This window comes from Pseudophryne corroboree, chromosome 4, assembly GCF_028390025.1.
Source record: "Pseudophryne corroboree isolate aPseCor3 chromosome 4, aPseCor3.hap2, whole genome shotgun sequence".
Lineage (NCBI taxonomy): Eukaryota > Metazoa > Chordata > Amphibia > Anura > Myobatrachidae > Pseudophryne > Pseudophryne corroboree.
In genome coordinates this window covers 899,927,054-899,999,142 of record NC_086447.1, presented here as the reverse complement: position 1 = coordinate 899,999,142, position 72,089 = coordinate 899,927,054, and the positions used below count along the sequence as shown (strand labels likewise).

Sequence of the window (72,089 nt, the reverse complement as noted above, 5' to 3'; positions counted from 1 at the left end):
TTGAGCACAGGTTAAATATTTCGTGCCTCAGTCATTTTTATTTAACCATCTGTGCTCAGCCATGGCTATCCTTACAACCTGGGCTGTTAGGACTATGTTTGTGAACCACTGATATAATCAGTAGCTCAGACAGCCAATGGCAGAAACTACAAGTCCCAGCATGCTTTACCAGCTGATCGGTGGAAGGGTATGCTGGGACTTGTAGTTTCACAACAGCTGGTGAGCCACAGGTTGGTCAGACCTCGTTGGTATACCAATATTCCTTAGGGGTTTTAATAAAACAAGCCCCAGCTTTCCAGCATGTTTAAGGCAAGCCTGAAATTTAAAAGGGCAATGCAATTCTTTGTTAAAGGAAAAGTCCTCACAACTTAGACATATAGAGGTATATATAATAGGGTGCGCATTCCGTGAACTGGCGCAGTCTTGGCGATTTAAGCTGCAAATTTAAAGCATCAATAATTTAAATGGCGAAACCAACCTGATTTTTCTTTTTAAATGATTGCCGCCTTAAATCTGCACTTGCGATTGCCCCGGATCATTGAACTAACATAAGCTTTTTTATTTCCACTCCTTGATTATGAAAGCAGCTGTAATTAGTAAAGAAGGTTGGATACAACATGTTGATAGTCATAATATTATCATTTATCATGTCGACATGAGACTATCGACATGGTCATAATGTTTAGGGCAGACTGGATGGGCCAGGTGGTTTTTATGTGCTGTCAAACTCTGTTTTTATGTAAAGTTGATGTTGACATTCATTATGTAGACAGTGATGAAATGTCGACAAGTTAGAATGTCGACATATCCTTCCTGGTGGCTCCGCAGTGATTCACCTCCTCCTCCAGATGCAAGCGGTCATGTGACCGTCATTTCCAGGTCAGACCTCCGATCCTCCGGCGTTCCTGTAAGTATGTCTCCGCTATCCCTAAAACACCCTCTGGTGCCTAATCCTATCCCGTCCCCCACAGCCGAACCCTAACCCTTACACGCAGCATTTATAGCCTGACAGTCCTGAAAGACAGGCTTACAGGACAGACGGACACACTGACAGTGCTGGGTGACAGGCTTACAGGACAGACAGACACGCTGACAGTGCTGGGTGACAGGCTTACAGGACAGACGGACACACTGAAAGTGCTGGGTGACAGGCTTACAGGACAGACAGACACGCTGACAGTGCTGGGTGACAGGCTCACAGGACAGACAGACACACTAACAGTGCTGGGAGACAGGCTCACAGGACAGACAGACACGCTGACAGTGCTGGGTGACAGGCTTACAGGACAGACGGACACACTGACAGTGCTGGGTGACAGGCTTACAGGACAGACGGACACACTGACAGTGCTGGGTGACAGGCTTACAGGACAGACGGACACACTGACAGTGCTGGGTGACAGGCTTACAGGACAGACAGACACGCTGACAATCCTGGAAGACAGGCTTACAGGACAGACAGACACGCTGACAGTGCTGGGAGACAGGCTCACAGGACAGACAGACACACTGACAGTCCTGGAAGACAGGCTTACAGGACAGACAGACACGCTGACAGTGCTGGGTGACAGGCTTACAGGACAGACAGACACGCTGACAGTGCTGGGAGACAGGCTCACAGGACAGACAGACACGCTGACAGTTCTGGAAGACAGGCTTACAGGACAGACAGACACGCTGACAGTGCTGGGAGACAGGCTCACAGGACAGAGAGAAACACTGACAGTGCTGGGAGACAGGCTTACAGGACAGATAGATACGCTGACAGTGCTAGGAGACAGGCTCACAGGATAGATAGACAGACAGGCACACTGACAGTGCTGGGAGACAGGCTCATAGAACAGACAGACACGCTGACAGTGCTGGGAGACAGGCTCACAGGACAGACAGACACACTGACAGTGCTGGGAGACAGGCTCACAGGACAGAGAGACACGCTGAAAGTGCTGGGTGACAGGCTTACAGGACAGACGGACACACTGACAGTGCTGGGTGACAGGCTTACAGGACAGACAGACACGCTGACAGTGCTGGGAGTCAGGCTCACAGGTCAGACAGACACACTAACAGTGCTGGGAGTCAGGCTCACAGGACAGACGGACACGCTGACAGTGCTGGGAGACAGGCTCACAGGTCAGACAGACACACTAACAGTGCTGGGAGTCAGGCTCACAGGACAGACGGACACGCTGACAGTGCTGGGAGTCAGGCTCACAGGTCAGACAGACACGCTGACAGTGCTGGGAGTCAGGCTCACAGGACAGACGGACACGCTGACAGTGCTGGGAGACAGGCTCACAGGTCAGACAGACACACTAACAGTGCTGGGAGTCAGGCTTACAGGACAGATAGATACGCTGACAGTGCTAGGAGACAGGCTCACAGGATAGACAGACAGACACACTGACAGTGCTGGGAGACAGGCTCATAGAACAGACAGACACGCTGACAGTGCTGGGAGACAGGCTCACAGGACAGACAGACACGCTGACAGTGCTGGGTAACAGGCTTACAGGACAGACAGACACGCTGACAGTGCTGGGAGACAGGCTCACAGGACAGAGAGACACGCTGACAGTGCTGGGAGACAGGCTCACAGGACAGAGAGAAACACTGACAGTGCTGGGAGACAGGCTCACAGGACAGACGGACACGCTGACAGTGCTGGGTGACAGGCTTACAGGACAGACAGACAGACACGCTGGGAGACAGGCTCACAGGACAGACAGACACGCTGACAGTGCTGGGAGACATACTTACAGGACAGACAGACAGACACGCTGGGAGACAGGCTCACAGGACAGACAGACACGCTGACAGTGCTGGGAGACAGACTCACAGGATAGACAGACAGACACACTGACAGTGCTGGGAGACAGGCTCATAGAACAGACAGACACGCTGACAGTGCTGGGTGACAGGCTTACAGGACAGACGGACACACTGACAGTGCTGGGTGACAGGCTTACAGGACAGACAGACACGCTGACAATCCTGGAAGACAGGCTTACAGGACAGACAGACACGCTGACAGTGCTGGGAGACAGGCTCACAGGACAGACAGACACACTGACAGTCCTGGAAGACAGGCTTACAGGACAGACAGACACGCTGACAGTGCTGGGTGACAGGCTTACAGGACAGACAGACACGCTGACAGTGCTGGGAGACAGGCTTACAGGACAGACAGACACGCTGACAGTGCTGGGAGACAGACTCACAGGACAGACAGACACGCTGACAGTGCTGGGAGACAGGCTCACAGGACAGAGAGAAACACTGACAGTGCTGGGAGACAGGCTTACAGGACAGATAGATACGCTGACAGTGCTAGGAGACAGGCTCACAGGATAGACAGACAGACACACTGACAGTGCTGGGAGACAGGCTCATAGAACAGACAGACACGCTGACAGTGCTGGGAGACAGGCTCACAGGACAGGCAGACACACTGACAGTGCTGGAAGACAGGCTCATAGAACAGACAGACACGCTGACAGTGCTGGGAGACAGGCTCACAGGACAGACAGACACACTAACAGTGCTGGGAGACAGGCTCACAGGACAGACAGACACGCTGACAGTGCTGGGTGACAGGCTTACAGGACAGACGGACACACTGACAGTGCTGGGTGACAGGCTTACAGGACAGACGGACACACTGACAGTGCTGGGTGACAGGCTTACAGGACAGACGAACACACTGACAGTTCTGGGTGACAGGCTTACAGGACAGACAGACACGCTGACAATCCTGGAAGACAGGCTTACAGGACAGACAGACACGCTGACAGTGCTGGGAGACAGGCTCACAGGACAGACAGACACACTGACAGTCCTGGAAGACAGGCTTACAGGACAGACAGACATGCTGACAGTGCTGGGTGATAGGCTTACAGGACAGACAGACACGCTGACAGTGCTGGGAGACAGGCTCACAGGACAGACAGACACGCTGACAGTCCTGGAAGACAGGCTTACAGGACAGACAGACACGCTGACAGTGCTGGGAGACAGGCTCACAGGACAGAGAGAAACACTGACAGTGCTGGGAGACAGGCTTACAGGACAGATAGATACGCTGACAGTGCTAGGAGACAGGCTCACAGGATAGACAGACAGGCACACTGACAGTGCTGGGAGACAGGCTCATAGAACAGACAGACACGCTGACAGTGCTGGGAGACAGGCTCACAGGACAGACAGACACACTGACAGTGCTGGGAGACAGGCTCACAGGACAGAGAGACACGCTGACAGTGCTGGGTGACAGGCTTACAGGACAGACGGACACACTGACAGTGCTGGGTGACAGGCTTACAGGACAGACAGACATGCTGACAGTGCTGGGAGTCAGGCTCACAGGACAGACGGACACGCTGACAGTGCTGGGAGACAGGCTCACAGGTCAGACAGACACACTAACAGTGCTGGGAGTCAGGCTCACAGGACAGACGGACACGCTGACAGTGCTGGGAGTCAGGCTCACAGGTCAGACAGACACGCTGACAGTGCTGGGAGTCAGGCTCACAGGACAGACGGACACGCTGACAGTGCTGGGAGACAGGCTCACAGGTCAGACAGACACACTAACAGTGCTGGGAGTCAGGCTCACAGGACAGACAGACACGCTGACAGTGCTGGAAGACAGGCTTACAGGACAGACAGACACGCTGACAGTGCTGGGAGACAGGCTCACAGGACAGACGGACACGCTGACAGTGCTGGGAGACAGGCTTACAGGACAGATAGATATGCTGACAGTGCTAGGAGACAGGCTCACAGGATAGACAGACAGACACACTGACAGTGCTGGGAGACAGGCTCATAGAACAGACAGACACGCTGACAGTGCTGGGAGACAGGCTCACAGGACAGACAGACACGCTGACAGTGCTGGGTAACAGGCTTACAGGACAGACAGACACGCTGACAGTGCTGGGAGACAGGCTCACAGGACAGAGAGACACGCTGACAGTGCTGGGAGACAGACTTACAGGACAGACAGACAGACACGCTGGGAGACAGGCTCACAGGACAGACAGACACGCTGACAGTGCTGGGAGACAGACTCACAGGATAGACAGACAGACACACTGACAGTGCTGGGAGACAGGCTCATAGAACAGACAGACACGCTGACAGTGCTGGGTGACATGCTTACAGGACAGATGGACACACTGACAGTGCTGGGTGACAGGCTTACAGGACAGACAGACACGCTGACAATCCTGGAAGACAGGCTTACAGGACAGACAGACATGCTGACAGTGCTGGGAGACAGGCTCACAGGACAGACAGACACACTGACAGTCCTGGAAGACAGGCTTACAGGACAGACAGACACGCTGACAGTGCTGGGTGACAGGCTTACAGGACAGACAGACACGCTGACAGTGCTGGGAGACAGGCTTACAGGACAGACAGACACGCTGACAGTGCTGGGAGACAGACTCACAGGACAGACAGACACGCTGACAGTGCTGGGAGACAGGCTCACAGGACAGAGAGAAACACTGACAGTGCTGGGAGACAGGCTTAGAGGACAGATAGATACGCTGACAGTGCTAGGAGACAGGCTCACAGGATAGACAGACAGACACACTGACAGTGCTGGAAGACAGGCTCATAGAACAGACAGACACGCTGACAGTGCTGGGAGACAGGCTCACAGGACAGACAGACACACTGACAGTGCTGGGAGACAGGCTCACAGGACAGAGAGACACGCTGACAGTGCTGGGTGACAGGCTTACAGGACAGACGGACACACTGACGGTGCTGGGTGACAGGCTCACAGGACAGACGGACACGCTGACAGTGCTGGGAGACAGGCTCACAGGTCAGACAGACACACTAACAGTGCTGGGAGTCAGGCTCACAGGACAGACGGACACGCTGACAGTGCTGGGAGTCAGGCTCACAGGTCAGACAGACACACTAACAGTGCTGGGAGTCAGGCTCACAGGACAGACGGACACGCTGACAGTGCTGGGAGTCAGGCTCACAGGACAGACGGACACGCTGACAGTGCTGGGAGACAGGCTCACAGGTCAGACAGACACACTAACAGTGCTGGGAGTCAGGCTCACAGGACAGACAGACACGCTGACAATGCTGGAAGACAGGCTTACAGGACAGACAGACACGCTGACAGTGCTGGGAGACAGGCTCACAGGACAGACGGACACGCTGACAGTGCTGGGTGACAGGCTTACAGGACAGACAGACAGACACGCTGGGAGACAGGCTCACAGGACAGACAGACACGCTGACAGTGCTGGGAGACAGACTTACAGGACAGACAGACAGACACGCTGGGAGACAGGCTCACAGGACAGACAGACACGCTGACAGTGCTGGGAGACAGACTTACAGGACAGACAGACAGACACGCTGGGAGACAGGCTCACAGGACAGACAGACACGCTGACAGTGCTGGGAGACAGACTCACAGGACAGACAGACACGCTGACAGTGCTGGGAGACAGACTTACAGGACAGACAGACAGACACGCTGGGAGACAGGCTCACAGGACAGACAGACACGCTGACAGTGCTGGGAGACAGACTCACAGGACAGACAGACACGCTGACAGTGCTGGGAGACAGACTTACAGGACAGACAGACAGACACGCTGGGAGACAGGCTCACAGGACAGAGAGACATGCTGACAGTGCTGGGAGACAGGCTCACAGGACAGACAGACACACTAACAGTGCTGGGACACAGGCTCACAGGACAGACAGACAGACACGCTGACAGTGCTGGGAGACAGGCTCACAGGACAGACAGACAGACACGCTGGGAGACAGGCTCACAGGACAGACAGACACGCTGACAGTGCTGGGAGACAGACTCACAGGACAGAGAGACAGACACGCTGACAGTGCTGGGACACAGGCTCACAGGACAGACAGACACACTGACGGTAGGTTGGTCAGTACAGGACTGTTGACTTTATCGGAAGGGCTGCAAATAAAAATAAAAAAAAACCCACCATGCTGGCCCCTGGGGCTGTGTGAGGGCTGTATAATAAAAAAACAATTGGACCCACTGGATCGACTTTGCCTCTGAGGCCTTAGTGCAATGGACTATGGTGCCCAACACCTGTGGAAATGATATGAAAAGTATATAAATAAATAAAAAATACAGAAAATATTTTAAAATAAACTTTCGGTGAGAAAAACATTTCTAAAATCCTCACTCACCACTAGTGTATAATATAATGCTGTTCTTCATCTAGAATCCAGACTGACTCATACGTGGAGAGTCCCATTAGCCAATCATAAGGGTTTTCCCACGCTGGTTACTTGTGATTGGCTACTAGCTAAGCGACATTCCAGTGAATTCAGGTCACAATTATTTAGCGGTGTATCATTTTTGTGGGTTTATTTTTTCTTCCTTGGAGACAAATGAATTCCCCATTATATTACAAAAAAACTGAAGAATTGCCCATTAATAGGGAGAAGATTATGCATTTAATTCCACTGTAGGAGATGGCTAGTTAATTTTTACTGTTCTGGCCCAGTATTGTCAAGGCCACTAATCTTCCCGGTCCCCTCCCCAACAAGTGTCATAAAGCAAAGAGCTGAATTTATTAAAGAGCTTACAAAGTACAAAGTAATATCAAAATACAGTTTCAGCTTATTAATGGCATGTAAGTGTTGGATGTTCAGCAGATAATTAAACGGACAACTTTAACGATGACCTCAGCAAAAGAGGCGCTACAAAGGATTGCCACGAAAACTGTAATAGTTATTCAGATTTAATTGTAAAGCTAAATAAAATTATTTAAAACTTAAACACCAGAGGGCGCTGTGTATTCACTGCATGACACACTGTACAATACACCTGTCACATTTGGAAATTGTTCTTCTGTCATTGTTGTGCAATTAGGAATGATGAAATATGACCCATAAATTTAAGACAAAGTGGAATATTCTGCAGATCATGGGAATGGGATATGTTGCCTTATCATGTCTATAGGATAATCTCTGCATTCCACAACACAATAAATAAATAACATTGGGGGTCATTCTGAGTTGATCGTAGCTGTGCTAAATTTAGGGTTAGTCCGCCCCGCATGTCAGTCCGCCCCCTTCCCCGCAGAAGTGCAAAGGCATCGCACAGCGGCGATGCCTTTGCACTTCAGGAGTAACGCCCGGCCAGCGCAGCTTTAGCGTGCTGGCCGGGAGCTACTCCTCGCTCCCTGCCCGCAGCGGCTGCATATGACATCACGCAGCCGCTGCGGCCCACCCCCTGTTCGGTCCGGCCATGCCTGCGTTGGCCGGACTGCGCCTATGAAACGGCGGCCAAACCTTGCCATTTCGCCCCTCTTGCCCATCGATCACCTCTGCCTGTCAATCAGGCAGAGGCGATCGCTGTCCTGCTACAGCCTTCGGCCGCCCCGCACGCGCAGGCGCACTACGGCGCCGGCACATGCGCAGCAGGGACCTGTTCGCTCTGCTGCGTTAAAACGCAGCGAGCGAACGGGTCGGAATGACCCCCATTATCCCAATGTTTTTCCACGAGCGGAATCGGGGCCTGATTCAGCCTTTCCCCCGGCATGCCCAGAACATCAGAGTGGGGCCTGGTAAGCAGGTACGCATTGCTCTGCCCCCCTCCTACCCCTATTCCTAAATTTTATCTCACTGTCCATAAACATCACTTTAAACTTTTCCCGATGTTTTCTTAGCAGAAATAAATGTCTTTAATATTAAGAATCACTATATTAACACTGTGAATGGACCGAAGAATAGAGATGACACATTTCCTTTGCCAGGTTCCATTTCTGTGCTCTGTCTCCACCGTGCAGGACGTGAGATCTGGAACCCCAGCTTACTGCCAGCACGGAGGAGGTTTTCCTGGAACTTCTGTCTCTGTTGCTTCCTGTGTTGTAACCGTGCAAAAACCCAGTCACTGCTGCCGAGAGATGACACCATTGGTTTAATAGCAGATGGGGCTCATGTTCTCCAAGGTGACGGAGTTCATTGTAATCCATCCTATTGCTTAATCAACCGAGTTTGCAAATAACAATCATGCAGTATAAAAGCTCTGTCACACCCTCTGTATACACAGAGACACGCAGAGGAGCAGATCTCATTAATACGGCCGTGCGCGCCTTTATCTATCATAGATTTAATCTTTTTCTTGAGGCCGAGATTTCATGAAGCGCTTTGCTGTACCGATCCCACCCCTTGCCCTAGGGCGTGATATGGCGGTGGCAGGAGTTTTGTGGACCTAGTCATTTTGCATGAGAATGAGGCCTATTAATTCTTTGCAAGCGGTGATATCATTGAGGAACTGAGTGAGCGGATAGGCTACATTCTCATTAATATTGGTTTAGCCGGTAGAGGGTCCGCCTCGGTGCATCATCACCACTGCGTGACACTACAAAACCACACAGCCCAATATTCGGACTAACGAATCGTACATATAACAAATAATACAAACAAACAGGACACGAATATTCCCGGCTGAAGGAGAAAGTGCGGACATGAGAATGAGGGGCTGTATGAAATCTACAGTGATCAGCTGGGTTTTAAGAGAGGATTTGAGAGTCTGGAGATTGGGGGAGAGTCTAATGGAGTTCCAAAAATGAGGAGCAGCACGGGAGAGTCTTAAGATGAGCATACTGTGCGCTATGCAATTATCTGCCAGATGTGGATGGTTGGAATGAAAATCTGGTAATGGATGAGAGCAAATGACAATCGATCATTTGCTCCCAAACACTGGGAAACGGACAAAACCTGTCATTCAGACAATTCGGTTAAATCTGCAATTTAACGAATTTGTCTGAACGACAGTTTTTGTCCGTTTTCCAGTGTTTGGGAGCAAATGATCGATTGTCATTTGCTCTCATCCATTACCAGATTTTCATTCCAACCATCCAGATCCGACAGATGATCCTGCAGATAATAGTATAGTGTATGACCATCTTTACTGGTGGGAATGACATGTGGTAACCAGAGAGGAGGCGAGGGGCAATTTAGAGGCAGATCTAAGCGACTGTGAGGGAAAGTATCTCATGATGAGGACGTCAGAGGTATATGAGTGGGGTTGTAGAGGGCTTGTAAGGTCTATGAAGATCAGGGGATAATGGGTTTTCTATATCATGAGTGAGAAAGAGGTATATTCTTACAAAGTTTCAGAGGAAGAGGCAAAACTGCGAGGAACTGGCTTTGTGCAGGGAGAGTAGGGGGTGACAACGCAGAGGCCAACAGCTGAGGGGAGAGTAGGGGGTGACAACGCAGAGGCCAACAGCTGAGGGGAGAGTAGGGGGTGACAACGCAGAGGCCAACAGCTGAGGGGAGAGTAGGGGGTGACAACGCAGATGCCAACAGCTGAGGGGAGAGTAGGGGGTGACAACGCAGAGGCCAACAGCTGAGGGGAGAGTAGGGGGTGACAACGCAGAGGCCAACAGCTGAGGGGGGAGTAGGGGGTGACAACGCAGAGGCCAACAGCTGAGGGGAGAGTAGGGGGTGACAACGCAGAGGCCAACAGCTGAGGGGAGAGTAGGGGGTGACAACGCAGAGGCCAACAGCTGAGGGGAGAGTAGAGGATTACAACGCAGAGGCCAAAAGCTGAGGGGAGAGTAGGGGATGACAACGCAGAGGCCAACAGCTGAGGGGAGAGTAGAGGGTGACAACGCAGAGGCCAACAGCTGAGGGGAGAGTAGAGGATTACAACGCAGAGGCCAAAAGCTGAGGGGAGAGTAGGGGATGACAACGCAGAGGCCAACAGCTGAGGGGGGAGTAGGGGGTGACAACGCAGAGGCCAACAGCTGAGGGGAGAGTAGGGGGTGACAACGCAGAGGCCAACAGCTGAGGGGAGAGTAGGGGGTGACAACGCAGATGCCAACAGCTGAGGGGAGAGTAGGGGGTGACAACGCAGAGGCCAACAGCTGAGGGGAGAGTAGGGGGTGACAACGCAGAGGCCAACAGCTGAGGGGGGAGTAGGGAGTGACAACGCAGAGGCCAACAGCTGAGGGGAGAGTAGGGGGTGACAACGCAGAGGCCAACAGCTGAGGGGAGAGTAGGGGGTGACAACGCAGAGGCCAACAGCTGAGGGGAGAGTAGAGGATTACAACGCAGAGGCCAAAAGCTGAGGGGAGAGTAGGGGATGACAACGCAGAGGCCAACAGCTGAGGGGAGAGTAGAGGGTGACAACGCAGAGGCCAACAGCTGAGGGGAGAGTAGAGGATTACAACGCAGAGGCCAAAAGCTGAGGGGAGAGTAGGGGGTGACAACGCAGAGGCCAACAGCTGAGGGGAGAGTAGGGGGTGACAACGCAGAGGCCAACAGCTGAGGGGAGAGTAGAGGATTACAACGCAGAGGCCAAAAGCTGAGGGGAGAGTAGGGGATGACAACGCAGAGGCCAACAGCTGAGGGGGGAGTAGGGGGTGACAACGCAGAGGCCAACAGCTGAGGGGAGAGTAGGGGGTGACAACGCAGAGGCCAACAGCTGAGGGGAGAGTAGGGGGTGACAACGCAGATGCCAACAGCTGAGGGGAGAGTAGGGGGTGACAACGCAGAGGCCAACAGCTGAGGGGAGAGTAGGGGGTGACAACGCAGAGGCCAACAGCTGAGGGGGGAGTAGGGGGTGACAACGCAGAGGCCAACAGCTGAGGGGAGAGTAGGGGGTGACAACGCAGAGGCCAACAGCTGAGGGGAGAGTAGAGGATTACAACGCAGAGGCCAAAAGCTGAGGGGAGAGTAGGGGATGACAACGCAGAGGCCAACAGCTGAGGGGGGAGTAGGGGGTGACAACGCAGAGGCCAACAGCTGAGGGGAGAGTAGGGGGTGACAACGCAGAGGCCAACAGCTGAGGGGAGAGTAGGGGGCGACAACGCAGAGGCCAACAGCTGAGGGGAGAGTAGTGGGTGACAACGCAGAGGCCAACAGCTGAGGGGGGAGTAGGGGGTGACAACGCAGAGGCCAACAGCTGAGGGGAGAGTAGGGGATTACAACGCAGAGGCCGACAGCGAAGGGGAGAGTAGGGAATGATTATGCAGAGGCCAACAGCTGAGGGGAGAGTAGGGGGCGACAACGCAGAGGCCAACAGCTGAGGGGAGAGTAGGGGGCGACAACGCAGAGGGCAACAGCTGAGGGGAGAGTATGGGATCACAATGCAGAGGCCGACAGCGAAGGGGAGAGTAGGGAATGATTATGCAGAGGCCAACAGCTGAGGGGAGAGTAGGGGGCGACAACGCAGAGGCCAACAGCTGAGGGGAGAGTAGGGGGCGACAACGCAGAGGGCAACAGCTGAGGGGAGAGTATGGGATCACAATGCAGAGGCCGACAGCGAAGGGGAGATTAGGGGATGACATTGCAGAGGCCAACATCTGAGGGGAGAGTAGGGGATGACAACGCAGAGGCCAACATCTGAGGGGAGAGTAGGGTATGACATTGCAGAGGCCAACAGCGAAAGGGAGAGTAGGGGATGACAACGCAGAGGCCCATGGGGGTTATTCAAATTCCACAATATGCTGTTGTTAGTGATTTGGGAATGGGTTTTGGGGCAAAGAGTTACTGGCCATGTACCCCATTAGGTCACACAGACGCACCGCACTGTGAGAGCCGGATGTATCTGTCCACTACAGGACCTCTAACAATAGGAAACAGAATGAGAAGGACATCTTTAGGAGGTTAGTGGAGAGGATGTACCAGAAGCAGAGACACTGGACATAGAATAAGAAGAGCACAGTGCCACAAGGCCAGAGAATGAATGATATACAGGAGAAGTGGGTGGTTGACTGGCTTGAAAGTGGGTGAGAGATCAGAAAGGTGGTGTGGGCAGAGGAGACCTTTTGACTTAGCCGTTAGTGCATCTTGGGTCTCAGTACTATGGGGGTAAATCAGACCTGAACGCTAGGGTGCGTTTTTTGCATCCCTGCGATCAGGTAGTCACCGCCTACAGGGGGAGAGCTGCACAAACAGCAGTTTGTGCAGTCTCTGCACAGCCCAGGACTTACTCAGCCGCTGCGATGATTGGGGCCGCAGCGGACGTCACGAATCCTCCCACAAAACGCCAGGTCCTTCCTGCGTTTTTCCGGACACTCCCTAGAAACGGTCAGTTGCCACCCACAAACGCCCACTTCCTGTCAATCTTCTTGCGATCGCCCGTACAATCGGATTTTTCGCACCATCCTGTTGCAGCCCGGCGCTACGTACCGTCACGCCTGCGCATTGTGGTGCATACGCATGCACAGTTCAGACCTGATCGCCCGCTGTGTGAAAACGCACAGCAGGAATCAGGTCTGAATTAGCCCCTGAGAGCAGTGCATTGCAGCAGCCACATAACTAGTTTGGACACACAGTGACTCGGCTGTAGTTGCAGTAGGATCAATCAGGGCCGTCAAGACAGATTGTGGGCCTGGGTGCTAGAGGGCTTATGGCCAAGCATGGGCATTTGGCCATGCCCATACGGGAAACTATTGATTTGGAATTCTATCCGCTGGCAATCAGTGCCGCCCTACTCTCTGCTCCCCTTGGGTCAAGATAGTTTCTTGAGAATAGGAGAGATGAACTCACAGGTAGAAGGGAAAGTGCCAGCGGAGAGACTGAGTGGTAATCTGAATGTGGCAATTGCTGAGGGAATATGTGGAAAGAGGAGTAGAGGGGACGGTGAGTGTGGAGAGCGGACTCTGCATATTGGGGGTAATTCAGACCTGATTCCTACTGTGCGTTTTCATACAGCGGGCAATCGTTTGCAGGGAGGGATCCTGACGTCAATTCCAGGCCCGGACAGGTTGAAGTGATCGCAGCGGCTGAGTAAGTCCTGGGCTGAGCAGAGACTGCACAAAATCTCGTTTGTACAGCTCTGCTACACATGCGTTCACACACTTGCACAGGCGTGTGCAAGCGTTTGCAGGGTGGGTGTCTGACGTCAATTCCGGGTCCCAAAAAAACTGAAGTGATCGCAGCGGCTAAGTCCAGAGCTACTCAGAAACTGCAAAAAACTTTTTTGTGCCGTTGGCTGCAAAAGCGTTTGCACACTTCAAAGCTAAAATACACTCCCCCGTAGGCGGCGACTATCTGATCGTAGCACAGCAAAAAATAGCTAGCGATCGATCAACTCGGAATGATCCCCATTACCTGGTAAATCCCGTCCTATGCGTTATAGAATGCGGTGATCACAGTGTCAGATATGTGACAGTTAAAGGGACTCTCCATCCTAAATGAATACTGTATATTGCACTTCCCTTACCCAGTTTAGGACCCCGGCCACAGATATAGTCATTATTTATAGTCTGCGTTCCATGTGTTGGCCACCCCGGCTGGAGCAGGTGTATACACGCCGCAGTCCGCGCTAGAACTGCCACTAATGCAACATTTTTAAACAAATATACAAAATACATTTACTTGGGGGGGGGTCATAAAGAAAGATGGGACAGTGCAGTGTTCCTGCAATATTGTATTATATGAAGTCCTACATACGATCCTGGTGCTCTTGCATTGCGCGTACACCATGCAGTGTAATTACCAACTGGCTCATTCCTATAATTAAATGTACCGCGACGTGTGCTCGTGTATACCCAAAACCTGCCGGATACTGACCCGGGAAACGTGACCAATACTTACATCCGTGTGCACTCATCAACCAACTGCATAAACAGGGCCATAGGGAGGAGGAAATGTATCAAGCCTCGGAGAAAGATACTATGGGGAGCTTCTCCACTGTATCAAATCAGCAACTTCTCCACTTTATCTCTCTCCAAGACTTGATACATTTCCCCCGTATTCTACTTGCTGTTGCTGGGTCTGAGCGGGAACTGGATATGATTCGATGGCTTCATACTATTGAAATGTGAAACAGGGTTGTGGGGCAAATGTACTAAGCTTTGGAGAGTGATAAAGTGGAGAGAGATAAAGAACCAACTAATCAGCTCCTGACTGTCATTTTTCAAACACAGTCTGTAACATGGGCGTTAGGAGCTCAATGGCTGGTACTTTATCTCTCTCCAGTTTATCACTTTCAAAAGCTTAGTACATCTCACAGTAGTGATAAAATGGAGAGAGATAAAGTGCCAGCCAATCAGCTCCTGCCATTTTTCTTGGCAGTTAGGAGCTGATTGGGTTGGTCATTTAGCTCTCTCAAGGGCTTAGTACATCTCCATCTGTGTGAGAAGAGATCTGCGTAGAACCTATAGGTGTGGCGGAGGAATCGGATGAGGTCTGCTCTGCATTGCAGTATAACGCCTGACCCCAGCCCCTCCCACATAGTGTACCGGATGTATTACTTGAGGAGAACTGGCTCAGGTCACATCAATGACACAAATCATTAAAAAAGTGCCAAATACTCAGTTTGGTTTTTAATAGACACACTGTAAAGATAACAACATTTTGTTTTTTACTTTTTCAAAATACAACATTTTATTTATTTCTTAACATCCGATAAATAAGAAAAAAAAAAAAAATATCCGCTAAATTGCAAGCAGTGAATTAACCCACACAATCCATCGATTTAAAAATACTACAGATTTCAGATCCTGCTCATACTAACATGTGCTTCAGCCCCGTCCCCTTCAACAAAAGAGGGTTACAAAAGTTTTACTCCGTAAAGTACACAAAGTAAATCTTAGAAGGTGTACGACAGGTGTTATTTCATTTCTAGGTATAAAAATATATTATATACACACATACACACAAGAAAGCTGGCACTTAGACAGGATACCCTGGAGCTCTGTCTGTTATATGCTGTGCACACACACACACACACCGACCTGCAGTACGTAATCTAGTTCTGGAACAACATCCCGTGCAGGAATGTGAAAGGCTTTGTATCCTACGTCGCTAAACACACAGGCGACAAAATATAAAACAACTGTACGCACATATTTTTACGTCTTTTGCAAAGCTGAGGTGTGAAGAGCAGATGGCTATTGTAATCCTAACTCAGAGATGGGCAAACCATGGGTGTCCCAGCAAGATTAGTTAGCATTCTGGTACTTGTAGTTCCCCAACGGCTGGAGAAGTATGTGCTGCCTAAGTTATCCGAAATAATAGGTTTCAAAAATCCTGTAGATAGGAATGTAAAAGATATGGGGTAAAATGGCCAAAAATAAGATGTGTCGTTGTTGATATCAATCTTCGGGTCCTATTTATCAACGTGTGATAAAACTTATTGTGCATGATAAAACTTGTTGCGTATGATAAATGGCACTCCAGCCAATCAGATCCTGTCATTTTTTTTTAAAACAAATGACAGTTGGGACTGAAGACGACAGTTGGGAGCGGATTGGCTTGAGCATCATTTATCATTTACAACGCGTTTCATCACTAGCTGATAAATGAGCCCCTTTATTTCTTTATAGGTTCATTTGTAGGCAGGTGAGGTTCTGGATTATAGGTATGATATACAGTACTGACATAGGCCAACATATTACTGTAGTGATAAGCACAAGCATCAGTATTACAACATGAAGACTTTTTTTCATACTTTCGTAACTTTTAGTATGAAACTTCCCCTACTCAAATGTGGACAAGTCAAAGCGGAGTTAACCATTTATTTATTTTTACACGTATTTATAGTCGGCTAGTGCAGGAGACTCCTGGCGCACCAAATGCCTCAGGAAACAACGCATTTTGTAATGCTTAATGACAAACAAAGAAAATACCTTAGTCCCATCTAGCTCCCGATACATAAAAAATCCAGAACATGTAAACATTAAAATAAATAAGACATAGAACAATGAAAAGGTTCCCAAAAGATCTCGAACAATAAAATGGAGAGGTGGGTAACGAGGATGAAGAAAATGAAACTGACGCGTTTCGCAGGGTTTGCTAATTTACTCTCCTTTTATTGTGGACCTAGCAATTCCGGAATTGTTCTTTGTATATGGAATTATGTAGGGTATATCTGTACAGAATAATTAATGACATGGAGAAAGAATAAAAGAGAGGAGTGTTTAAAGGCTATCTGGGTATTTGAGGTGAGAATATACATCACAGACCACTATAGAGTTGTGGGATGAAATAGATGCTGGTTCTGTGATACACAGTAAGAGGTTCCGTTAAAAAAAAAGTGTAATAAAACAAAGATTTTGGAATACTGTCCAGTTCCATAAGGCACAATCATACGACAGATCAAGCCACGGTATACCAGCCGAGTATATCTTGGGCAAGATAATCTAATTAACACAACTGAATAACACATTAGCAAACAGGTCCAGAGATAATCATTATAGCGCAGCTTGAGTGAAGATGGCACACACCTATTCGATACCCGGCTGATCAGGCGAAATGCTCCCGATACGATGGACAGTATGTATCAACCCGTGACCTGCTGTAAGACAGCAGCAGGGAGGTAAGTGGCTCCTCTATGGGGATCGGGAGGTCGGCTGTGCATTACAAAAGATGCGGCCTCCCGATCCTGACCGTTGCAGGAGTATTATAAGTGGTTTATCGGGTAACGCTTCTGCATACACACCTATACAATGGTCGGCCGTTCATACAATATCAGGAGCACAGGGCGAAGATTGTATAGGTGTTTACCCAGTTTAAATCAGATTGGGATAACTGTGGCTTCAGTAATAAGGGTACTGTATAAGACATTTCCTTTTAAAGGGCTCTGGCAAAAAAAATATAACATGCAGCTACTGGGACACTGTACTTTATGTACAACTCTGAATTTGGTGAACAAGACTGCACTGCAAGTCTATAGGAATGCACTTAGGAATGCCTAAGTACTCCAGTTCACTTTAAGCCAAGGAGGACTAATTGCTCCGCTCGCACTTCTTTGCTTGGTAAAGCCAAGCAAGTAATGTGTACAGTATTCTGATCATTTGGCCAGTATGAATGCTATATAAGAAAAGTCTTTTTATACACTGTTTAAAGTTATTATTATTTTTTTTTCTATCTACGGTGACAGAGCACCTATAGGCAGGCCTATGGATTAGTCATGTACAATGGGCAGCTAGTTCTGCTAGCTTGTAGTGCTTATAGCCTTGAATGCTCCCATGTATAATTATACAGCAGTTCATATTTTTTCAGTTACATGAATGACCGCATTGGGCCTAGAACCTTACAAAAGGTTACGTCGATGTTATACTGGGCCTCTATTGCTTTTCGTTGTGTTAAATAGCGCAATTAAAGGGCTAACCTATATCAAATTACTGGACCGGACTGTACACAGACATTTAGCCAATCATAAGCGTATCACACACCAGACGAGGAAGGCGCTTTACCCATCAAGAAAATAAAGGTAGAAGGAATTGGTTTGTAATATTTAAGATTTAACACCATAGACTATTATTTAAAGTGCGCCCTCGTCACTGGAGGCAGCTGAAGCGTTATTCACAAAGATCCACGCTATGAGAGAATGCAGTGTATAAATTCACGGGGGACCAGCGAAACCTCCGAGGGACTTGGGTAAGTGACCACTACAGCCATGTGAGCACAGCCGGCAGAGCCGGATAAGGTCAGATGGGATCTCAATACCTGTAAATGGTCTTATTGGGAAATTAGGATACAAAATATCCTTTTTCTTTTTTATTGGAGTTTTAATGATAAGATCGTAAAGGGACGCAGGGTCACTGGTAATATATTATAGTGCAAAACTGAATTCAGGAAACATTGGGGCGCAGCGTTGATCAATATCTTTCGTGACATTCACCTTTCGTGGCCACCTTGACAGTGCTTGACCCACAAACGTCAACAATACCAGAGCCAATGTATAAAGTCTGGTGGGCCTTGCCCCCCACCCCCCAACCAGGAAATGTTGCACTGCAGCAAATTACGAATAGCATATATTGATGCACCGTTGTTGCTTTCGGCAAAATACGACTTCGCTCTTCACGACAACCATCATTTAATCCATAACAAAGCAATAAGAAGAATTAAAAGCTGGTTGTGGAATCAAATGTTATGCGCACAGTATACAATGTATTAGATGAGGCAGGTTGCGAGCGGCAGAGATGTATAAATGGAGGATGGTCAATCAGCAATTCTGAAAACCGGGTCCGAGAGGACTTTAGAGAAGTTATATAATTGCTTACAAATATTATTTAACCTTGAAGCCTCCTCCAAAATCATAATCCGGACCAGACTGTTGGGTGTTTGATGACATTTCGGATACTGGCATTTTAACCCCTCATTTTTTTATTTTATTGACTGCTTCAAAAGCCAGACAGCAATTGTGTTTGCCAGACAGAGCGAAGGCTTATAATGACCGTAACATGCGTTAGACAGAAAGATCTTTATATAACCACAGGTATGAGTGACTCATAACCTGACTAGGCCCTGTGTCAATTTTTGCCACCTGGGGCTCAACCGATCAGAAACGGGAAGCCTGGGTGTACGGGGGGGAAGGGGACGCATTATAAAGAGATCTCTTACCCGCTGGGCAATAATTGCCCTTATTTTATGACAAGTAAAAGTCAACATTAATAAAGAACGCCCTCATACAATAGTGCTCAGCCTGGGTCAGGCTTATCTTGGGTTCCATAATTAAAGGCAAACCAATGTGTGTGCCGTTTACCGCAACAATGCAGAACCCCCCGTCTCCCCCATCAAATACTGGTTTATGTTAAGATATCCCCATGGACCCTTGTGTATATAAAAAACACACATACTGTATTATGAAGACTGCTTATATTCTGCATTCAGCATCCCCGCGAGCATTTCACTAATGGATCAGCCCCAAGGAATGAATGCAGCAGTGATTACGCTACTACCTGTTCTGAATATCTCCGGGGTGGGGCGACATGTACCTAGGAAGGCTATTATTTCAGCAGAAATATTAAATGTATTTCCACAAGGTCCCTTTATCAATGACTACACCACATAGAAGAGATAGGGCTTGGCTGTGGATGCAGAACCACGGCTAACATGTATAAGAGGCCACAAATCCCAGCCCCATTTAAACTGCAGAACGGTCGCAGAATACATATATATAGAATACAGCCCCTAGGAAAAGACGGGGTGGGTGGAACGCTCCACAGGGGCAACAGGATGTAATACACTTTGGCCTTCCAGACTGCAAATATACAAACGTCACTCTGATTCCCAGATTGTCAGGTGTTCATTATTTTTCTAGTTAAGATTTAAAACCAAAAACTACTTTCTCATCCAAAGGCACGAGGGCATTATATTGCCACTTTTATAAAACCATTTTTATTTTATTTTTTAAATAGAATTTGCTGGCAATCCTTTTATCCAAGCAACGTCACGCGGTTTTCCAGAACACCGCGACCTGGAGCTGTCTTTGGCGTGGTACGAACTCTGTCGACATCTCCCGGCAACCAACCAATGTATTCCATGGTGGGTTTTTTCTGTTTAGTTCTTAAAAATTGCGAGTCCCTGGAATTACTATAGCAAAAAGGACAAAAACGCCACACACAAAAAAAAAAAAAAAAATCCATAACAATTCTGTACCTTCATCCAGTGAAGAGTAAAATCCTCAAATAGATAAGTCCCTTAAAGTGCCCGGAACAAAAGAATATAAGACAGTAATCATCAACCAGTAAGAAAAGGATGAAATGTCTAAGTTGTTCGGGAGGCTGGAGACGCCATCCTCATCTGAAGCCATCCGGGAGTTCGATGCAACATGAAGAATGAAAATGTGCCCGTGCGCAGACTTTTCGGACGACCCATCAATGTCAGTGCTGCAGTGGGGCATCTAAAGTGTGCTATCCAGTTATGACAATATTTGTCCATGGTTGGGAAGCTACTGCCACCAGCTACCTACCCTCCTAGACAATTTCCTGATAGGCTAGAGAAGAGAGTTCTTCCTTTGTAGCGCCTGTTACAAAGCCAGAAGGGTGGGGGAGTTCAACGAATCAGAAGACTGGTCCCCGCTGCTGCTGCTGCGACGGTGGGCTTTAGAGCAAGATTCTGAAGGAGAGGTGGACGAATCCTGATCCAGCACACTTGGGTAAGTGAAGACGAGGTTGGCGGCGTTAGGGGTGCTTGGCGGTGTTGAAGTCATAACCACTGGTGTGTTGAGGGGCTCCTCGTTGAAGAAGTTGCCGCCGATGTTGATGGGTTTAATCACAGACCTCTGAGTTTTGTCGCCACTGGCGATGGCGGAATTCCCGATGTCTTCCTCGACCGGTTCCTGTTTGACGACCACTCTGCTCCCCATCATCGCACGGACAGCGTGAGCGTTGTGGGAGGGGCCGGTCCTCTCGTCTGGGTGTATCTTACACATGGGCGAGTGGGCGACCAGCATGAATTCCAGTTTATCCTTCTCCTTTTGTAATTCCGCGATTTCCTTTTGCAGCCCTGATTTTTCTTGTTCCAGTTTTTCAGTTTCCTAAAAGGGAAAATCGAGGTTTAATATTAAATTTGCCATAGAAATAAAATTAAAGCAGTGATCAACTACGGAATGAATGAATTGCTCTATGAAAAAATAAAATCGGGGAAAAAAATAATAAAAAACAAAACAAAAAAAAGACAACCCCCCACCACCAAATAAAACCCACAGCGTTTAATATATTTATATTACCCTCCTATGGATGACCAACTCATTGACTTGAACTTGACAGTAAGTAAGCGCTGTTCAAAATACATCATTTTTTTCTAACGTGTTTTTCAAGCATGCAATTACATCATCAGGCAGAGTTGCTCCTTATACTGTCCTTGGACATGATTTAGATCTGCTGTGCTATCTGAACTGCATATGACTGCATTCTGACAGCAACCCAACGCCTATCAAAAAGGCATAAAAACCGGGCAACGTTTGAAGAGGTTATAAACGCACGGAATAAAATCACAGTGAGAACATGGTTGACGGAGGGCTTGTGTTGGCCAACAATTTAAGGGAAGCTGAAGGTGCAACTTGCGCTGAGTTTCATAATGATGCTCCACCCCTTACGTATTTCATCGTAAGATCGCTATTTTTACTGTGCACTTTTAGAACTACAGGTCAGCAAACAATTTCTTTATAATTAAATCTCACAGTCCTTTCATTGGCTTTGACACAGTACAGAAGTATAGTACAACATCGGACATTGGCCCTCATTCCGAGTTGATCGCTCGCTAGCTGCTTTTAGCAGCCGTGCAAACGCTAAGCCGCCGCCCTCTGGGAGTGTATCTTAGCTTAGCAGAAGTGCGAACAAAAGGATCGCAGCGCTGCTACAAAAAAAAGATTGTGCAGTTTTGAGACCTACTCCTAGCTTGCGATCACTTCAGACTGTTTAGTTCCTGTTTTGACGTCACGAACACGCCCTGCGTTTCCCCAGCCACACCTGCGTTTCCATCTGACACGCCTGCGATTTTTTACACACACTCCCTGAAAACGGTCAGTTCCCAGCCAGAAACACCTACTTCCTGTCAATCACTCCGCGGCCATCAGTGCGATTAAAAAGCATCGCAAGACCTTATGCGAAACTGCATCGGCTGTTGTGAAAGTACGTCGTGCGTGCGCACTGCATACGCATGCGCAGAAGTGCCGCTTTTTTACCTAATCGCTGCGCTGCGAACGAAAACAGCTAGCGATCAACTCGGAATGACCCCCGTTAAGCAGTCGGAGGTGTTGAAATTGGCCACATGGGTTCCTGACTTAAGCCATCATCAGCAAGTGAAGGAAGCAGATAAGAGCTACATACTGCCTGGAGCTTGTCGGTTAACTCCCGTCGTCTGTTGCGACACTTTGCGGCTGCCAGTTTATTCCTTTCTCTCCGGACTCTCCGTTTTTCCTCTTCCTCCGGTGACAGCTGTGGATGAACAAGAAAATGGAAAAAGAAAATTAAGCAAAAGAGTACGTAACAGCCCGTCCTCTGCGGTCACAAAAAGCAAAAAATCCGTTGATTTTGTAGGAAGTGGTGGTGTTCTGGAATTGTGCAAGTCTAGGGAGTGTGCTAATCACATCACACCGGGATAGCAGAGACACTTTCTGTGGTCAGAACAAATATACATTTCGCAATGTGCCTAGATGTCCTCCTAGTTTTGACGTCAAGTGGAAATATGCCTTTGTTTATGTGAAAAAAGGAGTTAAATCCTCAGATGGAATTGAGGAGCAAGGCAGCAGAATAACACCAGAGACTGGGAATGTTCAGAAACTTCGCAACCACCGGCTTGTCCTGACCTTTCGGTGCCAACAACGAGAATCAGTGAAACGCGTAGGTCCTGCTGACTCTGATTGTTTGCACAAGAGGTTGAGGGAGTTGGGGCAGGCGTCTACAACGTGTGGTGGCGACACAGAAACATGCCTATCAAGATTTAAACAGTGGAACTTACAGGAGATCAAAGAGGGACAATTTAGAATGAATGATGAAACAGGGATTTGGGGGTATAATTACTACTAGGCGGTTCATCAAAGGTGACCAACATCGTTGGGTTTGGCCAATATTTTTTAAAACGGCAACATGAATCAAAGCTAAATCAGGCTTGTTTAGCATCAATACATGTTGCCGTTTTAAAACACAGCCACCGATACCCCTTGGGGTCCAAATAAAGAGGGTATTTGTGAACAGGCAACTGTTCCGGAACCAAACACACCAACCTGGTTTTGCCTTTTAACCGCTTCAGTGGTATGCATGGATTTCCGTGCATACTACCTACTGATTCCCTGGGGACAGCTGTGCAGTGCGCACGGCGCCCGGAATCATCAAACTCCATTATGGAGTTAAGCCCACGCCCCCGGACTCCTATTGGCCGGGGGGGGCGGGTTTAGCTGGATAAAGGCTTATGGTGATTCCCGGGCGCCGCAAGGCAGCCGGGTATCAGTGCTGGCGATCGTCAGGCGATAACCTCACCCTGTCCCGTCACTCGCCCCCCCCTGCACCTTCCCCCCTGCTCCCACGCCAATTTAATCCCTTTCTATGCCTAACAAGCACTACACAGGCAAAAACTACAGCTGAGCACACACTATACTACTGTCTGGCAGATCATCTGCCAGATCTGGCTGGTTGGAATGAAAATCTGGTAATGGATGAGAACAAATGAAAAAGTGACCATTTGCTCCCAAACACTGGAAAACGGTCAAAAACTGACGTTCAGACAAATTGGTTCAATCAGTGAATTATTTTTTAATGCTTTCTGAGAGCCAGATTTACAACCTTTGCTCAAGAGTGAAAATCTGTGCTAAACCCAAGACAAACAGAGATTATATCACATATAACACATTTAGAATAAAGTACCGGTAACAACTGGGCTGCATAAAAAGCAATTGCAGTTTTCCAATCTGCGCCATTACAGTCCAGGTTTTAAGGATATCCACGCTTGAGCACAAATGACCTAATCAGTACCTCAGTCAATTTGATTTAACCCTCTGGACTCAAGAAGGAGATCCTTGAAACCCAAACTGCAATGGCGGAGTTTGGGGAAACTCCGCTCTAGAGCCTTGTAGAAAGAGAATGTGGTTTTGAGCTTTATTCAACAGGAAAACATTACTACGTGGGTCGGTTAAGAGTGAAATCTCAATGGAGGAGAGAACATGGGGGCAGATGTATTAACCTGGAGAAGGCATAAGGAAGTGATAAACCAGTGATATGTGCAAGGTGATAAAGGCACCAGCCAATCAGATCCTAACTGCTAATTTACATATTGGAGCTGATTGGCTGGTGTGTTTATCACCTTGCACATATCACTGGTTTACCACTTCCTTATGCCTTCTCCAGGTTAATACATCTGCCCCATGATCCGTACTTCTATATATGCAGCCAAAATACCAGATATATTTGAAGGGGAATTTAAAGGGCTTGGAAAGGGATGTGTAAAATGCCCTGTATACCAGGGCTGGCCAAACCAGTCCTCGAGATCTACCAACAGTACACATTTTCCAGACCACCTAGCTGGTGCACAGGTGTAGTCATTACTAATTAAGATGTGCTGCATTCATTCCTAACTGACAATTCTACAGATCTCTAGGAGGCCTGGAAAACATGAACTGTTAGTAGATCTCGAGGACCGGTTTGGCCAGCCCTGCTGTATACAGATGGCAGCCTCCAGTTACCTGCTCATCTCTCCTTCTCCTGCCAGCGGTAGTGCCAATGGTTTTGATGACCCCCGGCCGCTGTAGGGCGGCATGGCCACCAACTGAAGGGAGGTTGGGCACAGAGTGTCCGTAAGAATGCGGTCGCCCATAAGGATTGGACATGGAGGTAATGACGGTAGGCTGGACCATCCACTGCAAGTCCTGGCTGGTGGTGATGGCATTGATGGTGGGAATAAAGGCACTGCTGGATCCTGGCATCTCGTTCCGGAATTTCTGCAGGGAGAAGAATGGAACCATTAGGAGACGAGGGATAAGAGACATAAGACAACAGGTCAAGGAGATGACGGACAGCTGGGGCACAGAAGTGTCTACGGCTGGCCAACACGAGCCCATCAGCAGGGAGAGTGGAGTGTCAGGGTTATGACTTTGCCATGTACTGCCAACTCTCGCAGGCTGGTAGTGGTGGCCTTCCAGTGGGATTTTCACCATGCCATACCATTCATTATAATCAATAGCTGACAATGTGGATGTTAAAAGGTCATACAAAGCAATATTGCAGCAGGGCTGGCAACTCGGCATTTCCTGTTTATGGGAGTGTGGGGGTGGGTTGTTATACCATAACCCAGCACTGCACCCCCAGCTAATCGCTGACACAGAGGAGCAGCTGCCGACAGCTCACCAGTAAGAAACTGCCAATGCTACCTCTCAATGCCAGCGGCCAGTGTGGTGGTGCCGCCAGGAAAATATGTGCCCCCTAACCCTTGTGCCGTTTTATATCTCCAGATGTCTGAATGCTCATCTTAAACTGGTGGAGCCTCTTACGCGGCTCTGTTGTCACCTCAGTGCACACCGTGCTATGTCATCGCTTCCTCTATTCATCATCCTTTCCGAATCTACTGTACAACCTGCACAAATACATCGCAACAACCGCCGCTGTCATCTGCCGTCTGAAATCATCCAGCTATAAGTGTTCCCATTGCCTTCATACAGCGGGTGCAGCTAACTTGTGGCCGTGCCAATGTAAAGCCTACAAAACAATTACAAACCAGCAGAACAGGACTAATCCAAAAGGCCTGGCCAGCGTCGTACGCAGCAGAGCACAAGCATGCAACAAGAGACAATGGGTCTATAGTTTTTTTTAAAAGGCGGCCAGCTCCTAGAGGGATGAGCCACATGGGACTTGTAGTCCATCACCAGCATCTGAGGCTGTCGTACGCGTTCTTATCTATTGGAAAGACGGAGAACAGGATGTTTTGTCCTCCCTAGACGTAGAACATGTCGGCAAACACTCGTTTGGGTGAGGTTGAGTTTCCTCTGCACCTGGCTGAGGATGAAGGTAAAATATGAGAATTGCACCCAGCCACAGAGAGGGAGAGAGAGAGTGAGAACAAGGACAATACAATGATGTGCCGCAGGCTAGATCTCCTGTGCTACGGAAAACATCTGTGCTCCGAGCAGACACCTGATTCAGCCTGACACCTGAACATTTAACCCCTTCTGCCTCTTTATGTATCCTCATGTCTCGTCTATAAATTCACGGACACAAGGACACTGGTACATGGCATCTTACAGGGTGATGGGGACTACATATGTAGGACGTCTGACCTATGAACGCGTCCTGATGAAGAGTTTGTGCTGGAGAACTGACTTCTGGCGCGTGGAACCCTATACCCATAGTAATGGTGGATATCGCCCACCGCCTCTCAGGGGATGCAGACTAGATTTAGAAATATTAATATAATATAAAAGCGATGGGAAGTAGAGAGGTTTCTTCAGGGGCAGCGGTTCACTGCAATGTTGTGTCATAGACTGACGGTGCCTTAATATCGCAGATACGATACTAACCAATTGGCGCATTGGAGAGTGAATCAGTGAGGCCGGCCGCAGCGTACGGTCAGATCTGACCGTTAACCGCATTTACAGCCAGGAGTAAATCAATGTCCGAACTATCGCCAAAGAGGCGTTTACAGGGACGGGCAGGAATTATCAGCCCGCACACGCAGGGATTTGTGCATGCGTGTAGAGTTACGCGCATCTGCACGACAGCGCCAAAACTGTCCATACGTTTAGTTAAATAGCCGTCGTCATAATCAGTGAGCCCTTATATGCCTCTATACTTGGTGTTTATACTAGAGATGTGTTTTAAAACGTGTGTATTTACCCATAAGCGCAACACACCCTCTCTAAACTACGCTTACGTGCAAACCTTATTACTACCGTATCAGCTGCGACAGAGAATTGCGCATGGCTTTGAATTGCCCATAGATGTGTACCAGGGACGTGCAGTCAGGGGAGGCAGAGCCTCCCCTGTCAATACTCTCTGTCAGTACTCCAGAGTTTTAACTATAAAAATGATTAGACTAATACAAAGAAGATATCTATAACTCAGAAACATCTTCTTTGTACTAAAGTAATCATTTGTATAGTTAAAACTCCAGTTTTGCAGATCTCTCTGGAACTGCAGGGAGAAACGAGAGGTGAGGCAGCAACAGCTATGCCTCACATCTCATGGCTGGGGACTGCTGCAGCGATGCGTGTAGAGCGAGGCGGGGCTACACAGAGACCAATCCCACCACTTAAAAAAAAGCCAAGTGAGGCATGCCTCAAAGTGGCTACAGCTATGATTGGGGACCTCGGATGTGTCATGTGACCATCCAGGAAGCAACCGGAGCTCCGTTAGCAGCGCATTGGCCGAGGCTGCCTATTTTAAGCATCCCGGACCCGCTGTGAGAAAACCTGGAGGCACATGTGAGCCGAGCGCATACCTTCACCTGCACAAGTGATGAAGGCATCTCCCACTCCGCCACCGGGCCCCGCATACCGGGAGAACTCAGAGATTGCGGCACCTAGCAGATGATGCCTGACCGCATTCCGGGGGAGCGGTGCGCAGACCCGAGTCTCCTGTCCACTGCCCGCCGCCGATCTCAGTCTCTCCTTTCCCACATCAGCAGTCCAGCGGCGAGTGACAAGAGAGAGCACTGCCAGAGAAAGATGGGGGCAGGCACCCGGCTGAAGTGAGGCAATGCGTGGGCCCAGACCTGTCTCTCATTATATAGATATGTGCATACTTATCATTCTGTGACTGTGTTATTTTTATATGAGTGCAGTGCCTTTTTTTTCTCCTTTATCTATATTTCTATAAAGGTAAGCTGAGGGGGGTGATGGGGGGGGGGGGGGTTAGGTTACCTTTGCAGGGGGAGGGTTAGGTTACATTGCAGGGAGGGAGAGATAGGGTTAGGCACCCTTGGGAAGGTTAGGGTTAGGCTGCGGGGAGGGTTACGGTTAGGCTGCAGGGGAGGGAGGGATAGGGTTAGGCTGCGGGGGAGGGAGGGTTAGGGTTAGGCTGCAGGGGAGGGTGGGTTAGGCTGCGGGGGAGGGAGGGTTAGGCTGCAGGGGAGGGTGGGTTAGGGTTAGGCTTCAGGGGAGGGAAGGTTAGGGTTAGGCCGAGGGGGAGTTATGGTTAGGCTGCGGGGGAGGGAGGGTTAGGTTGTGGGGGAGGGAGAGTTAGGTTTAGGCTGCAGGGGAGGGAAGGTTAGGGTTAGGCCACGAGGGAGGGTGAGGGTTAGACCGCGGGGGAGTTAGGGTTAGGCTGCGGGGAAGGGTTAGGGTTAGGCTGCAGGGGAGGGTGGGTTAGGCTGCGGGGGAGGGTGGGTTAGGCTGCGGGGGAGGGAGGGTTAGGCTGCAGGGGAGGGAGGGTTAGGGTTAGGCTGCAGGGGAGGGAAGGTTAGGGTTAGGCCGAGGGGGAGTTAGGGTTAGGCTGCGGGGGAGGGTTAGGGTTAGGTTGCGGGGGAGGGAGAGTTAGGTTTAAGCTGCAGGGGAGGGAAGGTTAGGGTTAGGCCACGAGGGAGGGTGAGGGTTAGACCGCGGGGGAGTTAGGGTTAGGCTGCGGGGGAGGGTTAGGCTGCAGGGAGGGTGAGGGTTAGACCGCGGGGGAGTTAGGGTTAGGCTGCGGGGGAGGGGGAGGGTTAGGCTGCAGGGAGGGTTAGGCACCGCCGGGGAGGGTTTGGGATTAGGCTGCAGGGGGGAAGGTTTAGACTGCGGGAAAGGAGGGTTAGGGTGTTTTGGGATCAGGGTTAGCTTTTATAATTAGCCAGTGTCAGTATTTTAAACATTCGGATGACACTGTCTGTATTATGCATCCTGACTGCCGGGATCCCAATATCAACGTATCTATATATCAATTATATATATATATATATTTATTTATTTATTTTTTTGTATAATGTGTGTAAATCTGTCTCTGATGCTAGCCAGTGCCTCCCCAGCCATCAACCTCACCGCACGTCACTGATGTGTACAAACAGCACTGAAGCATACCTGGTGCGCAAAACGGACTTCTACTCACCTCCATATCACACAGCAACATTGTGGCTACCGCTAAGGCATTGAAAATATGTTAAAAAAAAAAACGAAATCCTTTTCATAATGTAGCGTATAGAAGAATATAAATAATAGTATATAGGGGCTGATTAATCAACGAGTTTTCAAACTCGTTGTGTATGATAAATGGTGCTCCAGCCAATCAGCTCCTAACGGTCATGTGTTTGAAAAATGACAGTTGGGAGGTGACTGGCTGGAGGTACCATTTATCATACGCAACGAGTTTTAAAACTCATTGCATATGGCAAAATGCGTAGAGATATATAAACACACATATACATACATATATATATATATATATATATATAATCTCGAACCTCAGGGACCTGGACAGGTCTCAGTTATACAAAGCACATGTACAGGGAAGCAGACAAGACATTGCGTGTCTGGGACAAATATATTCAAACATACTGCCAGGAGGAGGAACAAGCAAATTGGAGCAGCGGCAGGTGTGCAGGGTGGAGGTCACATCATAAGTGCTCTATATCCACTTCCTGGGATTTTATACATGACAAATAGAGGATCCCCAATTTCTTGCACATCTAATCTTTTTTTTTTTTTGCATTGTCAGTTCTCTTCGTTACACAAGTGGTAAGTTATAAAACCCTGAGGATAAGGACAGAGAGAAAGATTTGCAGCCAGTCTACAAAGCAGGAATTGTACTGTGCAGACATATATTGTAGCCCATGACTGCCACGGAAATTGGGGGCAGTGGGTGACTATGCAATACAGGATTAAGAGCCACGTCCTGCACGTGGATCAGAAGATGGAGCCACATAAACTGCGGAACATGGAGAACGTGGATTCTCTTCTACAAGTTGGTTCGAAACATTAGCTGCAAAAGAGGGTAACTCAGAGAGATAGATGGACTGGGGGGTAGTTACATATATTACCTATATATACACCTGTGCTGCAGTTACACATCCTGTACAAAGGACAGCAGGCAGTTACGTATCAGAGCGAGGACACAGAAGGGATCAGAAACAATACAATGGGATGGAACATGGACACAGCAGCTACATAGTTACCAGGAGCTGTAAATCAGGACAGGCTCATCCTGGTGCATGGAAACTTCCTTCTCAAGGCATAAAGGCAGCCCAGGAGGGAGAGGCAGGAAATCTGCATTGCATAATCGCCTCCCACTGTAAAACCAACTTCCTCTGATCTCCTTCCCCTTTACACTGTGTGCTCCATTTACTTAATGCCCAGGTGTGGTCACAGGCGCTCCCAGGGCTCCTGGCTTAACCCCTGACTGCCCGGGGGAGAGCAGCACGGTATAAACAGGGGAAAAAGGGTTACCAAGCAAAAAAACACACAAAGGGCAAAGTAGCTGCAACGTGCAACACGTCCTAAGCTTAGGGCTGATATATAATATAAATTAAAAGGACACATTTTATAGAAGTCCCCTTATTGGCAGCAATCACTCTCCTGGGTACTCTCAACATTGTAGGTAGAGAAACTTTACTGTCATGCAGATGGATCACGGATTGCGCAGTGATGTTCCCTTGCAAACTAGAAGCTTATTCAAAATGGTTAAAAAAAAAAAAGAAAGTTTTATATATATATATATATATATATATATATATAGATAGATAGATAGATAGATAGATAGATATGGGTGTGGTATGGAAGGTAGATAGTGACTAGGTCGACAGTGTCTAGGTCGACCACTATTTGTCGACAGTAACTAGGTCGATAGGGTCTTTAAGTCGACAGGTCAAACAGTCAACATGAGTTTTTTATGTTTTTTTGGTGTTGTTTTCTTCGTAGAGTGACCGGGAACCCCAATTAGTGCACCGTGTCCCCTCGCATGGCTCGAACTTCGGGCAAGGTGCCTCGCACCGTTACCGCAGCGCTCAGCACAGATTACCATTCCAATCGTAGACCATGTGGATTGTTAAGTATGAAAAGGTTAAAAAAAGAAAGAAAAAAAATCGTGAAAAACTCATGTCGACCTTTTGACCTGTCGACCTAGAAACCCTGTCGACCTGGTTACTGTCGACCAATAGTGGTCGACCTAGATAGTGTCGACCTAGTTACTGCCAACCTAGAGACCAAATTATATATATATATATATATATATATATATATATACACAGGTTGAGTATCCCATATCCAAAATGCTTGGGACCAGAGGTATTTTGGATATCGGATTTTTCTGTATTTTGGAATAATTGCATACCATAATGAGATATCATGGTGATGGGACCCAAGTCTAAGCACAGAATGCATTTATGTTTCATATACACCTTATACACACAGCCTGAAGGTCATTTAATACAATATTTTTAATAACTTTGTGTATTAAACAAAGTTTGAGTACATTGAGCCACAGAAAACAAAGATTTCACTATCTCACTCTCACTCCAAAAAGTCCGTATTTTGGAATAATCCGTATTTTGGAATAATCCGTATTTCGGAATATTTGGATATGGGATACTCAACCTGTATATATATATATATTTTTTTTTTTTGCCGACTGTTCTGGTGGGCAAATCGCGTTGTTGCAACAGAGTACGGCTTTTTGCAAGCCACACACACACACACACACACACACACACACACACACACACACACACACACACACACAATATATATTATTTTAGGTTTAATATAAACCTGCACAAACATGTTCAATTACAGTATCTCTGGAATGGTAAAAAGTTACAAAGACCAGATACACTGGCTCAGTTATCTGCAAACTTTCTGGCTGTTAGTTTTTGCCTACACCCCTCTCTTCTATAAGATAATAAAACAATCAATTTCATGGTTTCCCATCCTCCGCTCTCCCCCTACGCCCTCTGCTTACTGGAAGCAGGCTCTATGTTTCCCCCTCTCACACAATCTCAGGAAGCAGTCTCGCTGTGACCTCTGGGGGGCAGTAGTGGGCTATTCTCCACATGCATGGAGAGTGGGAATTCTTTTATTTCTGGGAAAGTCTTATTTGATGTGTGAGGAATGTCACAAGCCGCTGGCACAAAACATTTCCCCTCCCTTCTCATGGCAGAATAGCAATTCTATTACAGTTATAGATTAGGGGGGGGGGAAATCTGGATAGAATTCCTTTTAGGGAGGCGTTTTATAAAAGGCAGTTTTCCCATACACTCCGCAGAGCTGCTCTGCAATCACCTGCCTTTTGGTAATGTTATTTTGCAATACTCCCACTCAGAAATGGGGGGTGATGAAGTTGGAATTTCAGGAATTCTGTGATATGTGACGATCAGCATGTCCGACACATGAAATCTCAAGGTGCATACACACGGAGAGATTTTGACTATGAGAGATTTTGACTAACTTTTCCCTTGAACTGGCAGTAGGAGATTTTGACTAACTTTACCAGAGATTTTGTCTAACTATGCAAGAGATTTTGGCTATGGGAGATTTTGACTATCTCATTTAAATAAGGGGATGAGTGTCATATATAGGACGATTTTACAGGGTGGCTGGTATTTAAATAGCTAAAAGTAAAAAAAAAAAATTTGCGTGGGGTCCCCCCTCCTATGTAAAACCAGCCTCGGGCTCTTTGAGCCAGTCCTGGTTGTTAAAATACAGAGGAAAAAATGAGTAGGGTTCCCCCATATTTGGACAACCAGCACCGGGCTCTGCGTCCGGTCCTGGTTTAAAAAATACGGGGGACAAAAGACATAGGGGTCCCCCGTATTTTTAAAACCAGCACCGGGCTCCACTAGCCAGGGAGATAATGCCACAGCCGGGGGACACTTTTATATTGGTCCCTGCGGCCGTGCCATTACCCCCCCAACTAGTCACCCCTGGCCGGGGTACACTGGAGGAGTGAGGACCCCTTAAATCAAGGGGTCCCCCCCCCCCAGCCACCAAAGGGCCAGGGGTGAAGCCCGAGGCTGTCCCCCCCCATCCAATGGGCTGCGGATGGGGGGCTGATAGCCTTTCAATAGTAATATTGTTCTTTACAGGTGGCCTACAGGTCCCAGCAAGCCTGCCCCAGCATGCTGGCACTTGGAGAACCACAAGTGCCAGCATGCCCGGACATAAAGGGCCCGCTGGCACCTGTAGTCCACCTGTAAAGAAAATATTGAAAAAAAAACACAACACATTCTTTAAAAAATCCTTTATTAAACTGGGTCTTCACCTGGGGGCGGCGGCCTTTAAGCTCTTTTGCATGGCCGCCGCCTTCCCAGGGCTTCCGGCGTCTTCACCTGGTGGGCGGCGGCTGCTAAGCTCTTTTGCATAGCCGCCGCCCATCCAGGACTTCCACGGCGTCTTCAGGATTCAGGAGCTCTTCTCCGCTCCTCCTCCGCCGTCGGACTGAAAGCCGCTGCCTCGCGCTGACTTATATAAGTCAGCGGGAGGGGGCGGGGCGATGACGCGGCGAGCCGTGATTGGCTCGCGGCGGCCATCTTGAATTTCAAAAATGACGCTGAGGCGCCATTTTTGAAACTGGTACCGCTCCGCTGCCAAACTCTGCAAGATAAAGATAAAGGTAAATTTCCCCCGCCCGCACCGCTGCCGCAACCCGCCGCCGCCCGCACCGCCGCCGCCCACACCACCACCGCAACCCACTGCCGCCCACACCGCAACCCGACGCCGCCCGCACCGCCGCCGCAACCCACCGTCGCCCACACCGCCACCGCAACCCGCCGCCGCCCGCACCGCCGCCACAACCCGCCGCCGCCCGCACCACCGCCGCCTGCAAAATCGCTATCGCTGGGAAAAATCGCTGGCCTCTTAAAGTATAGCGATTTTGACTAACTTTAGCAGCGACATAGCCAAAATTGACTTGCCTGCACTGACTATTTTTCCCAGCGATAGCGACCTAGCGGGGACGCGCATCGCTATCGCTGCCTGTATACACACGGAGCGATCTGCACTAACTTTCTGAGCGATTTTGACTATATAGTCAAAATCGCTCAGTTATATCGCTCCGTGTGTATGCACCTTAAGCTGCTCCCGGCAGGATTGCAACACATTCCGCTGACGGAACTACGACTAGAGCACCAGGTTCATTCTGTGACATCCAATGATGATGATGAAAGAGTCCATACACCACACCAAGCAGGGCCTGGATTACAACCAGGGAGATAGGGGAGCCGCACATGAGCCCCCACAAATAGCTACATCACCAGCGTGGGGGAAGATTTACACATTATACTATTACTAATAGTGTCAGCATATCTGGCAGGGGGGCCCAACAAACCTTAGTCAGTCCCTTAACCCGAGAGAAAGTTTACATTTGTTCTCTACCGAGCAGTGATAACTCTCACCTACATACAACGCAAGTCACATGTATTTATAGGTTAACAGTTACTTATAAAGAAACAGCATATTCTGTGTCTTCCTGATGCTAGTATTAAGGTGTACCTAACCAACACTATGAGTCTCACTTCTAGACCAGTATGAGGTGTACCTAACCAACACTATGAGTCTCACTTCTAGACCAGTATAAGGTGTTCCTAACCAACACAATGGGCCTCACTTGTAGACCAGTATGAGGTGTACCTAACCAACACAATGAGTCTCACTTCTAGACCAGTATGAGGTGTACCTAACCAACACTATGAGTCTCACTTCTAGACCAGTATAAGGTGTACCTAACCAACACAATGGGCCTCACTTCTAAACCAGTATAAGGTGTACCTAACCAACAGAATGGGTCTCACTTGTAGACCAGTATGAGGTGTACCTAACCAACACTATGGGCCTCACTTGTAGACCAGTATGAGGTGTTCCTAACCAACACTATGGGCCTCACTGGTAGACCAGTATGAGGTGTACCTAACCAACGCTATGGGCCTCACTGGTAGACTAGTATAAGGTGTACCTAACCAACACTATGGGCCTCACTGGTAGACCAGTATAAGGTGTACCTAACCAACACTATGGGCCTCACTTGTAGACCAGTATGAGGTGTACCTAACCAACACTATGGGCCTCACTGGTAGACCAGTATGAGGTGTACCTAACCAACACTATGGGCCTCACTTGTACACCAGTATGAGGTGTACCTAACCAACACATTGGGCCTCACTTGTAGACTAGTATAAGGTGTACCTAACCAATGCTATGGGCCTCACTTGTAGACTAGTATAAGGTGTACCTAACCAACGCTATGGGCCTCACTTGTAGACTAGTATAAGGTGTACCTAACCAACGTTATGGGCCTCACTTGTAGACTAGTATAAGGTGTACCTAACCAACGTTATGGGCCTCACTTGTAGACTAGTATAAGGTGTACCTAACCAACGTTATGGGCCTCACTTGTAGAATAGTATAATGTGTACCTAACCAACACTATGGCCCTCACTTGTAGACCAGTATGAGGTGTACCTAACCAACACTATGGGCCTCACTTGTAGACCATTATGAGGTGTACCTAACCAACACTATGGGCCTCACTTGTAGACCAGTATAAGGTGTACCTAACCAACACTATGGCCCTCACTTGTAGACTAATATAAGGTGTACCTAACCAACACTATGGGTCTCACCAGAGGCGGAACTACCGCCAGTGCAACCAGTGCGTTGCACTGGGGCCCGCCACTGTCCAGGGGCCCAAAGCATGTAATGAGTCAAACTGACTCATTACATGCCGCTGTGTGCTGCGGGCAACCGCTGTCCGCAGCACACAGCCGCCCGGACAGAGAGGAGAGGAGCATCGGTACAGGGGGAAGGAGGAGGAGGGAGGTGGAGGAGGGAGCCGCAGCAGCGCTTTGTTACTGGTTGAGGCGCTGCTGCTGCTGGCCCTCTGCTTCACTATAGGCTGTCTTCCGAGAACAGCCTATAGTGAAGCAGAGGGGTAGCAGCAGCAGCGCCTCCACCAATAACACAGCGCTGCTGCGGCTTCCTCCTCCACCTCCCTCCTCCTTCTTCTCTCCTGCCCGGGAATCGTGACCAGAAGCTGCACCGAGGAGCCTGAGCCAGCGGAGAGGGTAAGTATAATTCTTTCTTTCTCTCTTTCTTTCTTTCTTTCCTACCATCTACAAAAAGGGGGACTGTCTGCCGCAATGTGTAAAAAGGGGGAATCTTTGCCGCAATGTGTAAAAAGGGGAAATCTGCCTGCCGCAATGTGTAAAAAGGGGGAATCTGCCTGCCGCAATGTGTAAAAAGGGGAAATCTGCCTGCCGCAATGTGTAAAAAGGGGAAATCTGCCTGCCGCAATGTGTAAAAAGAGGGAATCTGCCTGCCGCAATGTGTAAAAAGGGGGAATCTGCCTGCCGCAATGTGTAAAAAGAGGGAATCTGCCTGCCGTAATGTGTAAAAAGGGGAAATCTGCCTGCCGCAATGTGTAAAAAGAGGGAATCTGCCTGCCGCAATGTGTAAAAAGGGGGAATCTGCCTGCCGCAATGTGTAAAAAGGGGGAATCTGCCTGCCGCAATGTGTAAAAAGGGGGAATCTGCCTGCCGCAATGTGTAAAAAGAGGGAATCTGCGCAATGTGTAAAAAGGGGGAATCTGCCTGCCGTAATGTGTAAAAAGGGGGAATCTGCCTGCCGCAATGTGTAAAAAGAGGGAATCTGCGCAATGTGTAAAAAGGGGGAATCTGCCTGCCGTAATGTGTAAAAAGGGGGAATCTGCCTGCCGCAATGTGTAAAAAGGGGGAATCTGCCTGCCGCAATGTGTAAAAAGGGGGATGCTGTCTGCCGTAATGTGTAACAAGGGCACGCTGTCTGCCGTAATGTGTAACAAGGGCACGCTGTCTGCCGTAATGTGTAACAAGGGCACGCTGTCTGCCGTAATGTGTAAAAAGAGGACGCTGTCTGCCGTTATGTGTAAAAAGGGCACGCTGTCTGCCGCTATGTGTAACAAGGGCACGCTGTCTGCCGCTATGTGTAACAAGGGCACGCTGTCTGCCGCTATGTGTAACAAGGGCACGCTGTCTGCCGCTATGTGTAACAAGGGCACGCTGTCTGCCGCTATGTGTAACAAGGGCACGCTGTCTGCCGCTATGTGTAACAAGGGCACGCTGTCTGCCGCTATGTGTAACAAGGGCACGCTGTCTGCCGCTATGTGTAACAAGGGCACGCTGTCTGCCGCAATGTGTAACAAGGGCACGCTGTCTGCCGTAATGTGTAACAAGGGCACGCTGTCTGCCGTAATGTGTAACAAGGGCACGCTGTCTGCCGTAATGTGTAACAAGGGCACGCTGTCTGCCGCTATGTGTAACAAGGGCACGCTGTCTCCCGTTATGTGTAAAAAGGGTACGCTGTCTGCCGCTATGTTTAACAAGGGCACGCTGTCTGCCGTTATGTGTAAAAAGTGTACGCTGTCTGCCGCTATGTGTAACAAGGGCACGCTGTCTGCCGTTATGTGTAAAAAGGGGACGCTGTCTGCCGTTATGTGTAAAAAGGGGACGCTGTCTGCCGTTATGTGTAAAGAGGGCACGCTGTCTGCCGTTACATGTAAAAAGGGGAACGCTGTCTGCCGTTACGTGTAAAAAGGGGACGCTGTCTGCTGTAATGTGTAAAAAGAGGAATCTGTCCGCCGTAAGGTGTAAAAGGGTCTCTACCTGGTGTAGTGGTGCTACTGTGCGGCGTAATTTGAATAATGGAGACTACTGTGCGCCGTTTATGAATTGGTATTATTTTGTGGCCACACCCCTTCCCCACGAAGCCACGCGACTATGTATTTTTGCGCGCGCCTATGGCACACACTGCCCCTGTTTTGCATGCAGGGGTGGGGCTCCGATGCCGTTTCTTGCACCCAGTGCTAAAATGTCTAGTTACGGCACTGTTGCTAGGTATCCATTTCTCTGGCCCTGAGCAGGTCCCCCTCACCAGATCCTCTCCAGGGGTGAGGGGGTGGACTTGGATGGGATGAGGGTAGGGGGGCCCAAAGCATTTTGTCGCACCTGGGCCCACCGCTCGCTAGTTCCGCCACTGGGTCTCACTTACCTAGATGCTCTAATTACAGATCCTGTTACGGGATCAGTATGAGATCCCGGCGCATGGGATCCCTGTTCTCGAAATACTGATGCCGGGATCCCAATTTTGAAGAAGCCGACAGGGGTGAGTAAGGAGTCTTCTCTCCTCAACCCCCTAACCCTAGCCACCACCCCCCTCCCCCGGAGGTGCCTAAACCTAACCCTGTGTTCCCGCTGCCTAAACCTAAAGCCACCACCCTCCATCACCCCCCTCCCCAGAGTAACCCTGACCATCCGAGCAGTTTCTTGTAATAAAAAATAAAATACAAAATTACAAAAATGAGAAAATTGTAACCTGGTACATTATTTATGTATATGTGTGTGACAGAGGTACATTATTTATGTATATGTGTGTGACAGAGGGCATTATTTCTGTATATGTGTGTGACAGAGGTGCATTATTTCTGTATATGTGTGTGACAGAGGTGCATTATTTCTGTATATGTGTGTGACAGAGGTGCATTATTTATGTATATGTGTGTGACAGAGGTGTATTATTTCTGTATATGTGTGTGACAGAGGTGTATTATTTCTGTATATGTGTGTGACAGAGGGGCATTATTTCTGTATATGTGTGTGACAGAGGTGCATTATTTATGTATATGTGTGTGACAGAGGTGTATTATTTCTGTATATGTGTGTGACAGAGGTGTATTATTTCTGTATATGTGTGTGACAGAGGTGCATTATTTATGTATATGTGTGTGACAGAGGTGCATTATTTATGTATATGTGTGTGACAGAGGTGCATTATTTATGTATATGTGTGTGACAGAGGTGCATTAAGAGAGCACATGGCCTGTGTACAGTCTCTGCCAGGGCTCCCTTATCTCTAGCCGGAGGCTCAGTAGACTCTGAGCTCTAGAGTCACCAGGAGACTGTACCAGAGACTAGTGCGCAGGTCTCTGGGTAAATGGCGTGGTGGGCATTATCCCTATGATTTTCCTACTACACAACGCTTGGAAAATAGCCACCGCACCATTTTCCCAGTGACTTGTGCAACACTGCAGCCGACACAGGACTCCAGAGGAGCAAGTATTCAAGAAATGGGTGCAGGGTATACGGTGCGGGCCCCCCCTGCGCCAAGGGGCATGTGTGCACCGCACACCTTGCACCCATAATAGATGCGCAGACTATTATACTGTCATGTTAAATATATATATTATATATATATATATATATATATATATATATATATATATATATAATAGATTTCCAGCTGATGAAGCAGTGCCATGTGTGGACAGAAAGAGAAGAAAGGAGATGTCGGCAGACCGCAGAGGTTAGTGGGACTGCAGCCTCAGGCAAGGTTGGGCAATCATTCAGAACAAACAGGAAATACTAATCATACTCAGACACTGCTGAAATAAAGGTCGGCACGTGACCCCGGAGACCAAGGTATGGCGATAAGAGCCTGGATCAACGGAAGCCCATTGTACGCCTACAGTACTAAGTGATAACGGGGGGGGGGGGAGATGAATAAAGCCTTGGAGAGACATAAAGTACCAACCAATCAGCTACTGTCATTTTTCAAACACTGCCTGATACATGAGAGAAGCTGATTGGTTGGTACTTTCTCTCTCTCCAAGGATTGATACATCTCTCACACAGAGAACTACGCATTCTTTTTACATAACTCAGCCCAATGCATAGCTATGTCCACACAACACACACACACACACACATACCATGCAACACATACATACAGGTACACACACTGCTAAATCACTACTATGTCGTAACAACACAACCAGACACACACATACACAGTACACATATGTACACACTCTGCTACCTCTCGCCACAAACCAGTCACTAACATGTACAATTCCTCCCATGTGCATACACGCATGTGCTTACCCAGCGACCCCAAGTCTATAATGGAACATAACAATATGTAGCCAAGCACACATGTATAAAACACACAGGGGGGAATGCATCAAGCCTTGGAGAGAGAAAAAGCGGAGAAGTTGTGCAAAGTAACCAATCAGCTGCTGTTATCTAGAACAGTCTCTCTGCAAGGCTTGGATAAGTTTCTCCCCGTCCAGGGACGGACAGGCCATTCTCTAGGTTACATTTTATACTTTTCCCACAATAATCTCACATCTGCCAGCGACTGCGTCTCAGATACATAGTTGCCAAACGTGTAATATCATTTCCAGGGACGCTTTGCGAGTAGCGGAGTTAACGCTACAGCATGCTCATTAAACATAGATGTAATTTATACCCCTTTTTCACTGCCGCAATAAGCAGGGTTATTGCTGGGTAAACCCTGGTCGCGGCTCAGCGGAAAGGGGTCCCTCGAAAATAACCCAACTCTACCGACCCGGGTTACGGGTGCACTGTAAGGGTGTAGTATGTTATGCCGGCGGTCGGGCTCCCGACGGCCAGCATACTGGCGCCGGAATCCCGACCGCCGGCTTACCGACAGCTGGGCGAGCACAAATGAGCCCCTTTGCGGGCTCGCTGCTGAGAAAAGCTGTCGGTATGCCGGCGGTCGGGATCCCGGCGCCGGTATGCTGGTCGTCGGAAGCCCGGCCGCCGGCAAACTGAAGACCACCCCACTGTAAGCAGGTGGGTCATCTGAAGCAGATGCTGTTAAAACCCTATGGTGAATCGACACCATTGCCAATGGAGGGTGGGAAGTTATTTTATAATAGGGGCCTACTGACACGGAGGCATACGGGCGATTTGGGAGGGGGGGTGATAGATAGATAGATAGATAGATAGATAGATAGATAGATAGATAGATAGATAGATAGATAGATAGATAGATAGATAGATAGATAATTATATTTAAATATATTATTAAAAATACTTTTTCAACTTTACTAAGAAATTTAAAAAAAACAAAAACATAATTAAATAAACATAATTTATGGGCGGTTTGTGGGGAAAAATAGCCAGTTAAATAGTTATTCGGCCTGGGGATGCACCGCGGTACAAGGAACCATTAGCGTGGCAGGATCATGTCCACTTCAGGAGCCTGGATTCCTTACAAGCTCCTGCTCAGAGGACTATTCAACAAGCCAGACTTGGAGTAGGAGACGTTTATAAGGGGACTACCCCTACCTACTAAGACCGTCCTCGATGCCGTTGTTTGCTGATAGAAGAAACAGAAGGCGGACAATTAAGCAAAATATTTCTAATCAAGGACAAAAAGCTCTAACTGCAAAGCACGTCAGCTCTGATCTTTCCCTTCAAGCTCCCTGTAACATGTATGGACCACTGTGGAAACATCTCTGTGGCAGACGTCTGTGACACGTGTTCAGAGTCAGGAATATGTAGTGAGTGATGCTCGATAGAAAAAGAACCAACCTCCAATAGCAACCACTTACAGATGTCCACTGTCAACAAAGCGATGGGACACATATCAAACCTTCAAAAGAGAGTTTGCACATACAAACCAGATTCTAGCTATACATAAATCTCCCTCAGGCCAGATTGATAAATCTAGTTTAAATCTGGCAGTATGTGTCTTTAGGCTTGGGTGACAAATGCAACAAAAAAAAGTGGTTGGTTCTAGTACAAGAAAACAAATGCATTTTTTATGCATGCAACTTAAATGGCCATTGCTAGGGGTATGCCATCCAATCCTGCGGCCAAGTTTGAGGGGGTGGTACTCTTGCTGCCCGAGTGGCACCTGTCTCTGGCTTGTTGGATCCTGGAAGGGCACCTTGCTGCCTGGAGAGGCACCAAACATGCTCCTGCCCCCCTTCTGTGACAGCATGCCATCATATGCTGGGGCATTGGTAGCTACGACGCTGGTGACTACTTTTAAATATTATTAAAATAACCCCCGACTTACTGATAATCAGTCATATTTTATCCAAAGCGTTCAACCCCAAATCCTATGGCTACTTCACTACACCGCCACCAATGTTCCACGAATGTACAGATACTGAGTATGGCACCCCCGTCATACACTGATAGAAATGACAGTTATTAGACCGGAATTCAAATCTGCTTGCGTCAGACTACAGGCCAACCAATCAGCTTCCTTGGCACAGGCGGTGTTTGAAAAATGACAGTTAGGAGCTGATTGGCTGGTACTTTATCACCGTGCTATTTATCACTTTCCAAGGCTTGATAAATCTGGGCCATTTTCATACCATGGACAGATCAACAGTTATATTATGCTGTACAAGCCGCCTGTCCTTCAGGGTATGGGTCGCTGGGTCGACTCAACTTAGGTCGACAGTCATTAGGTCGACCACTGAAGGCTGACATGCACTAGGTCGACAGGTGAAAAGGTCAACATGAGTTTTTGGACTGTTTTTAGTGTCGTTTTCTCCGTAAAGTGACGGGGAACCCAAATTAGTGCACCGTGTCCCCTCATATGGCTCGCTTCACTCGGCACAGGTTAACGTTCCAATCGTAGTCCACGTGGATCGTCATGTATGGAAAAAGCCAAAAAACGAAAAAAATGTGAAAAACTCATGTCAACCTTTTGACCATGTCGATCTTCAGTGGTCGACCTAAGCTGTATCGACCTAACGACTGTATCCTGTCCTTCAGGTTCCTGGAGGAATGCCTGTCTGCGGCCAGCAGAGGTCAGCAGAGGACTGCTGTTCTGCACGTGTATACAGAAGGGTGCCAATTAATTTGGTTTGCGTGACAGGCAGCATGTTGCCGGCCAGTCAATGCTCCTTCGTTCCTTCATTTCAGTAATCATTGGGTCACTTATCTGCAGCAACATTTCTGTATTTCCAGGGTGTACAATGGGGGTGGAGGTCTTCCATTTCCATCGCCAAGTTCAGCCCGCCTGATGTACCAAAATGATCTGTCCCAGGCGGGCACAACTATATCCTGCCAATTTATTATCTCCGCCACTATAGGCTGTTCTGTGACACCATGCGCAGCCTGGGGCGGCCTGTGCCACTCAGTACTTCTCATTCATGTCAGTTACGCCCTGCATTCAGCAGACGCATTATCTGTGCCCATGCAGTTGGCACAATTTGCCCTTATTTATCAAGGAGTGATAAATTGCACCAACCAATCAGCTCCTATGTGCCATGTTACAGACTGTGTTTGAAATAGGACAGTCAGGAGCGGATTGGCTGGTGCAATTTATCACTCACAGTGAAATTTATCACTCATTGATAAATAAGGGCAAATATGTGCTATTTTATTTCTGGCTGTAACTTCTGTAGATAGAGCAGCGGAAGTGGGATTATGGTGGGCCTGAGGCCTTCATTCACCAGCACTCCCTTATCCTGATATTACAGGGACACAGCGAAGGAAAAGTGTCTCTCAGTGGATGGCATATGGAACTCAACGTGTGTGGAGTTCTAAACAATATATTTTTATCAGGGATGTTGCAGAAAAAGATGCAGAGACACAATTTAGGAACACGTTCCCCTTCCCTGGGGTAAATTTAGTAAGATGGGAGTTGTATTTAAGATGGGATGTTGCCCATAGCAACCAATCAGATTACAGGTATTATCTTCTAGAAGGTGCTAGATAAATGAGAAGTAGAATCTGATTGGTTGCTATGGGTAACATCCCATCTTAAATACAACTCCCATCTTAGTAAATTTACCCCCTTGTGTTTTGCTGTTGTCATACAGGTAACAAATCACCGCCAGGTCGTTCTAGCGTTCCCTCCTCCATTAATATCAGCTCTCCCTGCACTGGGTGGGGCAGAAAGAATTTAAGTGTACGATTAAGCACCAATAATCAATAAAACAAAGTGCAGAGAAGGGGGAGGGGGGGGGAATGAAAGAACTGGAAGCCACAGTGTGAGGAGGAAATGGTCCCCCACCCCCCAGTAACCCCCTTCATATACCTAAATGACTGGTGTTATGCCAGACCACCGCGTAGCACAGTCATTACAGCGGTAGATCTCTAACCGGCAGAGCTTGCGGCCAAGAAACATCGACAGAGTCCCCTCCACGCTCCGAGCTATGCGGTTAAGGAACCAGAATACCGCATGACAACAGCTTTCAATCTACGCCGGTCGTCCTGACACCCGTTATAAACAAAAGACACACACAGAAACTTCTCAGTTGCTGTCGGTAACACACTGCGCTAACACAAGACAACAGAGTGAGTATGCAGAGACATTGGCATCCAGCGCCAGTGTAACAGTACCCAGTGCCTCAGAGGCCAGCTGCAAACACTTAGCCACGGGGCAAAGTCACCCGAAAAACATCCCAGCTGCTTAGGAGTATGGGTGAGCCTACTCATTAGGGTGTAAGACGGCGAAATCGCCCACTCACATCATATATCTCTCCCAAACATCAGTACAATGTACTCAGGAACAATGGCCCTTGTGAGGAGGTGTAAGTACATTGCAAGTCACCTAGAAGATTGTAATATTTGGTGTAAGCTGAATGAGTTCCCCCGGCGGTGCAGGGTACCGGAGATTGTCTGTTGCATGCTTCTGCTGCAGGAAGGGTTAATGCGCCATGTGCTCCGGTGTATAGGACACATTTGTGCTGGTGAATCATATGTAGATCGCAGCTCGGTGAACACAGAGCCCCCACTGCAGCCAATGACACACGGCACATCTGCATAACCGCCTGAGCTAGGACCCAATGAGAACCAACAGGGCAAGAACCAAATTCAAACGAAGTGTGAGCGCCGGTTCAATGGAAGGGGCTCTCTATCCCCCCCAGGAGGGGAGCACAGTCAGAGATGGGTCTGGCTAATCCGGTACTGACACCATAGATAGGACAGGAATGGGCAGTTATTGGGCTGACATTAACCCCATAACACAAGTATGGTTGGTCACCTCTACACTGAGGGAACCTCATCCCATCTATCTGCTGCCTTACTGCATTCAAGACAGGCCATCTCTGCCTGGCCACATGCGTGCCGCACACCTGACCGGTCATCTCCACACCACATCCGTGCCGCACACCTGACCGGTCATCTCCACGCCACATGAATACAGTACAGCTGACCGGTCATCTCCACACCCCTGACCGGTCATCTGCATGCCACATGCCTGCCGCACACCTGACAGGTCATCTCCACGCCACATGAATACAGCACAGCTGACCAGTCATCTCCACGCCACATGAATACAGCACAGCTGACAGGTCATCTCCACGCCACATGAATACAGCACAGCTGACCAGTCATCTCCACGCCACATGAATACAGCACAGCTGACAGGTCATCTCCACGCCACATGAATACAGTACAGCTGACCGGTCATCTCCACACCCCTGACCGGTCATCTGCACGCCACATGCCTGCCGCACACCTGACAGGTCATCTCCACGCCACATGAATACAGCACAGCTGACCAGTCATCTCCACGCCACATGAATACAGCACAGCTGACCAGTCATCTCCATGCCACATGCGTGCTGCACACCTGACCAGTCATCTCCACGCCACATGCGTGCTGCACACCTGACCAGTCATCTCCACGCCACATGCGTGCTGCACACCTGACCAGTCATCTCCACGCCATATGCAGGACAGGTCACCTATACTCTGAGTGGACACTCCACACCACATACAGGATAGGTCACTTGTACTCTGACTGGTCACCCCACACCACATACCAGTCACCTATACTCTGAGTGGACACTCCACTCCACATACACAATAGGTCACCTATACTCTGAGTGGTCACTCCACACCACATACAGGATAAGTGCATTGACAGGAGACTTTATGGTCCCTAGGTGCCTGTGTCAGACCCTCACCTGGTGGATGGAGGTAGGTAAGGAGCTGCCGGGATATCCCTCTGGCTGAGCCGGAGAGCTGCTGCTACCACGGGAGGAGCTGTCGAAACTCCCTGGAAAGTCCTGGTACATGATCCGAGGAGTGAGCAGCACAGGCAGGACTCTGTCCGGGACCCCTGAGCAGTGAGGTCTCTCCTGTGGGTGTCACAATGTTTCCAGCAGGGACTCTCTCCAGGACCCCTGAGCAGTGAGGTCTCTTCTGTGGGTATCACAATGTTACCAGCAGGGACTCTGTCCGGGACCCCTGAGCAGTGAGGTCTCTCCTGTGGGTGTCACAATGTTTCCAGCAGGGACTCTCTCCAGGACCCCTGAGCAGTGAGGTCTCTCCTGTGGGTGATACAATGCTACCAGCAGGGACTCTGTCCAGAACCCCCGAGCAGTGAGGTCTCTTCTGTGGGTATCACAATGTTACCAGCAGGGACTCTGTCCGGGACCCCTGAGCAGTGGAGGGTTCTCTCCTGTGGGTGATACAATGTTACCAGTAGGGACTCTGTCCGGGACCCCTGAGCAGTGGAGGGGTCTGTTTCCAGCAGGGACTCTGTCTGGGACCCCTGAGCAGTGAGGTCTCTCCTGTGGGTTATACAATGTTTCCAGCAGGGACTCTGTCCGGGACCCCTGAGCAGTGGAGGGGTCTGTTTCCAGCAGGGACTCTGTCCGGGACCCCTGAGCAGTGAGGTCTCTCCTGCGGGTTATACAATGTTTCCAGCAGGGACTCTGTCCGGGACCCCTGAGCAGTGAGGTCTCTCCTGTGGGTGATACAATGTTTCCAGCAGGGACTCTCTCCGGGACCCCTGAGCAGTGGAGGGGTCTCTCCTGTGGGTGTCACTGGGTGACAGGAGTGCAGGGGGTCACTGTGCTGCTGCTGCTGCTGCCGCCGGGTGACTCAGGCTCTCCCTCTGCTACTCCGGGCTCTCTCTGCTGCGCTGCGGGTGAGTCAGGGGAATGGTATCGCTCTGATCCTGCATCCAGCTCCAGCACTCTCAGGCTGACGTCACTCCCTCCTCCCCCCCCACACTGCCAGATGGGAGGTTCCGCCTGACTGCACCGCCGCCCACAGCACAGTCCCCGGCCGCGCTCTCCCGCTCTGCCCCGTCCTGCGCCGCTACCCCGGCTCCGCTCTGGGGGATGCTCTGCACGCTCTCCCCTGGGCCCCTGGGCGGCGGGGGCCCCTCTGCGGGGCTTCGGCTCGTCCATTGACGCATGTTGCCAAATATGGGCATTTGCGTGTAGTGACGTAGGCGGGTTTCCTTGGTTCTCGTGACGTCAGCGGGCAGGGATTCCCTACCTCGCATGTGCTGCCTGCATGTGGCCGGGACCGTGGGCAGCCAAGTGAAGGCGACAGTAATATGGCTACAGTGCTGTGTATGCGTGTGTGTATGTATATATATATATATATATATATCACACAGAGATGTCTTTATACGGATATTAACATATAATACATACACTAAACACTGGTTCTTCATTACTTTTCTTGCTTTCTGATACAGGGAATAGACTTATACATTTTGGTATCAAGGTCCAGCTGTGATTCATGGGTTACAAATTGCTAAAACACTGCTCTCCCTGGATGGTATGTGCTATTCATTGCATCCCTCCACTTATCGGGTACATACTGGCGTAATAACGCTGCAATACATCCCGACACTTATCAGGTACATATCTGAATAATAATGCTGCAATACATCCCGCCACTTACTGGGTACATACCGGAGTAATAACGCTGCAATACATCCCGCCACTTATCAGGTACATATCTGAATAATAATGCTGCAATACATCCCGCCACTTACTGGGTACATACCGGAGTAATAACGCTGCAATACATCCCGACACTTATCAGGTACATATCTGAATAATAATGCTGCAATACATCCCGCCACTTACTGGGTACATACCGGAGTAATAACGCTGCAATACATCCCGACACTTATCAGGTACATATCTGAATAATAATGCTGCAATACATCCCGCCAGTTATTGGGTACATACCGGAGTAATAACGCTGCAATACATACTGCCACTTATCGGGTACATATCTGAATAATAATGCTGCAATACATCCCGCCAGTTATCGGGTACATACTGGAGTAATAACGCTGCAATACAGCCGGCCACTTGTCAGGTACATGCCGGAGTAATAACGCTGCAATACATCCCGCCACTTATTGGGTACATACCGGAGTAATAACGCTGCAATACATCCCAACACTTATCGGGTACATATTTGAATAATAATGCTGCAATACATCCCGACAGTTATCGGGTACATACTGGAGTAATAACGCTGCAATACATCCCGACAGTTATCGGGTACATACTGGAGTAATAACGCTGCAATACAGCCGTCCACTTGTCAGGTACATACCGGAGTAATAACGCTGCAATACATCCCGACAGTTATCGGGTACATACTGGAGTAATAACGCTGCAATACAGCCGGCCACTTGTCAGGTACATACCGGAGTAATAACGCTGCAATACATCCCGCCGCTTATTGGGTACATATCGGAGTAATAACGCTGCAATACATCCCGCCACTTATCGGGTACATATCGGAGTAATAACGCTGCAATACATCCCGCCACTTATCGGGTACATATCTGAGTAATAACGCTGCAATACATCCCGCCACTTACCGGGTACATATCGGAGTAATAACGCTGCAATACATCCCGCCACTTATCGGGTACATATCGGAGTAATAACGCTGCAATACATCCCGCCACTTATCGGGTACATACCGGAGTAATAACTCTGCAATACATCCTGCCACTTACTGGTTACATACTGGAGTAATAACGCTGCAATACATCCCGCCACTTATCGGGTACATACCGGAGTAATAACGCTTCAATACATCCCGCCACTTATCGGGTACATACCGGAGTAATAACGCTGCAATACATCCTGCCACTTACTGTGTATATACCGGAGTAATAACGCTGCAATACATCCCGCCACTTATCGGGTACATACCGGAGTAATAACTCTGCAATACATCCCGCCACTTATCGGGTACATACCGGAGTAATAACGCTGCAATACATCCCGCCACTTATCGGGTACATACTGGAGTAATAACGCTGCAATACATCCCGCCACTTATCGGGTACATACCGGAGTAATAACTCTGCAATACATCCCGCCACTTATCGGGTACATACCGGAGTAATAACGCTGCAATACATCCCGCCACTTATCGGGTACATACCAGAGTAATAACTCTGCAATACATCCCGCCACTTATCGGGTACATACCGGAGTAATAACGCTGCAATACATCCCGCCACTTATCGGGTACATACTGGAGTAATAACGCTGCAATACATCCCGCCACTTATCGGGTACATACCGGAGTAATAACTCTGCAATACATCCCGCCACTTATCGGGTACATACCGGAGTAATAACGCTGCATTACATCCCGCCACTTATCGGGTACATACCGGAGTAATAATGCTGCAATACATCCCGCCACTTATCGGGTACATACTGGAGTAATAACGCTGCAATACATCCCGCCACTTACTGGGTACATACCGGAGTAATAACGCTGCAATACATCCCGCCACTTATCGGGTACATACCGGTGTAATAACGCTGCAATACATCCCGCCACTTACTGGGTACATACCGGAGTAATAACTCTGCAATACATCCCGACACTTATCGGGTACATATCTGAATAATAATGCTGCAATACATCCTGCCAGTTATCGGGTACATACTGGAGTAATAACGCTGCAATACAGCCGGCCACTTGTCAGGTACATACCGGAGTAATAACGCTGCAATACATCCCGCCGCTTATTGGGTACATACCGGAGTAATAACGCTGCAATACATCCCGCCACTTATCGGGTACATATCTGAATAATAATGCTGCAATACATCCCGCCAGTTATCGGGTACATACTGGAGTAATAACGCTGCAATACAGCCGGCCACTTGTCAGGTACATAGTAACATAGTAACATAGTATCTGAGGTTGAAAAAAGACAATTGTCCATCGAGTTTAACCTATTTGTGGTCTCCTATGCATGATGATTTGACTAAAATTTCTGACTGATGCTGCTGTCAGCCGTTGCATTTTATCCCTATTTATAGTAACTATAATGCATGACTATGCACCATACCCCTGGATATCCTTATCCATTATGAATTTATCTAACCCATACTTAAAGGTGTTGACAGATTCCGCCATTACAACTCCCTCGGGCATGGAATTCCAAACACGTATTGTCCTTACCGTGAAAAAGCCTTTACGCCGTATTGTGCGGAATCTCCTCTCCTCTAACCTGAGCGAGTGTCCACGAGTCCTCTGTGTTGATCTAACCAAAAACAGGTCCCGCGCAAGTTCTGTGTATTGTCCCCTTATATATTTGTAGATGTTGATCATATCCCCTCTTAGTCTCCGCTTTTCCAATGTAAACATGCCTAGTCTTTCAAGCCTTTCCTTGTATTCCATCGTCTCCATGCCCTTAATTAGTTTGGTCGCCCTCCTCTGAACCTTTTCTAGCTCCAGGATATCCTTTTTATAGTACGGTGCCCAGAATTGTACACAGTATTCAAGGTGTGGCCTCACTAGTGATTTATATAACGAGAGTATAATACTCTCGTCCCTAGCATCAATACCCCGTTTTATGCATGCTAATATCTTATTAGCCTTCTTTTAGGTGTAATTTTTGTTCTTGTTACCACAGTGCATTACCTTACACTTGTCTGTGTTGAAGCGCATTCTCCATTTGGCTGCCCATGCTTCTAATTTAACTAAGTCGTTTTGAAGAGACTCCGCATCCTCCTCTGTATTTATAGCCTTACACAATTTGATATCATCTGCAAAAATTGACACCATGCTCTCTAGACCTTCTGTTAGGTCGTTAATGAAAATATTGAACAATAGCGGTCCTAATACTGAGCCTTGCAGCACACCACTTAGCACTTCAGTCCAAGTTGAAAAAGATCCATTAACCACAACGCGCTGCTCCCTATTATCTAACCAGTTTTTGACCCAAGTGCATATTGTGCTTCCTAGCCCTGATTCTTGTAGCTTGTAGATAAGTCTCATGTGTGGCACAGTATCGAACGCTTTGGCAAAGTCTAAAAAGATTACATCCACGTCTTTACCCTGATCTAGGTTTGCGCTTACTGTTTCATAAAAGCCAAGTAAGTTGGTTTGACAGGATCTGTCCTTCATAAACCCATGTTGATTCCTTTTAATGACCTTATTGACTTCAAGGAACTTCTGAATACTATCTCTTAGAATACCTTCCAATACTTTCCCCACTATAGATGTAAGACTAACTGGTCTATAATTACCTGGTTCAGCTTTACTTCCCTTTTTGAATATAGGCACTACTTCCGCTATACGCCAGTCTTTGGGAACCATACCTGATAAAACTGAATCCTTAAAGATCAAAGATAGCGGTTTTGCCAGTTCAGAGTGAAGCTCCATTAAAACCCTTGGGTGAATACCATTGGGCCCTGGTAATTTATTAATCTTTAAATGTTTTAATCGGTCACAGACTACTTCCTCGCTTAAATAAGTACCTATCAGTGGGATATTCTCATTATTGAGATTGTGTGTCAGTACCTGAATTGGGTCCTCTCTAGTGAATACTGTTGAAAAAAACTCATTTAGTGTGTCCGCTATGTCATTATCATTTTTGCTTAAGACTCCCAACGTGTCTTTTAAAGGGCCTATACTCTCCTTCTTTAATCTCTTGCTATTAATGTATTTAAAGAATTTTTTGGGATTCGCTTTGCTTTCCTTTGCTACTAGTTTTCAGTTTCTACTTTAGCTACTCTTATTTCCTTTTTGCAAATTTTGTTATATTTGTTACATTTAGTACCGGAGTAATAACTCTGCAATACATCCTGCCGCTTATTGGGTACATATCGGAGTAATAACGCTGCAATACATCCCGCCACTTATCGGGTACATATCGGAGTAATAACGCTGCAATACCTCCCGCCACTTACCGGGTACATACCAGAGTAATAACGCTGCAATACATCCTGCCACTTATCGGGTACATACCGGAGTAATAATGCTGCAATACATCCCGCCACTTATCGGGTACATACCGGAGTAATAATGCTGCAATACGTCCCGCCACTTATCGGGTACATACCGGAGTAATAACTCTGCAATACATCCCGCCATTTATCGGGTACATACCGGAGTAATAACTCTGCAATACATCCCGCCACTTATCGGGTACATACCGGAGTAATAACTCTGCAATACATCCCGCCACTTATCGGGTACATACTGGCGTAATAATGCTGCAATACATCCTGCCACTTATCAGGTACATACCGGAGTAATAACGCTGCAATACATCCCGCCACTTATCGGGTACATACCGGAGTAATAACGCTGCAATACATCCCGCCACTTACTGGGTACATACCGGAGTAATAACGCTGCAATACATCCCGCCACTTATCGGGTACATACCGGAGTAATAACTCTGCAATACATGCCGCCTCTTATCAGGTACATACCGGAGTAATAACGCTGCAATACATCCCGCCACTTACCGGCTACATACCGGAGTAATAACGCTGCAATACATCCCGCCACTTATCAGGTACATACTGGCGTAATAACGCTGCAATACATCCCGCCACTTATCGGGTACATACCGGAGTAATAACTCTGCAATACATGCCGCCTCTTATCAGGTACATACCGGAGTAATAACGCTGCAATACATCCCGCCACTTACCGGCTACATACCGGAGTAATAACGCTGCAATACATCCCACCACTTATCAGGTACATACCGGAGTAATAACGCTGCAATACATCCTGCCACTTATCAGGTACATATCTGCGTAATAATTCTGCAGAGCGGAAGAGACACTACCTGATTTCACAACACAGCCACACAGGTCTCCTATGGAGGCGGGCACTCCTCGCCATTAGGCCACACCCCCTAAATAGGTGTGAATCTCGGCACTGCTCTGCTGGGAGCCGGGGGTGGGGGGAGCGTTGCTTGGTCCCTGCACTGCACGGAGTTTGTGATCTGCGGTCTTTCAACTAACCGCACATTGCTCCTCCTGTACATCAGCCGAGGCCTCTCATGTTTGGGGAGGGGGGGGGAGCTGCCCCCCTCCCCCCTTTCCGACGCATCTGCATACCGGTGTAATAACGCTGCAATACATCCGGGAATGCTATAACACCTTACTGCCGATACCATTAGCTGCACCACCAAGTGAGTCACAGCGCCCAGCGGCAGAGATGGATTACAGGAGGGGCAACAAGGGCGGTCGTCCCAGGGCCCCCACACAGTCAGCAGAACTAATAGGCAGCAGAGAAGCATTTTGCTACCTGCGCTGCGTTTTCCCTCGGTGGCTCACCTGTTTATATACAGCAACTGCCGCGGAGCTCATCGCCCTGGTGGGGATACCATGCAGCAGCAGCAGAACACACTCACTGCTGCTGCTATGGTGATGATGAGTAAGTGCGGTCAGAAGAGCATGCGCTAAGCCCGGATTGGTGGAGCCCAGCACATGCTCCTCTGATTCGGTTATTGGGCGGGGCTACAACGGACTGATGATGAGGAAGTGCTGCAAGACTGAGAGATGAAGTACAGTTCCCCAGTCTTTATACAAATGTAAATTGTTAGGGGCCCACACATATTTGATGCCCAGGGGCCCCCACACATCTTAATCCGACCCTGCCCAGTGGCTAGTCATGCCCCTGTGACGCGTGACCATGCCTGTTGTACCTGCAAGACCCAGCAGTTTTATGCGCACGGGTGACCTGAGTTTATGCATACGCACATTGAGGGGCCGGCATGGACGGAGGAATCCGCTATCAGTGATGTCTCCTGATTTACCCATGTGATAAATGCCCTCAGCGGGGTAAATTTATGAAGCAGTGATAAGAGTGGAGAAGTTGCCCATGGCAACCAATCAGCTGCTCTGCATAGTTTTATAGTATGCAAATGATAAATGTTACTTCAATGCTGATTGGTTGCCATAGGCAACTTCTCCACTGGCTCACTTCCCCACTCTTATCACTACTTCATACATTTATCCCAATACCTGGATTTTGCAAATATAAATGGGCCCCTCTGATTCTAATGATCACCTGGATGTCCTGCCCCACCCCACCATTGCAGGAAACGTTTTAGGTACCCTTGAGAATACTAGTATGCCCGATTGAGAACCTCTGCTAAAATCGTAACAAGCCTTTAATATGGCTGCCCCGCCCCCTTTTGCGCATGACATCATGATGTCACGCATAGAGGGGCCAGTCAGACCTGGAAGTGCGGCCTGCATTCTGTGTAGCTCCCCCTAGTTACGGCCCTGACCGCTGGTATATACAGTTATGTACAAGATTCTATATGGCTTTTTTTTTTCAGCAAATGTTCCTGAATCTGCCGTCATTATCGACGTAGCTTTTTCTCTGTTACCCGATGATATTGGCACATTTCTCTGTGTCACTGCCTACATGATCACTAATTAGCTTACAAGGCACTGATGCCCCCCAGCAATGGTGGGTAACCCGCAAGAAGGACGAGTCAGTAGTATCATGGTATGGCAGGGGGTGGGGCTACGATGACACAAGTTGTATCACTAAGCCTCCTGGATCTGCCTTCAAGAATCTACCGGAGGGAAGGTAAAGAAAATATCAGCGTATATGGATTTGGTTATGTGGAATAGAATCACCCTGTAATATAGCCACTGGCATTTCTAGAATGGATGCAGTGTGTGAGGTGCACACAGGCCCTTAAGTCCAGAGGGGGCCCCCACCGCACACGCTGCACCCATTTTTAAAATGCTCACCCCTCCGGAGTCCAGCGCCGACATCCGCAGCGCTGTAAAAACACAGTGAAAATGGGCGCAGCGCCATTTTCATGGAGTTCTGCGCATACGCAGTAGGGTCTGAGCCCTCTAGTGCTCAGACTCTCAGCGCTGCCGGCAGAGAGGAGGGGGCCCGAACAGAGGAGACTAAATATGGGCCTCCTCCTCTCTTAAAAGGCCCCTGAATACAGCCACCCAGCACTACTAACCACTCTGGTGCTCCAAGAAACCCTGTACAATAATAGGAATACTCTCTACTGGTGATTACAATACAGCTAATGTCAGCAGGTAGCCGTCCACAGTAATACCCAACAATAAGCCACCAGTAGCAATGATGCCCGATAAAATGCCAGCAGTAGCAGCAGTACTGCCCACTGATATGCCAGCAGTAGCAGTACTGCCCAATAATATGCACGTGCAGATGGCCGTGACAGTGGTGACGGAGCCATTTTCCTGGTGATTTCTCTACCATGCACGTGCAGATAGCCGGGACAGTGGTGACGGAGCCATTTTCCTGGTGATTTCTCTACTAAGCACGTGCAGATAGCCGACACAGTGGTGACGGAGCCATTTTCCTGGTGGTTTCTCTACCATGCGCGTGCAGATGGCCGTGACTGTGGTGACGGAGCCATTTTCCTGGTGATTTCTCTACCATGCACGTGCAGATGGCCGTGACAGTGGTAACGGAGCCATTTTCCTGGTGATTTCTCTACCATGCAGATTAGCTGTGACAGTGGTGACGGAGCCATTTTCCTGGTGATTTCTCTACCATGCACGTGCAGATCGCCGGGACAGTGGTGACGGAGCCATTTTCCTGGTGATTTCTCTACCATGCATGTGCAGATAGCCGGGACAGTGGTGACGGAGCCATTTTCCTGGTGATTTCTCTACCATGCAGATTAGCTGTGACAGTGGTGACGGAGCCATTTTCCTGGTGATTTCTCTACCATGCACGTGCAGATCGCCGGGACAGTGGTAACGGAGCCATTTTCCTGGTGATTTCTCTACCGTGCGCATGCAGATAGCTGTGACAGTGGTGACGGAGCCATTTTCCTGGTGATGTCTCTACCATGCACGTGCAGATAGCCGGGACAGTGGTGACGGAGCCGTTTTCCTGGTGATTTCTCTACCATGCACGTGCAGATAGCAGGGACAGTGGTGACGGAGCCATTTTCCCGGTGATTTCTCTACCATGCACGTGCAGATCGCCGGGACAGTGGTAACGGAGCCATTTTCCTGGTGATTTCTCTACCATGCTCGTGCAGATAGCCGGGACAGTGGTGACGGAGCCATTTTCCTGGTGATTTCTCTACCATGCATGTGCAGATAGCCGGGACAGTGGTGACGGAGCCATTTTCCTGGTGATTTCTCTACTATGCACGTGCAGATAGCCGGCACAGTGGTGACGGAGCCATTTTCCTGGTGGCTTCTCTACCATGCGCGTGCAGATAGCCGAGACAGTGGTGACGGAGCCATTTTCCCGGTGATTTCTCTACCATGCAGATTAGCTGTGACAGTGGTGACGGAGCCATTTTCCCGGTGATTTCTCTACCATGCAGATTAGCTGTGACAGTGGTGACGGAGCCATTTTCCTGGTGATTTCTCTACCATGCACGTGCAGATCGCCGGGACAGTGGTAACGGAGCCATTTTCCTGGTGATTTCTCTACCATGCATGTGCAGAGAGCCGGGACAGTGGTGACGGAGCCATTTTCCTGGTGATTTCTCTACCATGCACTAGCAGATAGCCGGGACAGTGGTGACGGAGCCATTTTCCCGGTGATTTCTCTACCATGCAGATTAGCTGTGACAGTGGTGACGGAGCCATTTTCCTGGTGATTTCTCTACCATGCACGTGCAGATCGCCGGGACAGTGGTAACGGAGCCATTTTCCTGGTGATTTCTCTACCATGCACGTGCAGATAGCCGGGACAGTGGTGACTGAGCCATTTTCCTGGTGATTTCTCTACCGTGCGCATGCAGATAGCTGTAACAGTGGTGACGGAGCCATTTTCCTAATGATGTCTCTACCATGCACGTGCAGATAGCCGGGACAGTGGTGACGGAGCCGTTTTCCTGGTGATTTCTCTACCATGCACGTGCAGATAGCAGGGACAGTGGTGACGGAGCCATTTTCCCGGTGATTTCTCTACCATGCATGTGCAGATAGCCGGGACAGTGGTGACGGAGCCATTTTCCCCCATGACAGTGGTGACTGAGCCATTTTCCTTGTGATGTCTCTACCATGCACGTGCAGATCGCCGGGACAGTGGTAACGGAGCCATTTTCCTGGTGATTTCTCTACCATGCACGTGCAGATAGCCGGGACAGTGGTGACGGAGCCATTTTCCTGGTGATTTCTCTACCATGCATGTGCAGATAGCCGGGACAGTGGTGACGGAGCCATTTTCCCGGTGATTTCTCTACCATGCAGATAGCTGTGAGAGTGGTGACGGAGCCATTTTCCTGGTGATTTCTCTACCGTGCGCATGCAGATAGCTGGGACAGTGGTGACGGAGCCATTTTCCTGGTGATGTCTCTACCATGCACGTGCAAATAGCCGGGACAGTGGTGATTGAGCCATTTTCCTGGTGATTTCTCTACCATGCAGATAGCCGGGACAGTGGTGCCGGAGCCATTTTCCTGGTGATTTCTCTACCATGCATGTGCAGATAGCCGGGACAGTGGTGACGGAGCCATTTTCCCGGTGATTTCTCTACCATGCAGATAGCTGTGACAGTGGTGACGGAGCCATTTTCCTGGTGATTTCTCTACAATGCACGTACAGATCGCCGGGACAGTGGTAACGGAGCCATTTTCCTGGTGATTTCTCTACCATGCATGTGCAGATAGCCGGGACAGTGGTGACGGAGCCATTTTCCCGGTGATTTCTCTACCATGCAGATAGCTGTGACAGTGGTGACGGAGCCATTTTCCTGGTGATTTCTCTACCGTGCGCATGCAGATAGCCGGGACAGTGGTGACGGAGCCATTTTCCTGGTGATTTCTCTACCGTGCATGTGCAGATAGCCGGGACAGTGGTGACTGAGCCATTTCCTGGTGATTTCTCTACCATGCAGATAGCTGTGACAGTGGCGACGGAGCCATTTTCCTGGTGATTTCTCTACCATGCAGATAGCTGTGACAGTGGTGACGGAGCCATTTTCCTGGTGATTTCTCTACCGTGCGCATGCAGATAGCCGGGACAGTGGTGACGGAGCCATTTTCCTGGTGATTTCTCTACCATGCATGTGCAGATAGCCGGGACAGTGGTGACTGAGCCATTTCCTGGTGATTTCTCTACCATGCAGATAGCCGGGACAGTGGTGACGGAGCCATTTTCCTGGTGATTTCTCTACCATGCATGTGCAGATAGCCGGGACAGTGGTGACTGAGCCATTTTCCCGGTGATTTCTCTACCATGCAGATAGCTGTGACAGTGGTGACGGAGCCATTTTCCTGGTGATTTCTCTACCATGCACGTGCAGATCGCCGGGACAGTGGTAACGGAGCCATTTTCCTGGTGATTTCTCTACCATGCACGTGCAGATAGCCGGGACAGTGGTGATGGAGCCATTTTCCTGGTGATTTCTCTACCATGCATCTGCAGATAGCCGGGACAGTGGTGACGGAGCCATTTTCCTGGTGATTTCTCTACCATGCAGATAGCTGTGACAGTGGTGACGGAGCCATTTTCCTGGTGATTTCTCTACCGTGCGCATGCAGATAGCTGTGACAGTGGTGACGGAGCCATTTTCCTGGTGATTTCTCTACCGTGCGCATGCAGATAGCCGGGACAGTGGTGATGGAGCCATTTTCCTGGTGATTTCTCTACCGTGCGCATGCAGATAGCTGGGACAGTGGTGACGGAGCCATTTTCCTGGTGATTTCTCTACCATGCATGTGCAGATAGCCGGGACAGTGGTGACGGAGCCATTTTCCTGGTGATTTCTCTACCATGCAGATAGCTGTGAGAGTGGTGACGGAGCCATTTTCCTGGTGATTTCTCTACCGTGCGCATGCAGATAGCTGGGACAGTGGTGACGGAGCCATTTTCCTGGTGATTTCTCTACCATGCACGTGCAGATAGCCGGGACAGTGGTGACGGAGCCATTTTCCTGGTGATTTCTCTACCATGCAGATTAGCTGTGACAGTGGTGACGGAGCCATTTTCCTGGTGATTTCTCTACCATGCACGTGCAGATCGCCGGGACAGTGGTAACGGAGCCATTTTCCTGGTGATTTCTCTACCGTGCGCATGCAGATAGCTGTGACAGTGGTGACGGAGCCATTTTCCTGGTGATGTCTCTACCATGCACGTGCAGATCGCCGGGACAGTGGTGACGGAGCCATTTTCCTGGTGATTTCTCTACTATGCACGTGCAGATAGCCGGCACAGTGGTGACGGAGCCATTTTCCTGGTGGCTTCTCTACCATGCGCGTGCAGATAGCCGAGACAGTGTTGACGGAGCCATTTTCCCGGTGTTTTCTCTACCATGCAGATTAGCTGTGACAGTGGTGACGGAGCCATTTTCCCGGTGATTTCTCTACCATGCAGATTAGCTGTGACAGTGGTGACGGAGCCATTTTCCTGGTGATTTCTCTACCATGCACGTGCAGATGGCCGTGACAGTGGTGACGGAGCCATTTTCCTGGTGATTTCTCTACCATGCACGCGCAGATCGCCGGGACAGTGGTAACGGAGCCATTTTGCTGGTGATTTCTCTACCATGCACGTGCAGATCGCCGGGACAGTGGTAACGGAGCCATTTTGCTGGTGATTTCTCTACCATGCACGTGCAGATAGCTGGGACAGTGGTGACGGAGCCATTTTCCTGGTGATTTCTCTACCATGCACGTGCAGAGAGCCGGGACAGTGGTGACGGAGCCATTTTCCTGGTGATTTCTCTACCATGCACGTGCAGATAGCCGGGACAGTGGTGATGGAGCCATTTTCCCGGTGATTTCTCTACCATGCAGATTAGCTGTGACAGTGGTGACGGAGCCATTTTCCTGGTGATTTCTCTACCATGCACGTGCAGATCGCCGGGACAGTGGTAACGGAGCCATTTTCCTGGTGATTTCTCTACCGTGCGCATGCAGATAGCTGTGACAGTGGTGACGGAGCCATTTTCCTGGTGATGTCTCTACCATGCACGTGCAGATAGCCGGGACAGTGGTGACTGAGCCATTTTCCTGGTGATTTCTCTACCGTGCGCATGCAGATAGCTGTGACAGTGGTGACGGAGCCGTTTTCCTGGTGATTTCTCTACCATGCACGTGCAGATAGCAGGGACAGTGGTGACGGAGCCATTTTCCTGGTGATTTCTCTACCATGCACGTGCAGATCGCCGGGACAGTGGTAACGGAGCCATTTTCCTGGTGATTTCTCTACCATGCTCGTGCAGATAGCTGGGACAGTGGTGACGGAGCCATTTTCCTGGTGATTTCTCTACCATGCATGTGCAGATAGCCGGGACAGTGGTGACGGAGCCATTTTCCCCCATGACAGTGGTGACGGAGCCATTTTCCTTGTGATTTCTCTACCACGCACGTGCAGATCGCCGGGACAGTGGTAACGGAGCCATTTTCCTGGTGATTTCTCTACCATGCACGTGCAGATAGCCGGGACAGTGGTGACGGAGCCATTTTCCTGGTGATTTCTCTACCATGCATGTGCAGATAGCCGGGACAGTGGTGACGGAGCCATTTTCCCGGTGATTTCTCTACCATGCAGATAGCTGTGAGAGTGGTGACGGACCCATTTTCCTGGTGATTTCTCTACCGTGCGCATGCAGATAGCTGGGACAGTGGTGACGGAGCCATTTTCCTGGTGATGTCTCTACCATGCACGTGCAAATAGCCGGGACAGTGGTGATTGAGCCATTTTCCTGGTGATTTCTCTACCATGCAGATAGCCGGGACAGTGGTGCCGGAGCCATTTTCCTGGTGATTTCTCTACCATGCATGTGCAGATAGCCGGGACAGTGGTGACGGAGCCATTTTCCCGGTGATTTCTCTACCATGCAGATAGCTGTGACAGTGGTGACGGAGCCATTTTCCTGGTGATTTCTCTACAATGCACGTACAGATCGCCGGGACAGTGGTAACGGAGCCATTTTCCTGGTGATTTCTCTACCATGCATGTGCAGATAGCCGGGACAGTGGTGACGGAGCCATTTTCCCGGTGATTTCTCTACCATGCAGATAGCTGTGACAGTGGTGACGGAGCCATTTTCCTGGTGATTTCTCTACCGTGCGCATGCAGATAGCCGGGACAGTGGTGACGGAGCCATTTTCCTGGTGATTTCTCTACCATGCATGTGCAGATAGCCGGGACAGTGGTGACTGAGCCATTTCCTGGTGATTTCTCTACCATGCAGATAGCTGTGACAGTGGCGACGGAGCCATTTTCCTGGTGATTTATCTACCGTGTGCATGCAGATAGCTGGGACAGTGGTGACGGAGCCATTTTCCTGGTGATGTCTCTACCATGCACGTGCAAATAGCCGGGACAGTGGTGACTGAGCCATTTTCCCGGTGATTTCTCTACCATGCAGATAGCTGTGACAGTGGTGACGGAGCCATTTTCCTGGTGATTTCTCTACCATGCACGTGCAGATCGCCGGGACAGTGGTAACGGAGCCATTTTCCTGGTGATTTCTCTACCATGCACGTGCAGATAGCCGGGACAGTGGTGATGGAGCCATTTTCCTGGTGATTTCTCTACCATGCATCTGCAGATAGCCGGGACAGTGGTGACGGAGCCATTTTCCTGGTGATTTCTCTACCATGCAGATAGCTGTGACAGTGGTGACGGAGCCATTTTCCTGGTGATTTCTCTACCGTGCGCATGCAGATAGCTGTGACAGTGGTGACGGAGCCATTTTCCTGGTGATTTGTCTACCGTGCGCATGCAGATAGCTGGGACAGTGGTGATGGAGCCATTTTCCTGGTGATGTCTCTACCATGCACGTGCAAATAGCCGGGACAGTGGTGATGGAGCCATTTTCCTGGTGATTTCTCTACCGTGCGCATGCAGATAGCTGGGACAGTGGTGACGGAGCCATTTTCCTGGTGATTTCTCTACCATGCACGTGCAGATAGCCGGGACAGTGGTGATGGAGCCATTTTCCTGGTGATTTCTCTACCATGCATCTGCAGATAGCCGGGACAGTGGTGACGGAACCATTTTCCTGGTGATTTCTCTACCATGCAGATAGCTGTGACAGTGGTGACGGAGCCATTTTCCTGGTGATTTCTCTACCATGCAGATAGCTGGGACAGTGGTGACGGAGCCATTTTCCTGGTGATGTCTCTACCATGCAGATAGCCGGGACAGTTGTGACGGAGCCATTCTCCTGCTGATTTCTCTACCATGCAGTCGCGGGTGTGGATTATTAGATCTACACCAAAAAGGTGTACAGTCAGTAGGTCTACCACTAATGGTAGACATGTGTTAGGTCGACAGGGTCAAAAGGTTGACATAGAATAGGTAGACAGTAGGAAAGGTCGACAGGGTCAAACAGTGTTGGCCTGGGGCATGAAGGGCACACCGGGGGAATGCAGTGGTAGGGGCCAAGGCCGTCTTAACAGCAGTGTAGAACCCTGGGCACAGCAATGCACTGGGCCCCCTACCCATCCTCCTGCTTTAGGGGTGGGGGTGCTATCAGCGGCAGCTTTGATGTCCCGCGGGCGGTAGGGGGTGTTATATCTCCCGCTCAGCATGTAGGACCTGGAGCAGTAATTTATGCAAATTACTCCTTTACTTCACAGATGGGGCTAAACTGTAGAGGGAGCATTGGGCTGAATGAAGAAGCCCTGGTACATGACTTCCAGAGTGGTAGGGTGTGTTTAATACGTAGGGGAGGGGTGGATAGTGGAGTGGGCTTAATATTTATCATTTTTCGGTGGGAGGGCAGCTTGCTAGACTGCAGATATCTCAAGTTCCTGGAAATAGATTTCTTAGCTTTAATGGGATAAAAAAACAAAACTAGAGAGTCCCACCTTTCAGCAAGTACTGAGGACTTGGGGATCAGAGATCAGGAGCCAGAGCAATCCACCATCGAAAATATAAAACTGTATATTAGGCATGTGGAACTGGAGCAGGGAGCAGCTGCTGGAAGGCTGATATCTCTGGTTCTGGGCATAGTAGAGACAAGCTGCCAGTGTCCACCAAAAGGGGAGAGTCCCAGCTTTTGCAGTATACCCTCAGCACAGGGAGCTACTGGCCACGTCCCGGGTTGCAGTGGCTGCGTGTGATGTCACGCAGACGCCGCAACCCGCCCCCCCAACAGTCCGGACACGCCTCTGTTGTTCGGACCGCGCCCCACCAACAGTGTTCTAATGCCGTTGGAAACACCCCCCGCCCCGTGACCGCCTCTGCCTGTCAATCAGGCAGAGGCAATGGCACAAGTGAGATGCTGGCAGCATCTCACTGGCTGCACATGCGCAGTGTGCCCACCGCGTGTGTGCACTGCGCATAGTAATTGCTGAATTACCCCCATAGTCCACGTGGATGGTAAAGTATGAAAAAGTTTTAAAAAATGAAGAAGAAAAACTTTAAAAAACTAATGTGGACAATTGTCATGTTGACCTTTTGACCCTGTCGAGCTTTTGACCCTTTTGAGCTGTCTACCTTTTACATGTCGACCTTTTTACCCTGTCCACTTAATGCATGTCTACCATTAGTGACTGAACTGAAGACCTTTAGTTCTAGAGTCCTGATACCACATTCGCAGATCTCCGGGAAAATGGCACACGTGATTTTTGGTTAGTTTAGTCTATGGGCACCGGGTGTTCAGGCTGGGCCGCCCTGGATATAGGGGCCCATGTTCACTTGATAATGTCGATATTATCTTAAACCATAAAGCTATACCTTTAAACACACTTTTACCATGGAGCCGCTGCGGCCGCTAGACTTAATATGCACTCTACGTACCTCTTACGCTATTTGCGTAATGAGTCCCGTACCATGTACGGACTCTGCGTACAAACGCCGCGCTGGGGGTACAAAGTACATGCAGCGCGTACACACCCAATTAATACACTTTTAAACCTTATACAGTTAGTCAATGTAATACACTTTAAACCCTAGCAGGGAAAAGAGGACACAACACTGATTTGTAGTTAATCACTGGGTTCCGACACCACAGAGTAATATTTCTGAAAACAATACAAATTATGCACTACAATACAACAGAGTAAATGGCTACAGTCAATGTACATACGTGAGAATATTCGCATGCGCCTCCCGGTCCGGTCCTCCGCTATCAGGTAGATAACGTTAAGAGTCTTGTGTGTCCGGCCAGGCAGCAACAGGCTTTTTATACAATACTTCCAAAAGCAATACAATGGACACAGGGATGCATCTTTACAGTACAGGAGAGGTCATAGGTTGATTTGAAAAGGTGGGCGATGTCTTTCTCAACTGTTCTTGTGGGTGGTCTCCTCTGGATTCCCGCCACATACATAATATACAGTAAATACAGTTTATATCTATATTCTGCTTCTGCACATAACTATCCACAGGAACATGCGATCTTCCTCAAACCAACACCGGAATGTTACCCTTAAAATACCCTACAGCTGGATACCAGACACCACCTTATAACCTTAGTCTGTCCCCTCCTATCATGCAAAGGTGAATCCTTTGTTCTGGAATCATTTAAACTGTTGATACTTGCTGATGTGGTGCAGGGGGACTATGTGTACAATGTGCACTATTTGGATTAAATATGTAATGTTTTGATAGCCCTCCATGCGTTCACAAACTCCGCCATAAATACCCATACCACACGCAGGACCGCGGGAGCGACCATATGCAAATTGCGGATATGTGCACGCACGGCGGAACAAGTGCACGCGCAGTGGGTATGTGTGTGTATTTTATACGTGCTGTGTGTTCTGTAATATTTTTCGACTTTGGCAGTCAACAATAACTGCCACTGTCTAATCACTAAACAGAAAAATATCAATACAATATCTACAAACGATTGGATGGTAGGAGGAGAGTTGTAGGCGGGAAATGTATGACCTAGTGGGATAGTAAAAAGCATGTATGTATGAATACATGTCTGAGGGGCATGTATCATCGTGTCGTATATGTTCTAGATAAACTTCGAGGTATTGCGAAGTATAGATTAAATCCTTCCCATATTAAGGGTCTGTAAGTGGGCCAACAAACACTACCAAGCTCTTTTCGGCTTCTTGTTCCAACAAATGGGGTGCACATTTAGTTGATGATACATGGAGGGGGAACATATGTGAGTGCTAATATATGTGGATATCACCTGTCGACTATGTGTGTCACTAACTGAAGGTTGTAGAGATGAAGATAAGACAAAAATACATTCACATAACATTTTCATAATCATTCTTGGGTATGGTCGATGTCTTTTCCGGATGGGTGTATCTGGGCAGAGGGGGAGACAAAGGAAAAAACGGGTGAAAGAAACAGGCCATGGAATTCATTTGCAATCATGTCTTATCATAACACTGTCTCTATGGATGGGTCGTAAATTAAATCTGCTGCTGTAACAGCGCCCCCCGCTCCTTAGACTCATCAATTTTGTGCCGTGCTTGCGCCGCGTTAGAATTCGAACACACCTAAATATCAAGCCAATAATTATGACGACTCCAGGATACAAAGGAGAAACTTTCCTACACTCATAACATTTTGAGCCCAATCTCCTAATCCTGAGAACCAATTTCGTGGGTTCAACCATGAGACCCAGCCGGTCAGTTCATTACTCACAGCAGTCAGGGTAAGGTTGTGTCTCCTCCGGAACTCCCACTTCAACTGCAATATATCATCCATCTTTTGATCGATAATCTCTGTGGGGTCGTCAGTGCTGTTTGTAATATATGCGCAGCACTTCACACCATATTGAGTTGCCAAAGTGACACAGTACCCACCCGTCACGGCTGTGATATAATTGAGGACCTTCCTGTGCTGAATCAGTTCTGTCTTGTAAGCTTGTAACTCCCTACCTGTATGCCTGAAGGTGTTGTCATACATCTCAGTGATATTATCTATCAAGTTCGCTAGCGCATGGATATACCTATAATTTATAATTCCTCTGGCAGTACGGGTGATGTCTAATGCGAGAAGGCATTGAATCCCGGTGGATTCGTGGATCAAATCAGAGGCTACGTGCTCTGTCCTCTCTATGAGGTGTCTCTTGACGATGTGTTCATAGTGAGTATGCGTATAAGGAGCCTGAGCACTTCGGTGAACATCTTTCATCTTATCATGGGTTATGGTCAGGACCTCTGGCAACACTCTTCCAACATAACACAATCCCTCTGAGTTCAGGGCAAGCCACTTATACGCCTTCCTCCCACATATGAAATAGGCATCATCGGGGAGAACATATGGGACAGAATATGACATTACCATATTACAAACTTTCCAAGTGAAAAACCCAATCCCTAGTTCTCCCATCTGCTCAGTACAAGTATCAGGCTGGATGATATGAGCACAGTACCCTGGTGATACTTCTCCAACCCACATGGTCTTGCTTCCTCGAGTATACCTATACCGAAAATACCTTCCACTGTTGGCTATTTGGCGTACAAGTTCAGAGTCTATGGGTATCCTATCAGCTCTGTGTGAAAAGGCCATGGTCTGGTTATTCCATGTCACCTCCCAATTTCCCGGTTTTCAGTAATTGGAGATATTGAAACATAATAAGGATCTATCTACATGATACTGGTGGAGCTTCAAACTAGGGGGCCTAGAAATATTGAATTTCTTGTCCACCGGTCTCCCACCCCGTAATTCGAGTACCTCATCTATTGCTAAAGGGTACGGTACTAATCCTGACTTGCTCTGTCCTTGAGGTACTTGTGAGCACACCCAGCATTCTGTCTGGTTTAAGACCTTACCCACTAGTGAGTGGTAATCACTCAATGGATGACGGTCCATGTTGATATTAAGGCTGGACTGACATCTCTGGATGCACCCATCCTCGACTATGTTCTCACAATTCCTACAAATGCAATTTTCCTCAGCCAATAACCCTTCATAGTGCCTCCGAGCTCCCTGACTACCAGATCGCTTTCTGATACTCGCCTTTGCTCATGTGATGTGTTGCTCTTGAGATTCTACATATCCATCCTCGCCATCAGAACCCATTCCAGATCCTTTCTCGACCTCTCTGGGACCCTCACCGAAACAGACTTTCCTGGTCAACAACAGGATTAACAGGAAAACCCGGAACGCAGTCTCTTGGGGTAAGTCCATCTTGTTAAGGGAAGAGAAGGGAAACAAGAAGGGGGAGAAAGAGAAGGAGAGAAGGAGGGTAGTGGGAGATGGAGAAAATAATAAAAAAGGAAAACTGGTGCGACAACCGCCTCTGGTCTTGTTGTTCTCCGCGCTCAGGTGCCGTCTCAACAGTACTGCCTCTCAACCTTCCCGGAACAGACACTCCAGTGATACGATGTTCTCTCTGGGTCAGCGACCTTTCTGTAGGGAACATAAATCTTGCATTTCAATGTGTTTAACTGTTGTGTATTATCAGTTGTGTGAAGTAAACCATCTTTGGAAAGTGAAAAGAGAGGGGAAATAATAAAAAGAAAATTTGTCAGATTTGCGTTCACCGTCAGGCTGTCACACCATCATGTATATCGGTATCTATGCACAGTCTACCATCACCAGTATTCCCATTCTCCACCCTTTGTGCATGACCAGGCACACTGATACTGGTGTCCCTATACTAGTGAGATATACTGGATTTAGGCAGAGCTCTGAAAGACCGAGTAGGCATGTGGCGTTTGAACTATAATCCTGTCAGTGAACGTAAGAAATGAAGAGGAAACTTTGAAGACAAATGAGTTTAGTAACAGGTAAGTTTGTAAAGGCAAAGAAGATTTTTACAAAGTTTGACATCTGGATTGGGCACTACGGGGAATGATTCCCTAATCGGTCTGTTCCCCTTAAAAAAAAATTATATGTGTTATATCTCTACTGGGAGTATCCCAGCCATCAATCCAGTGTCTTGTCCATTCTAAGTTCATAGGGAACCCGGTATCCTTGAGATAATTTTTTATTCTGTTCTTCCCATTAACTAAATCTGTGTTTTTCTATACTGTATCGTGATTCCTTACTATATGTCCCTTGATCCCGTCTATGTGTTTAATAACGTGGCTTGTTTATTCTATCTAGGGGTCTATATTGGCTATGTGCTGTACTACTCTTACAATTTCTAGCAAAATGTCCTTTATTTTTACAAATGTAACATATTCTCGGTCTTTTGTTACTACTAGGGTTTTGGGGCTTGGGCTGATGAGACTTTGGTGTAAGAGCCTGCATACTTTCAATCCTCAGCCTCTCCTCTTGTTGTTTTCTACGCCTAACAATATTTTTGTGGTGTACAATTGCGCACTCTCTAAGGCAAGCTACTGTGACCCCTCTCCAATTAGGCAAAGATGTTTGTACTCTGTCCCTTACTGTCTTATCGAGTCCGTCCATTAGCACAGACACAGCTACCTCCCTGTGATGTACATTGTCCTTAATGTCCTCGATCCCAGTGTATCTAGCCATTTCCTGCAGTGCTCGGTGGAAATATTCAGATGTCATTTCATTTTCCCTCTGTTTTATGGAGAAAATTCTTCTCCACTCAGTGGGGAAACACAACTCTAGTTGCCTATTAATTCGTTCTATATTTTCCTGATTGTTTCTGTCAGTCATAGGACTATCCGACTCTAGCCTACAATCAGTGGTACATTTTTGGGTGTCAATATTAGGGGGTAGGCATGCTTTCAAAAATGTCCGCCAATGTTGGTTTGTCGGTTCATACGCATTACCCAGATCTCTGATAAATTTCTGACATCTGGCTAAATGCTTCCGAGGGTCGGGGAATTCTGAAATGATTGATCGTAGCTCATCTCTGGGCCATGGGCAATACATTGCATTATTCCTGGTGAGGACTACTTCCTGACTATCGGTTCCCCCATTGGGAGTTACTATTTCCAAGACAGGGTGTAATCCTACCGTTCCGTTCTTAATCTGTTTACTGTGTGGTGGTGTTGTTTCTGTGCAATGAACTGTCTCATACTTACCGGTAGCTGTGACCTCACCAGTTCTTTCATTGGGAAATACTGTTACTGCTCTACCTGGTTGGACAGGTCCCACCTGAGTTTCCTGCAAAATTACTGCTTGGAGGAGAGCTGCGATTTGGCTGAATCCTTCATCTCCCTGTGACCTAAAACCTTGGAGAGACTTCAAAACAGGATACATTTTGCAAAAGTTAGGGTTCATACATTGCTCTTCCATATTACTATCATTTACGGATGTATCATTGACTGTAGCCTTCTGTTCCCCTTCGACCTGTGTCGACAATGGTGTGTTTGTGTTCTCATTCCCGCTAGGTTTGGAACCTGCTGCATATGTTAATTTCCCTTGCATATCGCCCTCTTGCTGCCATAAATTTAAACAATCTGTATGTCTAATCCTTTGTTTTCTGGATTTTATTAGACATATCCTAATCCTTAAATTTTGCAATACCTCTGGTTCAAAACTGCCTACCTTAGGGAATGGTTCCCTATCTTCCGCAGTCATACGTTCCCATTCATTGCATAAAACTTGTGTACCTCGCTGACCCCCTGGGCTGCGGCATGTCAACCTGAACCCTGGTTGAACGTCCCTTACTTGAGCAACTGGCCCCATATTTTGCGGGTATTGTCCTTTCGGCTAATCCCACAAAAAACCAAAATACTCAATATAAGGCAACGGTGAAAGTTCTCCGAGCGCTCTTCACCCGCTCACCGCCCACGGTGGCCAGTACTATGATACACTGTCGATAGCGATGGCAATGTACCCAACTTAGGGCCCTATGTAACCTCTATTTACTGGAAGTTTCTGGGAATATATTACCCTTTCCAGTAAATATAAGCTGTTGGAGATTTCCTGAGAGAGACCAGCGACAACTCCCTAAACCTTTATTATACACAAATCAAGCTTGCGTATGCTATATACAGCGCTAATGATACCGCGATTTTACGCAAAGCTCGTAAAAAAGGATATCACGTTGCGCTAAATATTGCACCCACGAACGCGCGGTCCAATCGCACAGCGTATAGGTACTTGTTACTTATCCGCCGTATGACCACTGGAATCGATTTTCAGACTGCGAGACCTCAGCCGGAGCGTATTAAAAAAACACTAAATGGGTAAACCTTCGCTAACCCCCTGGGCCACGGTACTCTAAACCTCGCTGACCTCCTGGGCCGTGGTACTCTGCTACCTTGCTCCTTTGTACTTCAATCTATATTAACATGAGTCAGCTGCCTCACGCCACCAAGTCTCCACTCACTTGATGTACCACTCGACGGGATCCCGAATTCCCTGGGTCCACTACGTTCTCTTTTACGTTTGCTCACTCACGTTCACTCATTCAAATACACTTTGGTTTTTCTGTACAGAAAATTATCTTTCATTCAGATAAACAGCTCTACTACCAGAGGCAATACAGTAAAAAAGGTTTTATTTAAACTAAATCTTGGAAACCGAGCAATTTGTGCTAATGTAGCGTGGCTACTGTCCCGCCCCTAAACTAAACGATGCTATTGTGTAATTTGTACTTAGTGGTCGTACCCTTACGCACGTTGCGTAAACACGCGACCGTGTGTATGTCTTTACGTTGCGTACGCAGTCCCGTCCTTTGTCCGAGACATGTGTACAGGAACCGTACGTCCGCAATAGTACAAATCCCACACTTCTATAAATGTAAGCGATATTACCTATAATCGCTCACTTAACACAACACAGTTTCTTTCTGTATAAACCTTTTTAACTAGGCCAGACGGTGTTTGTGTTTTACGTTTACTTCCTTAATATTTATTCTATGTTTTAACTAAATAGCAACAAATTTCTCTGCACAGGTCTAAATGAGTCTAGTAATCAGTACTTATGGCAACAATGTGAGCAGGTATACAGAGTACAGGTGTACGCTTGTGTTGTGTGCGCATTTGGCGCCAAACAGAAATTCACAAATTCACAGACTTTTTAAATAGCTTTGCGTATTTACTCTACGGGTCCCACCAGCATCCCTACAAACCATGCAGAGCAGACGCCATCTAATCAGCAATAAAATAGGGTTTCCAGTGTATCCTGCGGCCAGAAAAAGGTTTACGTAGGATACCTGTCCGCCCTTTGCTGATAGATAAAGTCTGCTTTAACCTGCTAGTCTGCGGGTATGTGGAAAAACCGGACGAAGCCCCCAATTGATAATGTCGATATTATCTTAAACCATAAAGCTATACCTTTAAACACACTTTTACCATGGAGCCGCTGCGGCCGCTAAACTTAATATGCACTCTACGTACCTCTTACGCTATTTGCGTAATGAGTCCCGAACCATGTACGGACTCTGCGTACAAACGCCGCGCTGGGGGTACAAACCCACTTAATACACTTTTAAACCTTATACAGTTAGTCAATGTAATACACTTTAAACCCTAGCAGGGAAAAGAGGACACAACACTGATTTGTAGTTAATCACTGGGTTCCGACACCACAGAGTAATATTTCTGAAAGGGGGTTAACAATACAAATTATGCACTACAATACAACAGAGTAAATGGCTACAGTCAATGTACATATGTGAGAATATTCGCATGCGCCTCCCGGTCCGGTCCTCCGCTATCAGGTAGATAACGTTAAGAGTCTTGTGTGTCCGGCCAGGCAGCAACAGGCTTTTTATACAATACTTCCAAAAGCAATACAATGGATACTGTAATCCCTTTGTCCATTGGACACAGGGATGCATCTTTACAGTACAGGAGAGGTCATAGGTTGATTTGAAAAGGTGGGCGATGTCTTTCTCAACTGTTCTTGTGGGTGGTCTCCTCTGGATTCCCGCCGCATACATAATATACAGTAAATACAGTTTATATCTATATTCTGCTTCTGCACATAACTATCCACAGGAACATGCGATCTTCCTCAAACCAACACCGGAATGTTACCCTTAAAATACCCTACAGCTGGATACCAGACACCACCTTATAACCTTAGTCTGTCCCCTCCTATCATGCAAAGGTGAATCCCTTTGTTCTGGAATCATTTAAACTTTTGATACTTGCTGATGTGGTGCAGGGGGACTATGTGTACAATGTACACTATTTGGATTAAATATGTAATGTTTTGATAGCCCTCTATGCGTTCACAAACTCCGCCGTAAATACCCATACCACGCGGAGGACCGCGGGAGCGACCATACGCAAATTGCGGCTATGTGCACGCACGGCGAAACAAGTGCACGCGCAGTGGGCATGTGTGTGTATTTTATACGTGCTGTGTGTTCTGTAATATTTTTCGACTTTGACACACTACACCCATTGTAGATACAAAACCGGGGCAATAAAAACGATTTGCTATTTCTGTACTAGATTATATATAGGC

The 72,089-nt window shown here is 48.3% G+C and overlaps 1 protein-coding gene across 2 annotated transcripts; it reads right to left on the bottom strand.

Moving 5' to 3' along the window:
* Nucleotides 1-15,286: 15,286 nt before the first annotated feature.
* FOSL2 (FOS like 2, AP-1 transcription factor subunit) lies at nucleotides 15,287-47,022 on the bottom strand. Of its 2 annotated transcripts, none has more exons than XM_063918905.1 (4): nucleotides 45,822-47,022; nucleotides 24,902-25,156; nucleotides 22,554-22,661; nucleotides 15,287-21,259 (listed from the first exon to the last, which is right to left on the bottom strand). In XM_063918905.1, the coding sequence occupies exons 1-4, from the start codon at nucleotides 45,930-45,932 to the stop codon at nucleotides 20,750-20,752; spliced, it is 984 nt and encodes a 327-aa protein (XP_063774975.1). In that variant the 5' UTR covers nucleotides 45,933-47,022; the 3' UTR covers nucleotides 15,287-20,749. The 2 variants fall into 2 exon arrangements, with proteins under 2 accessions (XP_063774975.1, XP_063774976.1); XM_063918906.1 differs by lacking the exon at nucleotides 45,822-47,022 and adding an exon at nucleotides 30,292-30,418.
* Nucleotides 47,023-72,089: the final 25,067 nt, after the last annotated feature.

Bases quoted from the DNA above. Each gene is read 5' to 3' on its own strand.
- FOSL2 (XM_063918905.1), bottom strand. From the start codon at position 45,932: ATGTACCAGGACTTTCCAGGGAGTTTCGACAGCTCCTCCCGTGGTAGC. The intron at 25,157-45,821 runs GTGAGGGTCTGA...TTCTCCCTGCAG, and splicing joins TACCTACCTCCATCCACCAG to AAATTCCGGAACGAGATGCC. The intron at 21,260-22,553 runs GTATGTAGCTCT...TTTCCCTTTTAG, and splicing joins TAACCGACAAGCTCCAGGCA to GAAACTGAAAAACTGGAACA.